This window comes from Lacerta agilis, chromosome 5 (assembly GCF_009819535.1).
Source record: "Lacerta agilis isolate rLacAgi1 chromosome 5, rLacAgi1.pri, whole genome shotgun sequence".
NCBI lineage: Eukaryota > Metazoa > Chordata > Lepidosauria > Squamata > Lacertidae > Lacerta > Lacerta agilis.
In genome coordinates, this window is record NC_046316.1 from 63655951 (window position 1) to 63728039 (window position 72089).

The 72089-nt window shown below is 42.8% G+C and overlaps 3 protein-coding genes across 3 annotated transcripts; 2 read left to right on the forward strand and 1 right to left on the reverse strand.

Moving 5' to 3' along the window:
* The first annotated feature begins 23987 nt into the window (after positions 1-23987).
* On the forward strand, positions 23988-31214 carry MRPS22 (mitochondrial ribosomal protein S22). Its single transcript, XM_033150232.1, has 8 exons — positions 23988-24120; positions 24917-25080; positions 25922-26086; positions 27570-27713; positions 28628-28711; positions 29165-29310; positions 30615-30723; positions 31088-31214. Exons 1-8 carry the CDS (start codon positions 23988-23990, stop codon positions 31178-31180), a joined length of 1038 nt encoding a protein of 345 aa, XP_033006123.1. The 3' UTR covers positions 31181-31214.
* Positions 31215-31392: 178 nt separating this feature from the next.
* On the reverse strand, positions 31393-54524 carry COPB2 (COPI coat complex subunit beta 2). Its single transcript, XM_033150233.1, is given in 29 exon segments — positions 31393-31705; positions 33534-33545; positions 33548-33622; positions 34762-34839; positions 34952-35052; positions 35055-35131; positions 35218-35310; positions 36809-36923; positions 36926-37016; positions 37920-38030; positions 38295-38502; positions 39890-39955; positions 39957-40018; positions 44989-45129; positions 45318-45423; positions 45513-45605; positions 46268-46378; positions 46556-46638; positions 46640-46756; positions 46993-47056; positions 47058-47133; positions 48544-48643; positions 48977-49123; positions 49579-49727; positions 50949-50970; positions 50972-51076; positions 52114-52200; positions 52612-52749; positions 54396-54524. Coding segments are annotated over 29 exon segments (2724 nt in total). The 5' UTR covers positions 54399-54524; the 3' UTR covers positions 31393-31612.
* Positions 54525-65015: 10491 nt separating this feature from the next.
* MRI1 (methylthioribose-1-phosphate isomerase 1) lies at positions 65016-69815 on the forward strand. The gene is given in 8 exon segments (XM_033150234.1): positions 65016-65184; positions 66359-66436; positions 66439-66596; positions 66681-66847; positions 67088-67264; positions 68816-69040; positions 69580-69591; positions 69594-69815. Coding segments are annotated over 8 exon segments (1068 nt in total). The 5' UTR covers positions 65016-65052; the 3' UTR covers positions 69713-69815.
* The last annotated feature ends 2274 nt before the right edge of the window (positions 69816-72089 follow it).

Genomic DNA, 72089 nt, shown 5'->3' on the forward strand with positions numbered 1-72089 from the left:
ATATGTTACGTCTGGAAACCGCGCATATTCTGTCAACTTAAGTTGCCACCCTTCTTTGGTTGGGAAAGAAAGGCCTTCTTAACGAGTGTAAAGAACACAGCAGTGGTTTCAGTAGATAGGGTATAAATTGCTATTACTTTTAGACTGCTATCTTCTAAATCATTGCAGTGTGGTGCTGTACAGGTTACTGATGTGTATTTGGTTGTGGGAGGTGATGGAGGACCATTTGGACAGGGTCAAATTGTAGAAATGATTTTATTGCCTCTGTCTTGTAGATACGCCAGAAACAAAAAGGCCAGTTCCAAACCTGGTTTCATAGCCCATTCCATGCACAGGTATGTACTGAACATGCTGTTGGCTGCATCCGCCAACCACCATGCATTTAGCAGATTATGCGAAATGTGCTGTAGGAGGTGACAAGTTTCTTCCACATGATCCCTTTTATAAGCCCTTTTGACCACTTTAGTCATCAAGGTAGAAACCCTGTTGGTGGCACCATGCTGCACAGATTATTTTGGGGTTGCAGTTCAAAAGTGGGCATTCTCTACAGTTGCCCTTTTACTGTAGAATGCTTTCCCCTCTGTAATTCATGAGGCAACAACAGTTGCCTGCTTTAGGTAAAGGTAAAGGGACCCCTGACCATTAGGTCCAGTCGTGGACAACTCTGGGGTTACGGCGCTCATCTCGCTTTACTGGCCGTGGGAGCCGGCGTACAGCTTCCGGGTCATGTGGCCAGCATGACTAAGCCGGCTTTAGGTGCATCTTAAATACATATTTTCTTTTTCTCAGGTCTTTCCTGATCATAAAGGCTGGATTTTGTACCTTCTTCTGATGCTGTATCTTAATGTTTATAATTTTATGATGCTTTAAGTTTAACTGATTTTATTTTAAGATTTCCTGCACATTTGTCTGCCACTGTAGTGGCCTATGATTCCCCCCCCCCCCGACAAGTAAACATTTTAAAACCTCCCTGATCAACCTGGGTGAGTAATTTAATTAAATTTAACATTTATATACTACCTAATTGTACATGGAACTTCTAAGCAGTTTACAAAAAATTGAGACCAACTGTTAAGTTAAATTACTTAACGAAAATTTAGTAAACAAACCTTTAGTTTGTGTCTGAAGGCCAGTAATGAGGGACAACTGCACCCAAGTTGGAAGCCACCATGAAGGGAGTTCTATCTCACGTAACTGCCCCCACATTGATTTTGGGTGACGCATTCTCAACTAATGCACTATCACAGTGTCATAAGTGCCACTTATCTAATGGAACGAACATCCCTTTGTCATAGCAATTCCAAGCCACCCAACTTCTTCTGGAAGACTCTAAGTATGCAGCCAGATACCAAGAGGACACAGGCATGCACACCACACAGTAGGTTATTCAACCTCTTCTTTGTGGGGAGAGAGCACAGATTGGAGACACTGGAATCTGCTTTCCAGCATTTTCAATATTTTATAAAGCAAAAGTACTGTTTGCCCTTCTACTGTACTTAGAGGACTGCACAGAGCGATGCTTCCTCTGAACTCATGCGCCCATGTCTGCCATAGTCTCTGAGCCAAGGGTATTTTTGGAAAGTGAAAAAGAGGGGGGGGGGATAACTCCCAGCTGGGCCAATTAAAAAGACAGCAATGAGCACTTTAACAATGTGTGAAAATGAAAGGGAGGTTCCAGGTGGTCCCAGCTGTTATCAAGGACATTTCTGACGGTGCGGTATCAGAGCTAAATGCTCTCCAACATACCATTCTTCCCTGCCTCAAACTTAGCATGCCTCAAACTTAGTACAGGAAATTTGGATGACATCCACAACTTAAACATATTTCATATTTGTCATTACATATTCATCATATTTCCTTCAAGGATCTCAGGATTAGCTTATTCCAACTGTACAACAATATATACATAGTGTGTTAGGTTTCCTTCTTCCTAGTGAGCTTCATAGTTGAGAAGGGCTTTGATGCTGCTTTTCTAGGACAAACCATTCTATGTGTCCATAGAATTGTAGAGATGGAAGGGACCCCCAAGGGTCATCTAGTCCAACCTCCTGCAATGCAGGAATCTCAGCTAAAGCATCCATGACAGATTGCCATCCAACCTCTGCTTTAAAGCATTAAAAACCAACCTCCAAGGAAGGAGGACTCATGAGGGAGTCCATTCCACTGTCGAACAGCTCTTACTATCAGAAAGTTATTTTCCTGATGTTTAGTGAGTGGAGAATCTTCAGAATTTGCTGGACTATATCTGGCTGGGGCTGTTGGGAGTCAAAAAAAATATCTAGGGGGCCACTGGTTCAAAATTCCTGGTGCAGGCAAGTGTGAGCTATTTAGATTGACCAATGATCTGACTTAATACAGTAAGCCCACAACGTATGCACATTTAACTTGCGCACACTCAGCTTTGCACACTGGGAGAAAGAAAGGAAGGAAGGAAGGAAGGAAGGAAGGAAGGAAGGAAGGAAGGGGATGGTTGGAAAGATACTGACAATCTCACCCGCCATTGAACCCAATGTGTTTTGACTACAAGTCATGCTGGCTTTAGGCACAATCACTAGAATGTAACCCCTGAATAAAGTTGTTGTTGTTGATGATGATTTGTACCCCGCCCATCAAACTGGGCTGCTCCAGCTGCTGGGTGACTTCTAGCATATTTAAAAAATAGTAAAACATTAAACCTTAAAAAGTTTCCTTATACAGGGCTGCATAGGTTGTGGGCTTACTATGTCCCTAACAATGCAAATACAGAGAGGAAGTCTGTTTCCCAACTAAGATTGCAGTCCTGAACACACTAACCAGGCAGTAAGCCCCACTGAACATGGTGGAACTAATTCCCAATGAAATGTGTGCAGGGGAGCATTATAAATGTATATAGTTAGGTGTTCTGTTCCACATCCATTTCCATTCCTACTTGGAGAAACACACAGCATAGTACCATGACCTAAATGTAGCTTAATATTGCTAGTTTAGGAAAGGAACAATGCCAGCATATATATATAAACTTCCATGCATCCAGAAAATGAACAGGCAATATTCCAAAACATCTCTCTTTGCAGGGAGAGCCATTGTGTGTGTGTGCACCTTGGCCATACTATGATGCAATTCTGAAAAAGCATAAAACAAATAGCAAGCTGTTCAAACATAGCTGGAGTCAAGATCTCTTCTTTTGAATGCTTCAGAGTTTTACTAACAAGCTACACAATATCTTCCCTGCTCTTGAAACTCTTTGCTCTGAAACCACTTAAGCTGAACTTTCCAATCACAAAATGAGCACGGGCCATCTCTATCAGGGAAACATTTATATTCATAAAATAGCTCTCAACAGCAACAAGTATTGCCAGTATGTGGAGTCTGTGTGTTTGGAATTGATTTTACTTTTCTTTCTGCTATCTACCCAAACATGGAAGAGGGTAGACATAATTTACTTGGGTGCAGCAACTATGACTGTTTTATGTTCCAACTCCAATTGCCTCCTTTACCCAAACGCTTGCACCCATAGACAAGGCACCGAACTGAAGCAAGTTCAACCTCCCCATGCTATTCTCTATTCCCCAACAAGCCAACCGTTGATATTTATTCAATCCCCACTTGCTCTTCATATTTCTTCAGCTCAGGAGAATTGAGGACGGGGAAACACATGCTGAAAAGATGCAATGCACAAAAAGTTAAGCTGAACTCTGTTTAGTAATGAGGGAGAAATTTGCTTTGATTTGCATTTGAGTGTAAACCTCCCTAATTCACACCTCCTGAAACCATATGCAAACCAAAACGCAGCTATGCTTCGAAATTCGCACTTCTTCAACTTTTACAACGGAGCAGTCCAATCAGATAATAAGTACATAAAATGTACATATAAATGGGAAAGGTTGCATAAAAGCCCTCCTTTGGGCGGGATTTAAACTTAATAAATAAGTGATAAATAAATATAATAGAATAAAACTATATTGTTGAGAATAACATACAATATATGGCAGAAAATTGCTTGCAAAAAATGCATATCAAAATGTGTAGATCAGGAGAAACACGCACTATAAATGCTGATGAAAATTATTGAAGGGCTTTTAAAAAACAAAACAAAATGACAACCTTATGCAGGAATGTCAATAACAAACTTAAGATTGGGGGGGGGAGCAACGGGGAGAAAAGAAATTGATAGATTAGCCCATCCCTAGATCTGTTATATAAGAAATGCCATAAAGACCCTCTGAGTCTTACCAATCCAGCCAAGCTTGGAATTTGTACAAGTAATGTTATCTAAAGGAGAAACATATGAGGGCAAATTGAGCAACACAGAATGAAAACGATTAAAGCTGAACCTAGAGGCAAAGTACCTTTAAAGGATCAGCCACGCAGTCCTATCTTTGAAGGGCTGGCTCTCTAGATAACTTTGATTATCATAAAACAAATCATAGTATCAGTCGAGTCCCCTCTCCCCCCCAAAAAGGATACTTTTGGCATCGTTCTGAAACACTCTCAGCAGCACACACCGTTTGCATTAACTGTGGGTGTTGGTTCAAAAGGGGCAGATACTTGTCAGAACGGACAAATGCTGGTGAAAGTGTCAGTCTTGCATGCCCCAGAAAGCTATATATGAGGGAGAGGGGAGAGGAATCAATATTTGCTTCTGAAACCAACAGGGCACCGTTGAATCTATTATTTTAGCATATCCAATTATGCAATGATTCATACCGAATATCTCTACAGTATGTCATTTAAATTAGGAAAATATTGATGGAACTGGGGCATTGGCAGAAAAAGCAACAGTTATCCAATATGCATGGTTAATGGGAAATAGCTGCATTTGTTGGGTCTAATACTGTACATGGGTTTTGTACGCCTCACATTGTGGCTTGTGGTAGGTTGTGTGGGGGGGGGGGGAGTGGAAAAGAATTCTGTTCCATGCTGTGTCCTATTTGGCTATCTGAAAGAGAGGGGAAAGGGCGGGGGGTCCTTGTACTTGCATGCACCAGTGGGGTGCGCATGCTTGTATCTGGATGTCAGTACGCACTTTGCCACAAAGAACCGTTAAGGGAGAAATGACGCACTTCCGTGATCATTTCCCTTTAGAAAAGAAATTATGTCAAATCTGTAAAACTGCTTTTTTTTAAAAAAAAAAACTCAATTGGAAGGACTTTGAGACTTCTGAACAGACATGAGAAAAATGCAACAGTATGAAAACTGTGTGATCTCAGCAACCGTTTGTATATAGAAAGGGGTGTCCTCTTCTGCTTGCACACCTGGAATTCGGATCTCTAGAGTCCATTGCTGGGCCTGAACCTATTAACTGAGAAGGGTACCCCAGGCTACCGAGTGCAAAAATGCAGAGTTTTTCTTTCAGTGGTACTAAATATTCGCAAATATGTTTGTTTTTTAAATCGCTTTCAGTCATTTGCACTATATGGACAGTGTGCAGTAACAACAACAAGGAGGGTTTAGAAAGTGACAGGTGGGTGTGCAGAGAACGTGTACATGATGAAACTACTAGTGCAAAGTCATATATTTACATAAAGGTAAAACTCAACACAAGGCAGCATAACCAATTTTAAAAATAATTAAGGCTGACTTTCAAATAAGAATTGAAATGGAAAGGGGATGTTTTGATACTGCAGTGTGGGTTATTCATAACTCCACAGCTCTGGGCTGTACTTTGCTTTAGCTTACATCACCATTCTTGAAGTACTCTTATACCACAATTAGAGTTCCATGAACACATCGTCTCACTGGATGAGGAACTGGACATGCAGACTGGATGAAGATCCACAACCAGTTGCAATGTGTATGGCAGAGCTGACTAGCCCCATGAAATCCTGGATGAAGATGCATGACATGTGCATGTAGTGTGAATACGGAACCACACCTGCTGCCACAGTCAAGAGCAATACAGCAATTGCATGCAGCTAGCTGCAGATGGAAGAGCCTGGTTCAGAAAAGCATGTGTTTCTATGTGGGAGTTCAAACACTTAAGGCAGCCTTCCCCAACCTGGTGCCCTTCAGATGCTGTGGGACTATAAACCCCATCCCCCATAGCCATTGGCCATGCTGGCTGGGGATGATGGGAGTTGTGATCCAAAATCATCTAGAGAACACCAGGATAGGCAAGGCTGGTATAAACCTCACTTAGCTTAGCTTTGGCAATCACTCGCAGCCAAGTAAGATTGTCTTCCATGAACATGGTCTTACCGGTGTGCCCGTAAGTGACTGTGGAGGCCAATTCTGGATCCCAACATCCTTCCATTAAGCTAGGTCTGACTTGGAATAAGGCAGCGCTGTATTCCTCCACTTTCTTCCACTGCCACAAGCCAGCGGGAAATGGCCTTCCTCCCTGCTGCTGTCCACAGGAAGAAAGCAGCTAACCAATTGGCACTTCCCTCCTGAAGTAATAGCAGCTTCAGGCAGGTGGTCCTTGGAAGGACCTAAAGTGGGCAAGGAAATGCACCCCCCCTAATCTACACACCCCAGCCCTGATCTTCATCTCCCAATCCTTCCCATCTGCTAATGCCAGTAACATGTACAGTTTGGATCTGGAAGAAAAGAGTGGCTACAGTGATATATCAAGCTGAGGGCATGAAGAAGGCTGAGCTCCCCTTGCCCTCATTCCTCTTCTGTTCTAAACCTTGGGGGGGAGACACCTCAGGGTCAGGGACCAAATGCACCCACCAAGCATCTCCATCTGATCCTTGGGATTCTCCCCAGACCACACCCCTCACTACAGGCCACACACCCCCATGGACCCTGCTTTGAATACAGAGTTTTGCCTGGCTGGAATGTATCCTTGAACTCTGCTGCAGCTTCTTCTTTCTCTGGATGACTGAGAGTGTTTGTGTGCAGACGTTTGTAGAAGACAGTCTGCTTTGCATTTGTGGTTTGACCATGTGTGAGGGGCATGTGGCCCTCAGAAGGTTGCTCAGAAAGAAATGTGGCCCTCAGGTTGAAAAGGGATCCCCATCCCTGCTCTAAACCTTGGACCAGCCTAATGCTTTATATGCCACTGAGGTGGCCCCAATGATGTGGAAGGTGGATAACATCATTCCAAAGTTAGGCCAGACTCTGTTAAGTTCCCTGAAAAAGAAGGAGGGTGCCTTGCAATGGCATCCCCCCACTTTGAGGGCTGGATTCGGGCTGATGCATGCTTTAACAACATCTGCTGCTGCATCAGATTGCTTGGCTTTTGGAGTTTTCCCCTCATGCACACCAGCTGCCATGGCAACACTGGCAGATGGGAGGGGAGGCCTCTGCCAAAGCCTCTGTGGCTGTTCAGGAGGGATGGACGGATCTGTCAGTTTCGGTTTCTCATTTTCCCAATCTCAAATTCAGTTCCCGTTCTGCAGAAGTTTGTGATTGATTTATTTTTCCAAATCCTCATGAAAACTGATTAGCATTTTAGTTTGAATTTCTCCTAACATTATATTTTTCGTATGCTGCTTTGACAAATACACAGATTTTTACAGGTTCTTTTTTTTAAATGGCCGAAAGATTGTGGAGAACTGAATCTAAGAAACTGACAGGTCCTCCCATCCCCAAACTGGAGGGCATGAGGTTGGAAAAGGCTGCCTTAAGTGTGCCTGCCTTTCAGTCATATAAACTTGGGTCTTCTCCCTACATCAAATCATGTATTTCCAAAATGGATTTTTGTGTGTACCCCAGCTAGATAACTCTATTCCCTTGTTATGCTAGTTCAGTTTCTGCCTTGTATACGCTGCATTCTGAACCTTTTAGCTGGCCTCTATCCCTATCCCTAAAGGAAACACTGTATATACAATCCCCAAGTAGCCATGAAGGCAGGTTTCAACTCTAATCAGTGTTAGCAAAACATTTCTTGAATTAGCTGCATGAAAAAGAGTAATGGTGATCCTCAGCACCACCAGCCAACCATATCATTACATTAAGCTAATCTAAATAACAACAGCCTAGTTCAGCAACTAAAGCCAGCGGAATAAGGTTTTACTGAGCAGAGCTTTGGGGGAACCTCCAGTTAATGCTAAACAAATATCATAATTTAAAATCATAGTTAAAACAAATTGTGTAAGCAAATCCAATTTGGGTGCTAATCACTGGTATAAAAAGGGAAATGTATTGAAATGGGGGGGGGGGAACCCAAACCATGAGGCTTATAATTTGACCGAACTTGATAAGTCCAACATCTATAGTCAGATCGGTAGTTCCACTTCTTACAACTGTTTGTCATTACTGTGATTCTGTTGTTACTAACAAATAAATTTTAACTGACTCACCTTATGGTGAAGGGAAGAAAAGATACGGTAATAAGAATAAGAATAGGAACTATAGGGGTGTACGCAAGTATGCTAAAGACCCAAATAATTTCGTGTAAAACCCATATTGGTTTAGATGGCACTACTTGAGTTTTTATTTGATATAAAAAAGACATTATTAACATCAAACGCCCTTATTAATAATTTTGTATATACAGTGGTACCTCGGTTTTCGGAAGTCTCTGTTGCCGAATGTTTCGGTTTTCGAACGCCAAAAACCTGGAAGTAAATGCTTATGTTTTCGAACGTGCCTCGGAAGTCAAATGGCTTCCGCTGTATTTTTTTCATCTTTCTCAATGAAATTTGCAGGCCACCCATTGTGCCTCGGTTTCCGAGCATTTTGAAAGTCAAACAGTCTTCCAGAATAGATTATGTTTGAAAACCAAGGTACCACTGTATGCCTCTTTTGCATCACCTCACAATGAAATCCATGAACGGCAGGGCCAGCCTGAGCTGTATTGTTGCAGTAGGCAAAACACCCTGACACTGCCCTCAACCCCATGATGATGCCCCCCCTCCACAAATCCAGGCCCACTCCTCCTCCCTGCCCCCACTGTCACTCTCCCCCTCCTGCCAGCCTTGTCACCAGAACTGTATCCTCACCTGCAGTTGTGCCTGCACTGCCACCAACATGTAGCGGCAGTGGCTAAGGCAATGGGGCTGTGTTGGTGGCAGGAGCGAAGCACTGGCAGGAGCACAAGGGCAGATGAGGGAGTGGGTCCAATCTGCCGCCTGAAGCAAATGGCTTCACCTTGCCCAATGGTCGAGCCACTCCAATGAAAGGCGTACATGGTTTCGTAGGAAGTAGAACAACAGCCATGTGGCCCAACAGGGACCACCATGATATCTGTGACACAAATATGCCACTAAATGTTCAGTAGTGTGGTGCAGTGGTGCAGGGACAGACAAGTACGAACCACCTGCACTTATTTCACAGCAAGGCCATTATATCATCTCTTGGGATGCTCTTTGTGAATCCTCTGCATGCCAAAAGCTTATGTCAGAGAGAAACCCACTCAGAATGCTAAGCAGAGGAAAGGCTAGCTTACAGTAGCATGCATGGCTAAGCATTTATACTGTCACTTTTATTTTGAAAAATCCCCAAATCGCTTTGTTATGACCAGTGCTATTTTTCTAGGAAAATAGGTGCCGGAACTCACCATGAACACCTCCCTCACGCTCTTAGAATGACAATGGTGCCCACCTGAGAGGTGCCGGAACTGAGTTCCAGTTGGAAAAAAGCACTGGTTTTGACCAACCAAAACGTCACAAAATGGCAAGCAAGCATCTGAGTCTGCCATAACTCTTCATCCAGCTCAATGATAAGCAAAATGGGAGGAAGAGGGGGAAATAAAGCTAGATTGGATACTGAAACAGTAATGTCCCTGCCCTCAAGCTTACAATCTAAAAAGACATGAAGCAGATGGGAAGTAGCTTGGGAGGGAAAAGGAAAACAAACCAGAACCATTTTAAATCCAGTGTTCTTTCCAATCAATGTGTTTCCTTCATTCAGTTTACAAACAAGGACACAATTCAGCCAAAGATGAGCACTTCCAGGTCCCACTGAATTTACTGGTAGAGAACTAAGCCAGTTTTCTCGCTGCTAATCAGTTAATTCTCCCAGTGAAATCAGAAAGACCAAAAAGACTGGAAGGAAGTTTAAATACAACAACCATCTGTTCTTAACAGAGGTCATGAAAATGTCTGAACATCCATCTAGCAGGCTGAATCATACAATATACTGAGCGAAGTGGCTGTGAGTATACTTTATTCAGTGTAATCATAACTTGGAATTGCATTATATTGATCAGGTTTAAGCAAAGCCATTCATTGTATGTAAGGAGAGGAAAATGCTGACCCTAAACATTATGCTGCCACCGAATTAGGCAAGTTTTTGCTGCAATAAATCTTGCTGTGCAGTAGGTACTATGCTGGCAGATGACCCAGCGTTCAAGCTGGGATTTTATTTTTTATTTTTTTTGCTATGACCTGACAACTATAAAAAAGATATTCTGCATTAATCTCCACCAGATCTCCAGGACCGTTTTCAAACTTAGATGAAACTCTCTCTAATCAAAGTTGACTTTGGGGGAAATGAAATGCACAAGGAAATGACAAGCTAGCAGAAGGCTAACCACTCACGTGCCCCAGAGGCTGCTTCAAAAGTTCACAGCCAAACCAAGACCTGGGTGTCGACCCCAAATGTCTCTCCTGAAGAGATGTGACCCGTGGTGTGACATCTAGATGACATGGTCAAACTACCTGGAACAGACTGAACACTTGCATAGATCAAATCTTTGGAATGCTTTTCAATTCCCATGGCTATTAACAAAGACTTTGTAGCTTTCATATTCGCCAAGCATCTGTCTTGTGCTTGACTTGAAAGGTAACTCCTTCCACCCCCAACTCCAAAATCCCTTTAGGATGTCTTGTTCCTTTAAAAAAAAAAGTTGCCATGATAAGGTATAATTTAATAAAAGGGGGCGAAAATGACATCTAATGAAAAAAACGTTTGCTTCAAAAGAATTGGGAAAGCGTAAGTCACATAGAGATGTAAAAGTGATACACAGGTGCATAGTGCACATTCCTTCTAATGTCCTTTGTGGATGTTGTAAGCAACAGTTAAAAACAGGCAAGCAAGCTTGGCAACTTAGTGTGGTCCTGGGAACCTGGTGGAAGCCTGGACTCATGAACTCACCCAGCGTGAATTCTCACTTCACATTTTGTACTCTTGTACGGACATAAAGTACAAAACAGATAAACAGATGTGAAGGGCACATGTGTAAAATTTAGTGCATGTTTCTTTAAAATATTCAGAAGTGTATGTGTGGAGGGGGGGGGGCGCAATGAAATCTGTTTCTGAATTTACTTTTTGCACTCTGGCATAGACACCCAAGCACAAAATGCGTAAGTTGCTCAACAAGTGCAAAGGGCACACATGTATAAAATCTGATGCATGTGCCTTCAAAATGTTCAGAACTGGGGGCCCAATCATTTCTGGAGCACCACTTCTAAGAATTTAAAGAGAAATGCACCCAATTTTACACATGCGCACCCTTCACACTTGATGAAAAACTTTATGCATTTAGTACTCAGGTACACAACATGCAAAACAAAAATTGGCCCTGAGTGGTCTTGGCTAGTTCACTGTCTCCCATATTTCATTTCATTTCATTTTTAATATGGACCAAATTCCAAAATGGAAAACACTCCTGTTTAAAAAGAAGCGGGCAATTAAAAATTAGATAGTCATCTAATTCAATGTACATGGAATGAAATGCACACCACTATGGCTGGATCTGGGCTTGGGGGTGGGGCTCTCAGCACAGTACCACTGGTGTCCCCCATTGTGGGTTTAGGGGCAGGGGGTGTCCTGATCCGACTCTCCTGTTTCCCCCCCTCAATGTCCCTCATGAAGCATAATTCCAGAATGTTGTAGGATATTTAGATGCTGACCATGTGGTGGCCCAGCGCTGGGGAATGGGGAATTAAAGGAGGGGCAGGCCAGGCATCACAGCAGACCTGTCAGGGCATTGCCCCCGGCCGGTACCTGAGGATTCCACATGGTTACCCTTGACCTGCACACCTGCAATAATTCCAGGTGGTGACCTAAAAATTAAAATAGACGTGCATTCTAAAATGTAGCTGAAGTGGTTTGAGCATACATTTCTAAAAGAAAAGAAAGCCTTTGGTTTTGCTTTTGTTTGCTTTTGCCTCTATACATTTTGAATGTTGCACTGCAATATTATGATTGCCTAAGACCTTAGATAATAAAATCAACTGGCATTAGCTACATTCCAATTTATTTTGTTTTCAGGTCAAGGATGTGTGTTCTGACAATTTTCACCAGACCTAGAATGTCTGTCTGTCTTCTGCTGTGTCATGAAGGGTCACTTTGCTTGTTTTACATACATTCAAACAGTAATTAAATTATCACAGGCCATATGTTTCAGATTCCATTGCCATGTAATGCCAACTTCTAGATCCCCTCCCCTTTGGACCCATGTGTATACATACCTGTCAACTGAGGATTATGCTTCATGCATCTGATAGACTCTAGTCTACGAAAGCTGAGGCCATAATAAAATTGGTTAGCCTTTGAGGTGCCACGAGGGCTGCTCTTGTTTGCGTCTTCACCCCGTCTCTCAGGTTTGCGCACTATTTGCTACATATGAGTTCTTTGGATGTGGCAATTCTGTCGCACGTAGAGCAAACTTAAGGGTAGCCTCCCTCGCTGCATTTCTAGGAGAAGAAACAAAATACCGGTAGTTGTTCCAACTCAACAATTCATTTACCCTCTTTTTATTCAAGGGTAATTCCATTCATTTTGGATGGAAAAAAGCACCCCATGCACATGTTTGTTTGTGCATGAAGATGTGCTCTTCTTTAAATGAATGAAGGCACCCAAGTGCTTCATGCACATATTAGAACACACACTGAAGGAGCATGAGGTGCAGAATTGGACTGGGGCAAGAAGACCATGAAACGCTTGCAGATTAAAACTTCAAAAACAGGTTCTGCAACACAGGATGCATCTACAGCCCTGTTGGATCAATGTGAAAGAAGCAATGCTACATCTAATATATGTGCACAGGCAGTGCTTTTTTTCTGGGGGGACACAGGGGTACACATACCCCTAAACATTTTGTGAATCTAAGTTTGGCCTCATTGAGCGGCAGTACTTCAATATGAGTAGGAAAATGAGAGTACCCCTAAACATTTTTTATTTTTTTTAGAAAAAAGCACTGTGCACAGATATCTATGGTTGCCTCCAGACTGTCATTATTTTGCAGGAGGGCTTCGAGTGCATACCACAAATTTAGGTTTGCACAATTAAAGTGGATTCAAGCACTCTGCCACACTAGGGAAACAAACCCACTTTAAAATAAACAGACTTCTGGTAGTTAGCAAAGTAATGCAAAAATACATTTAAAAATGCCAAATGAACAAACGAATAATGGGAACAACATATAAATACCACTCAAGCAAATCAGGATGAATGCTCATTGCCTTATAATCATTCCACAATGAAATCAGAAGGAAAGCTCAGTAAAGACTGGGCGTAGTCTATTCTCTTGTCCAAGAAACAATAATGAATTCTTTCCTCTGTACTCAGCTTGAGAAAAAACTGAACTATGGAACACCTTGCAGCAAGGATATTGGCCATTCCCAAAGATGAGTTCGATAGCAATAGAAAATTATGTCCGTAATTGTCAACCGATTGGGCCAATATCCATCTGCCACCATTTTGATGTTGTCTCTGCCCGTGCACTAGCATTTTGTGACTGGTTGGTCTCAGGAATTTTCCCTAGTGGACCCAGGGATTAAAAAGTGTGAGAACCCCAAATTAGATCCTTAGCTGATGTATTTATTTGCAAAATGCATATTCCAGAAATGTACATATTATGTTCTCAGGATGGCTGACAATGTAGTAAAAAAGTATGCAAGAGAATACTGTAGTATTAAAACATGCAAGCTAATGCATCAAATTAAAGCAACAAATTAAAGTAGCAAAACTCGTTTAAATCAAACTAAGTTAAAAATGTTTCCATTAGCATTTTTTTTAAAGCCTAGGAGAACAGAAGAGATTTTGCCTGGTGGCTAAATTATAGCAATGAGGTTTCCAGGTGGGCCTCCTTGGAGAGAGCTTTCCAAAGGTGAGGAGCCACCACAGAAAAGTCTCTCCCTCCCTCCCCCCCACACTTTATGTTTGTTCAAGGCTCATATATTTGCCCACTCATGAGATGATTGTTTTATATTGTATAACCCATCATTTATCCGTTATTATCCTATATGTGCCATTTCTGATTTCCCAGGCTTCTTTAGAGGCAACTAGCCTACTTCACATAGTCATCCCATCCTGAGGATCTTGGAAGAAGAGTACAAAGGTAGCTATGTAATAGAAAAATAAAAATAAACTTTATGCATGACTGAAACCTTATGCAAACTTGAGAGTAAGAATTAACTAAATAGGATTACTTCCAAGTAAACACTCATAGGCTCAGGCTGTGCAGCTGAAGATAATTCCCCCCCCCCCATTTGTTCAGCTGATTGCACTTTAACTTCCTTATGAGATTCATTCGTTATCTTTCCAGAATGATTCATTTGTCATCAGAGATCCTTTTCTAGATCAGCCGCTGTTTACATTGCTTTGGTTTAGCATTCATTTTATTTTATTTTCCATTCCAAGGATATTTTACTGCGTGCTCACTGCTAAGACCTTCAGCTATGACCACACACATCCTAAATTCACTTCCCACATCAGCTGGAGCTCATCGCTATGTAGAGATGGAATAAATGAACAGAGTGCATTCAACGTATTTGACCAAAGGGGGGTGGGAGCAAGAAGGAGAGGAGAAGCTAGAAATCCAAAATAGGGAACTAAGCCACAAATAGAAGATGCTGCAGCTGCAATCCTTATGGCTCATTACAATTGGGAAACCTCATCAAAAACAATGGGCATATATGTGATGTGCATAGGACTGGCTGCACATCTCTGAATGCCCATTTACCTGTATGTTCATTGCTCACTCTACACATATGTGCCATACTGAACTGAGTTTGGATTTTAGTTCCTGAATAGGAAATGCAGCTGCCACTTCTGAGGATTTCCTGTTTCTCTGAAGGAGGTTGGCTCATTTGCTCATCCCCTTACAAGAAAAACAACGACTATCTGCTGCATTTCTGTGGTTAGAAAGAAAGCAATTTCGGTACAGGAGTACATTTTTTAAAAAATTGCAATGTTTCTCCAGCCACGTAATGTGTACAAAAATGTATATGTTAGGGCAAAGTGTGTATATATTTGAGAAAATAACATACACAAATGCATGGTATTAGGGGAAATTGTTCTGCAGTGGTGTATGTATATTAGGCAAAAGTGCGTGCAACATGTGTAGGTTTCAGATAAATTCACACTAAAATGCTGCTGAATTTTCATGTTATGCATATTGTGTGAGACAACAGGAAAATGAAGTTTTGTAGGGACAACCTATGGAACAACTAAGTACAAAGAAGGCTGGGGCTGATGGCAGCTGTGATCTAAAACCTCTGGAAGCTACCAAGTCAGCAAAGGCTGACTTAAAGCTTGATTATGGTGATAAATCAATATATATATTTTTAACTGTGTAACTAGCTAGTCAGCATCCATATCTGAACCATAGGGGGAAAGGCTTCCCGCTTCATCCATACATTCCTCAGTAAGCCGCTTGCAAGGTTGTTGCTTTTTGTTTTTAGCTTGGGGAGTCTGTAACTTGATTATTCTACAATGTTCACTTGCAATGGAAATAGAAGCCAGGGCCAGCCCGAGACAAAATCCTGCAAGCATTGCTCCCTCTCCCTAGCAGTGAAAATACAAGAATAATATGTTAAAATAGCTTTAGCAATTTGCTACATGAGACCCCAAACCAGAGAATACAACAGAAAATGAATGCATTATGTCAGGCATCCCCAAACTTGACTCTCCAGATGTTTTGGGACTACAACTCCCATCATCCCTAGCTAACAGGACCAGTGGTCAGGGATGATGGGAACTGTAGTCCCAAAACAACTGGAGGGCCGAGTTTGGGGATGCCTGCATTATGTAGTCACTTGTGGAATAGCTGTCACAGTGAATGAAGAGACGCCTCACTCTGTCTCATGGTGGAGCTGCCACTTGCTGGTCCTAGACTGTTGTTGCTGTGGCCTTTCACCCTAGAATAATCTGGAATGGTGGTGTGATGCATTTTTCAAAGAAACTCAGTGCTCAAGAGAAAGGCCAGTCTATCTAGCACTTTTCAGAAGTTCTTTCATGACAAGTGAAAGACCCTCCCTGCTTCGGTTCCTTATAAACCAGAATCTCCATATTTGTTGCTAACTAGGTCAAAGCAAACCCAAAAGCTGTATTCACACGGAAATGGGTCAGTCAAAAGCCTGGGCATTTCTTCTAACGTAGACATACTTGCACAGAAGTTCCCTCAAAAAGGATACATTTGTACATTTTATTTATTATTGTTTGACACGTTATATGCCACTTAACTACATTTTTGTACATGTTATTCGGCTGGGAAATTGCATTCCAATATTCAGGGAACTGCACATTTCAAAGGATGCCAGTATTTCAGATCATATATTGCTCCTTAAAGTATATTAGGTGGCTTTCCTTTTTAAATATGAACTGAATTGAATTTATCCCTCATTCCTACTATCCAGACACTTAAAACTATGGCCCATTTCACACAGTATGTGATACTATCACATTGGGATAGGAAACTCAAATTTGTCCTTAACCTGTATTGATGCATCTGTTTGTTGCATTCACGCTTTTCTATTATACATAACACACACAAAAAGTGCAAATACTATTTCTGTGGCTAAGTCCTGACTCGAGAGATATCTTGTGATTTTAATATGTATCATGGAGAAATCTGATAACTAATATCTGATAACTAAGATTCTGTTCCAGCCATCACTACTGGCTGAAAGTATACCAACTAAATTACTTTCTACCACTAGATTTTAAAAGGGATTGGTGGATTAAAGCCTTTCCAACTGAAACAGAATATGCTATTATGTTGTTGTGGATCTGACAAAGGACTCAAACCAATGGATTCAAGTTACAAGAAAGGAGATTCCGATGAAACATCAGGAAGAACTTTCTGACCATAAGAGCTGTTCGACAGTGGAACAGTCTCAGAAGGTTGTGGACTCTCCTTCCTTGGAGGTTCTTAAGCAGAGGGTGGATGACCATCTGCCATGGGTGCTTTAGTTGAGATTCCTGCATTGCAGGGGGTTGGACTAGATGACCCTCAGGGTCCCTTCCAACTGTACACTTCTATGATTCTGTGATCACAATATATTTGTTGATCCTTAAGGTGTGATCAGACTCCTCGCTGCTTTGTAAACCATTTCTTTTTCAGGTTTCCCAGATGAAACAAAATAACTGCTGATTTTTCATTGCTCTGACTTGCAATGTTGTTTGTCACTTTACTCTAAATATTTGCTGAATGCAAAATGTGTGCCTGCAAAAGTCCCTAGACCTTTTGCATCTGTGTTCATTATGCACCGTGTGCACTGTCCTGTATGTCATTTGCTCCTGTGTTTCTCTTCGAAAAGGGACACTGCTTCAGTCAACAGTTGGTAGGAAAAGGAGATGCATATATTTGAAATTGAAAGTTGGTTGACTCAACAAGTAATCTTCCATACTTGGCAGTGTGTGTGTGTGTGTGTGTGTTAGAGAGGGAGGGAGGGAGGGAGGGAGAGAGAATGAGGAGGTGGGGCATATAAATAAAAAAGAGGCGAGTGCCCTCTAGCTGATAAAACTCCAGTTCACATCATTTTCAGACCCATGAAGCCAATCTCATATTGTGAAGTTTAATTGTTAAATTTTGAAAAATGCTTTCCCACTGGTTTCAATTGTTTTTGCTTCCAGATAAGTGTGCTCAGGATTGCGCCATTAGTGGCAGTAATGCATAAAATTCTCTTGAAGGTTTTTCCCCCCCGCTCTGACATTGATAAACCACACTTGCCCATATATGTCTCCACCTTCACTTCAATTGTGTGTGTGTGTGTGTTTTCGCTCTAAAGCTCCAGAATTGTGTAAAGGATGTCATAAAAAGGGACATGGGAGCGAAGTATTTTCATTCCTTCCTGTTGTCTAAGGAATGTTCTGATGATATCAGGGACTGCAAAATTCCTCTTCCTTCTCCTCCAACCCTGAATATCTAGCAATTATCTAGTTTTTGCTCAGACAAAAGAAAGGCGCATGCTGAGCTCACACTCCTCTATCCCATCCAACGAAATGTGGCCTTAAATAAAATTCCCGCAACGAAGAAAAGATTATCTACAAGGCACTAGAATACTTTTTTGGGCCGGGGGGGGGGGGGAACCTAGGCAAATCCAGGAATTTTCTTGCAATAAAAACACAATATGCTATAAAATCATTCAAAATAAACTAGTTGTGTGTTTTTAAAAAAAGATTTAGCAGAACAGTACAGTATATGAAATGAATTGCTACTGTAGCTCACGTGTATCACATGAAGGAAGACAGTGCCCCCTGGTGTTCTTCAGAAAAGATGTTCCTACCTGCACAATGCTTAGGTTCTGAAACCAGCCCAACCCAAAACTGATCCAAGTCACAGGGAGAGTAATCACTGGTAAATGGATGGCACTTGACTGCCATCTTAATATCTTGCTACATGCTTGGTGAATGCACATGATGTCAAAGTGAGATCAAAAGGGAACCGCAGTAAAATTATGCCCAGCTGTGTTGGTTGAGATTGATGGTGAGTAACTAAGAAAGTTGCCCTCGCCTATCCATCTATTGAACTGACTGGCTGGCTGTGTAATAATACCTGTAGGCTTTTCCTGTCCTTTCACTCCATCCTGGAAGATGCTTGGAAAATGGTGTTCAAGTTTGGACACCATCGTTTAACAAGTTCATGTACCAATTGCTTTCTCGGTAGTGGCACCCGCCCTGTGGAAAGCCCTCCCATCAGATGTCAAGGAAATAAACAACTACCAGGCTTTTAGAAAACATCTGAAGGCAGCCCTGTTTAGGGAAGTTTTTAATGCTTGATGTGTTTATCATGTTTTTAATATTCTTTTGTGACGCGGGTGGCGCTGTGGGATAAACCACAGAGCCTAGGGCTTGCCGATCAGAAGGTCGGCGGTTTGAATCCCTGCGATGGGGTGAGCTCCTGTTGTTCGGTCCCAGCTCCTGCCCACCTAGCAGTTCGAAAGCATGTCAAAAGTGCAAGTAGATAAATAGGTACCGCTCCGGCAGGAAGGTAAATGGCATTTCCGTGCGCTGCTCTGGTTCGCCAGATGCGGCTTAGTCATGCTGGCCACATGACCCGGAAGCTGTACGCCGGCTCCCTCGGCCAGTAATGCGACATGAGTGCCACAACCTCAGAGTTGGACACAACTGGACCTAATGGTCAGGGGCCCCTTTACCTTTTTAATATTCTTTTGGGAGCAACCCAGAGTGGCTGGGTGGGGTATACATTATCATTATCATTATTATTATTATTATTAGCGCTGCAGGAGGATGGAAAGACAAAAAGCAAAATGAAAGAGGAAAGGGAGACAGAATTGGATATATGCAGCCTAATTCTCTACCCCCATATTACTGTCATATTACTGCCTAGTTGTGTGCTGGTATGGTGTTAGTACAGTTCTCTGCTCACAGGAGGGTTATTTTTTTATTTTAAAAAAATCTAGTGCTTTACTTTTCAACCAATTTCCCCCTGATTCATAAGTTCAATAGTAACAATGGATACGTGCCAATTGCAAATACAATATTAGGCAAGCTGGCACTTTCAAAGTGCTTAGCTTTGCTTACCAAATATGAGTTAACAGATTCATAGAATCATAGAGTTGGAAGGGACTCTGAGGTTGAGGATCATCTGGTCGGACCCAAATATGTAGCACAATGAACATGCTGCAAATGAAAAACTGCACTATGCAGATACCCTGATTTGCACAGGAAAGTGTTTGGGTAAATTCCAACTATTTTTAAACATGTCACTGCTTCTATCTATACTATGTTCATGTATCATTTTAACTTGCCAAGTCAAATCAAATGCAAGTAATTTTTTGTAACTGCATTCATGGTCAATGGAAACCATTGTGATAAGTGCTCTCTTTCAATCTGAGCACCATCTCCTTTGTAAAAAAAAAAAAAAAGTCACTCCTATTGGAATCCTGATTATATGCAGGTGGAAGTGGCTTTCAGCCCATACAGTACTAGAGCATCCCTTGGGAAAAAGAAAAATCCACACAACTGCCAGCACACGACTTCCATTTCGGAAAAACAGAAAGCCAAACACTAATTTTTGTATAACCGGCAACGGCATGAAATGTGACTTTATAGCCAAATTACACGGGCCAATCTCTTTCCTCATAAATGCCAGATGGAATTTTTGGGCACAATCCAGCCAAAGTTCAGTACTTTTATATACCATCAGTTTCAATGGCAGAGTCACACACATGTTTAACTTTAACAGTGCACTCCTATGCATGTTTACTCGGAAATAAATTTAAAGCGAGTGCAGTGTGACTTTCTCTGAGGAAAACATGCGTAGGATTTCAGCCTAAAGTCCAATCTGTGCCATTTAGAGTCCTAGGTTAGAAGTAAAGACCACATTGTCTATGACATTTGAGTCACCTTTGAGCGGGGCTGAAGCTCATCCCAAATGGTTCCAAGTATAGTCAGTCATGTTGTGGAGTAGCTCTGGAGTGAATCCAATGCTGAACTGATTGACCAGACATATATATATATATATATATATATATATATATATATATAATGTGTGTGTGTGTGTGTGTGTGTGTGTGTGTGTAATTTGTTTACCACTTAATTGTAAAAACTTCTAAGAGGCTTACATAAAATATATATAATTTTAATTTTATACATTAAAATTGATTAAAGTATCATGCCTGCCCTTTCCCCATTTTGCCCCCTGCTCGAAAATCAGCCCTGGTCCAGATTCACCTTCCTCTGCTAGCTACCATTTCATTTCCTCCTACTCATTTCCTCTTTCCTTTACACTGACTTCAGCTCTGAACATCCACTTTACTCACCTCCTACGTGACAAAGAGTCCCTGGAAATGCTCATGTGCCATTTGAAATTTAGCAAGGGCTCACAGCTTGAGCTGGACGTCCTCCAATGCGGCTCCAGATTTGGGAGCATTGTGGGAAATTTACATGGTGGCAAAAACTGCCTGGAACTGCTCAGAGTGCCAGGCTTGGGGTGGGTTTAGAGCAGGCATCTGTAAAGGGTCCTGCCAGCTGCCCAAATATACAAAGTGCTGAAGGCATGTACGGAATTTACCACCAACATATGCTCACAACATACCTTTGTGCTCACCAGTGCCCATGACTGTTATAGACTAATTTCACATCTCCAAACGTGTTTACAGAGTGTTGACTCTACTTACATGATTTAAATGCATGTCCTTTTGTAAGCACCAGGAACTGAATATACCTTGATTTATGTTATAAATATATATGGAATTAACTTTATCTCACATGCCAGCAAAGCTAATCCTCCCAGCAGCTGTTCCCACTCAAGTACAAAATGAATATGATTTTAACTACGCCTGGATCTAACCTAATAAATTCTATTGTTTTCTTAAGCACTTCTGCAAATTAAAGTGAACTCTGGGTTGCCATCCAGACACATGTATTGGGCTGAAGTGGCTTTTAGGCATGTAGCCAAATAGCTTCCCAATTCCCTAATAGGGTATATAGAACTCTCCCTCTAGAAAATATGTGCATCAAAAGTGGAAAAACAAGCTCCTTCCATTTCCTTTCAGGTTTTTTTTAAGTTCCCTAGCATTGCCCAAGTGCCTCAGCACTGTGACCCTGTGGCAAAGAAGTGTGCGACCCCCAAGTCTCCCACCCAGCAGGCCTGTCAACTGCTCCATCAGCAGCTGACCCCCCCCCCTTATCCAGTCTGCTCAAATGTGCAGTTAGGGGTGGACAAATCTATCTATTTCACTTTCTCATTTTCCAATCTCCACATTTCCACATCAGCTCATTTTTTCTAAGTCCACATGAGAATTCAGCAGCACTTTAGTGCAAATTTGTCCTAACTTAATAAACAAACTTTTGTACGCAATTCTACTGAATTTAATGCATTTTATGTTATTTTCAGTTCACCCTAGCATGTACACTTATGTACATGTTACTTGCCTGGAGAACTGCAACACAAAATTCTGAGAAAAGCACATTTCAAAGGATGGTTGTGTTTTGGTTCACACGTTGTTTTGGGAAGTGCAAATTAGGTAGGTTTGCCTTTAAATAGAAACTGAATACCCCAGGTATTGGCCAGGTTTAAATTTTAAGAGGAAAGGAACTTTTGAAAGACTAATGCAATGTTTCCCAAATTTATGATAGCTTAAACTGTTTTGCCTGTTGAACCTTGATTTCTGATTTAGGGTCCACAAAGGTGTGGGAAATGTAAATGTTTTATGATTAACAACAATAATAATTTTATTTATATGCCACTCATCTGACTGGGCTGCTCCAGCCACTCTGTGTGGCTCCCAACAAAATATTAAAAATAGAGTAAAACATCAACCATTAAAAACTTTCATGCAAGTCTGTTGCAAGGTGTTCCTAGTCAAGGGCTGTGGACGCAGTGGTACTCCAGAGGTTATTGTGCAGGACCAGCCCCTAACCACTGTCTATGCTGGCTGGGTATGATGGGAGTTAAACAACATTTGGTGGGTCATAGGCTCCCTATTTCTCTCCTAGTCCAAGAGAGGCTTGATCACCATTGCTCTTTTGTATTTTTCAGTTGGTGTAAATATGTGATTGATTGATTGATTCTTTGTGGCACACCTAGATGTGTCATCACTTAAGAGGCAGAAAACCCCCAAGAAGGCATAGGGAGGGATGGTACCTCAGGTGGGGAACATGTCATGCTCCTTCTGGGGTAGTTTGTCCACATTGCACACAGCTCTCACCTGTGGCTCCTAGAAGCTGTCAACATGTGACTGGCCACACGCTGGGAACAGCTGGCTAAACCAGATGAGGGTAGCCAATGGCTCTCAACCCTTAGGTGAGTTAGGGACTTCCCTTGCATGTGAAGACATGCTCCAGCAGACTTGAGTGGACAAGACCAATAGTGGGGCCAACAGTTAAGAAGGCAGTTCTGTAGAGGGAAGTGAGGGGCAGATGGGGCATGTCAACCTGGGAAGGCAGCCCAACTTGGGAGAAGGAAAACTCTGATCTTCAACCTCCACTGCCTTTGGGGATATATATCTTTGGGAGAAGAGGGGCGAACGAGTAAACCCTGCACAAATCCAGAGTAGAGTCCCTACGACATTGGGAATGTCCCTTATGTGCCTCCTTCCAGCAACTCCTGCAGCCAAGCTGGTGCCTTATGTGTTGCTCTGCTTCCCTTTGGACCACATCAGCAAGGTCGAGAGGGGGCGGGTCTTGTCATCTGGGCAGCCCAGGAGCTCCATACACACTGCTTGCACCTTGGGGAGGTCCCGTCGGTTCTGCTAACCCAGCAGTTTGACTTCACCCTGCCTGGAATCTGGAGGCACACTCAAAAACCCACTCAAGACATTAAAAACAGCAGCAGCTGGAGGGGCTTTGCCCTAACTCTTAAAACTGAGTTACAGGTAGGTAGCCGTGTTGGTCTGCCATGGTCAAAACAAAATAAAATAAAAAAAATCCTTCCAGTAGCACCTTAAGAGACCAACTAAGTTTGTTCTTGGTATGAGCTTTCGTGTGCATGCACACTTCTTCAGATACCATGCATGCACACGAAAGCTCATACCAAGAACAAACTTAGTTGGTCTCTTAAGGTGCTACTGGAAGGAATTTTTTATTTTATTTTGTCTTAAAACTGAGCCTCACTCGCTTCACAGGGCAGCGTTAGTGCTGCCTTGAGCTGCCATTGCAATAAATCGCGCTAAACCAGAACGGGGTGCCTATCTCGAGCGCCTCCTCTCTCGTGTGGCTTTCTCTCCTTCCCACCTTCGCATCTCCTTCGGCACTGCCGCTTTTTGCACAAAAACCAAGCTCCGCAGTGCTGGGTGCGGGCGGAATCAAAAGCATAGCCAACAAACCAGCACCAGCACTTCTATGGAGCAAGCATAGAGACCGCTGCCCCATTGGAGCCTAGAGCGGATTGGTCAAACTCCGCTTCCGGATTGCGTTTCCTTAGAAACCCGCGGCGCGGCGACCCGGAAGCGCTTGCGGGGCCAGTTCCGGGTCGCCGCGCTATGGCTGCGCTGGGAGCGCCGAGGTGCCTGCGGGGCGGAAGGGTCGCCGTGGCTTCTCTGTTCTTGAGGCAGCGGCCGCAGGGACGCCGCGCCGCGTGGGGATGGCGGAGCCTCTGCCAAGGCCCGGAGGCGGGTGAGTCTTTCCCTCGGGGGGTGGATGCAGTCGGACAGGCTTCCCCCCACGTTGGGCGCGTGAGGCGACGCCGCGTTTGAAAGCGCCTCCAGTGGAAATGGCTCACCTCAAGGGCTAACCAAGAAGGCAGGTGGGCAGGCGGAACTTGCTGCTGGTGGTGGTGGTGGATTTTGCCGGTTAACGACCCCACCCCAATAAATAGGACGCTTAGGGGAAGGGGTTGGGGTGGCACCGATCTGCTGGGCCTTATCCAGGCATCTTTGTTGTGCTAGCCTGTGAGCTGGCGCAGTGAAAGGAGCACCCCCCCCCACCACACACACACCGTGTGCCTCCCCCACCCTCCTACACTGGCCCACACAAGTGGCAGGGCTCTGGCCAGGACGTTAGGGTTGCAACCTAAGTCTTTTTTTTGTAAAACATCCAATATTGCAACCAAAAGTTAGTCCCCATGTGTTTAATGGGACTTAGTCTAAGATAAAACATGCATAGGTCGTGCCTAAGTTACAGCTGGCAACTTAGCAGTATCCTTAAAGTCTCACTTTTCGAAACTGTATTTAATAAACGGTATTCGAGCTGTTGCTTTCCTGCAAGACGAGAGCTTTCCGAACTTTTCATGTTGGGGATGCACTTTTTAGGCATGCATTATTCCGCGGCACAGTAATTTAGTTTTACTAGCAAACCGCAGGTTAGGCTAACCCCTTATAAGAGATAACATACAACACACCTACACACTGCAGCTGACACACTTTAACACAGTTTGGAAAGCTCTGTGCTAGACCAACCATTTGTTTTTCAGGGGAGAAGAAATCTGATGTTCCAAAACCTTCTTTTACGGATGAAAAAGTTCAGAACTTGCTCTTCCAGATGACAGGACTGAATTTGCAGAAAGTCTTTAAGCCAGTAAAACAAGAACTTAAACCCCCGACGTACAAGCTTATGACAGAAGCGCAGCTGGAGAAGGTATATTGCCAGCGTTCAAGAAATAATATATTTGGGTTTAAGATACGAATAGAAGACACTTCTGGTTGTTTTTTATTTATTTGCTTTGGCCGTAATAAGAGTTAGGAAATATGGGCACTCAAAACATATATTTGTTAAGATGTATATGTTGTGGTTCAAACATACCAAGGTAGTTGAGAAAAAAAACCATTTAAAATAATTTAAATTATTCAGAGGAAAACAATGACCATATAATATACCTTGAGAAATATATTGCTTATGCAGTGGTAATAATGTGCATGAATGCTGAAATGTTGTAAACAGTAACTGATTCAGAGTCGCCTTGTATAGCAGGAAAAAAAATCATTGTGTCTCATTTTGATCCAAATGGCAATCAATTACATGAAAATTGATGAAATCTAACCTGCAGTATGCAAATGTGGTCACAACTCTTTAATATCCCAGGTAGTTAGTTACGGGGCTTTTAAATAAGTATTTCCATGAACTTAGATCAATAATAGTAGGTGCAGGTTGTTTAAAAAAACACGTATCTGCTTTCATTTGTCACTCTTGTGTTTTTATTAGTATTTTTGAACAATTGTCATATGCTAACATTTTTTTCACCAATGAAATGACAACAAATAATTTTTGTGTCAAAAATTGTAGTAAGACATGCAAAAATATCTGAAACCTTTGGGTTTAATTGTCACCATGCCAATTTGCATATTTTTGCATGGCTAAACTGTTACTCCCCCTGTCCTTCAAAAATCTATATCTATCAAATATTCACACATTTTTTATGTTAGATGATTTTCCAATATGACATTTTCTGTGCAATTAATTACTCACTTTTTCCTTTTAGGCCACAAAAGCTGCTGTTGAGAAGGCTAAAGAGAGGCTCAAAATGCCTCCTGTATTAAGTGAGCGGGAGCCAATTAATGATGTATTAGCAGAAGACAAGATTCTGGATGGAATAGAACCTTATAAATATGTATTTACTGACCTAGCATACAGCACCCCCCACCGTGTGAGTCTGTTAGCTACCTTGTAAAAATATCAATGAATTTTACCCACTTTGCAGTTCCACTAATAGACACTGTAATCTACAAGGAAATGCACTTTTTATTGTACACACAGGACCACAACAATAGCTGCTTCTGGAATCAGGATATGTAGTTTTAGGATAGATAGCTGGGTCTGCTTTTTTGCTTTGTTTTTTGATACCTTTGGTGGATTTGAAGAAAGGAAGAATCTTTATCATCCTCCAGCACAGAGGCTTTTTGCTCATGGCATGTTGTGACATTATATTCTTGTAAAGTGGTACTTGATGCTTCTCAAAAACACTCCCCCCCCCCATTGACCACTTGAATATTGGCTGAGTCTTGACAGACCACATCACAAATTAGTTTTTTGTTCTATGAATCCAAACACAAAGCTCACATTTTAAGAATTGCAGTCTTGCTTTTTTAATAGGATGGGCCTATTTTTGTGAGCAAAGATCTGTGAAATTGTAATGTTCGTCAGCTTTATTATCAGATCAGGTGCAGCAGCCATCCTGCTTCTTCATTTTGAAGTACGGTGATGTTAGCCTTTTCACAGGCTATCATGGCGGAGATTGCAGACCACAAGTTTAAGAACTTGTGCCCTATCTGATCCCACTTGTCTCTCAAGATACTTCCCATGGGGTCAACAGAGGACTGAATCATTTTCTTTTGGATGACTGAACAGGGCTCTGTCTCCTTTACTATAATTTTTCTATTGGAATTATGTTCACACTTGAACCTATAAAATTCATTACTACAAGATGCTGTGCCTTTTAGTACAGGTAGGTTTAAAATGGATTAGATAAATTCATGCAGGATATGCCAATAAAGGGGTACTGGGTATAATAGCTAAATGAAACTAAAGAGAATGATTTTCCAGGTAGCAGTGTCTTGTGTTCTGACTAGCCTGTGAGCTTTTTAGAGACTTGGCTGACCGTTGTTGAGAGAACAGCTGGATTAGCAGAACTGAACTACAGTGGTACCTCGGGTTACATACGCTTCAGGTTACGAACTCCGCTAACCCAGAAATAACGCTTCAGGTTAAGAACTTTGCTTCAGGATAAGAACAGAAATTGTACTTTGGCAGCGGCAGCGGGAGGTCCCATTAGCTAAAGTGGTGCTTCAGGTTAAGAACGGTTTCAGGTTAAGAACAGACCTCCGGAACGAATTAAGTACTTAACCAGAGGTACTGCTGTAGTAAGGTAACTCCCATAGTCGTAGCTTTTTGGTCTTTAAATCCCTTTCAAGCAGCAGTAACATCAGCTTCAGGTAAGGTGCACAAGCAGGTTCTGTTTTCGCTGTGCAGAAGACATGATATAACTTACTTTTTCAAATATCTTGATGGGAAGTTACTGAAAAACAGTTCGCCTTTAAAAAGTTTGCACTGTTCCATATCTTAAAGTAAAGAGACATACTGTAATGAAACAGATGACTACAAGTGCAGCTTACTTCTCTTTTCAATTTCAGGAACGCTTTATTGTAGTTCGAGAAACAAATGGAACATTACGCAAGGCCACTTGGGAGGAACGGGACAGAATGATACAAATATACTTCCCAAAAGAAGGGCGCAAAATTATTCCTCCAATTCTGTTCAAAGACGAAAACCTTATGGTAAAAGCTAGTATTCAGCCTTGTGCAAAGCAATTCATCTTACGTGAGCAATGTGAGACAAATATATTTAGCCTACTGCACCTTTGCCATTGTCTCAACTTCCTTACCAGTATCCTTCCTCGTGATTCTCTAGATTATCCTTAGACTATATGGCCCAATTTGGAAACTCAGTTATCTGTTTGCTAAACCAGTTTAAAAGCTGGAAATGAGCAGTGAAAATACACACTCCATTCTCACTTGTCTTCTGGTTTCCTTCCTATCTGGGCACTTATTTCCTGGTATAATTAACCTGCAGTTTGCCATTATGTCCAAAACTGGTTTAATGAGAGTTTTACTTTCCAGAATATTAAACCACATTTTGAAGTTATATTTAAGAATAGACCATTCTCCATTATGGTTATTACACCAGGATGGGAGGAGGAAAACACATCCCATCCTTTGCAGCCTATGGGAAGGTGGGAGGACTCAGAGGCTGGTAAGGAAGGTGCCTCATCATCACTTACTGGGGTCTGGGATGGTCACAGGAGGGCCCCGAGACCTGCAACCTTCACAGACCCCAGTAAGCAGCCCTCCATCTCTTAGTGGGGGCACTATGCACTATTTTGCTTTTGCCCATGGACCCCCAGAACATAGTCTTCATATAAGTGGTGTAGTATAAAAATCCACTGTAGTATAAAAATCCAATGAAAATGAAGCTGATAAAACTACTTTGAAATCTGGATCTGGATCTTTGACAGTGCTGGTAATCTTGATAGACTCTATTAAAGAACGGACCCAAACATTTTCCCAACTGCTATCGGATGGGAATCCTAAATTATTGCCATTGTTTAGACCTGAACTATTACTTTAATTGAGTCTGGTTTTTTGATGCAGGATGCTTCATTTATATTTCATTCTTGTTACAATTGTTCCAGACAACATTTCTTCAAGACCGCCATGAAGAACTCCTTGATCGTTGCCTTGTACAGTTTGAGCCAGATTCACCTGACTATATCAGAGTGAGTTGTCAACATTTGTGCAGGGAGTGTGGGGCTGAGGCAGCTGCTGTTTCCAAAGGGGCAGTCATGTTTTTGTTGTAGCAGATGAACAACTTTTTGCACATTAAACAAATTTATTATGGCATAAACTTTCATGGGCTGTAGATGACCAAAGTGTTATCCTATATGCCAGGTGGTATCATTCCTCAAAGTTGTTATACCTTTGACACCATTGTTTACAGTCCCCTTCTTACTTGACCCTGTAAGATGGTTGTGTGCATACCTGCAACTCAGGATAACATTACATGCAGATGAAGTGGACTTGTCCATGAAAGGTAATGCTATGTAATACATTTGTTTAGTCTTTAAGGTGCCCAAAGTCTTTGTTGTTTTTGCTACATACACTTATTCTGGAAACTTACTTAGGAAGCTATTACAACGTTTAAGCATTATTACGTTTCAACTTCTGCACAGGTTCATCAGCGGACGTATGATGATGTTGAGAAACATGGAAAATATGATCTGCTGCGTTCAACAAGACACTTTGGAGGAATGGTGTGGTACTTTACAAATAGAAAGAGGATTGATGGATTGCTGATAGACATGCTCCAAAGAGATTTGTAAGTGCTGTTTATTGAGCTAGAGTTATCTAGGTTCTCCATGGCAATGTAGAATTTAAAAGTGCCTATTTAAGCAGCCTATCTGCTGAGATTAGTTGCACTTGTAAACATATGTGTTCAGGATCAAAGCACTGGTTGACTTTTATTCAGGAACTGTAAGCTGGGTTCTTAACAATCATTAACATACTTTGAAAAAGTTACAGGTGGGTAGCCGTGTTGGTCTGCCATAGTTGAAACAAAATAGAAAATTCTTTCCAGTAGCACCTTAGAGACCAACTGAGTTTGTTCTTGGTATGAGCTTTCATGTGCATGCACACGAAAGCTCATACCAAGAACAAACTCAGTTGGTCTCTAAGGTGCTACTGGAAAGAATTTTCTATTTTGTTTCATACTTTGAAAAAGTTTGCCATGAGACACTGGTTAATAGTGTTTCCTGTCAATAATAGACTAGGCCTAGCTAGCAATTCCTGCAGCTGTTGTTTTCATTTCCAATTTCCACCTTTATGGGTAGGATAATTCAGTTCCATTTATTATTATTTATTAAACTTGTATACCACCCTTTATATACCACTCCATACATCTCAGAGTGGTTCACAACATAAAAATACAAGATAAAAAAGACAAAATACATAATAAAAACAAGAATAATCCCCCTCCCCCCACATTTTATTATTATTTACTCATCCGAAACATATTTTGGTATCATCCAGGAATCAATTCAGTTTGAGTAAGGCTGCAGAACTTGATTAGAGTGTCAGGGTAAGGTACCAGATTGGATTTTCCTGTGAAGCTGCAGTCCTTTGGAATAATCCCTTTAAACTTGGTGGGAAGTAAGGCTTCTCCAATACATGTTCATCAGTGATGCTGGATAATTTTACAAAGGCATTAAACTGTGGTGGTGTTGGGAGGTTACCCAATATTGAAAGGGGGTGATTTATATTGTAAAGGTACGTGTGTGACTACAGAACGCCCAGAGCAGGAGGTGTGTTGGAAAGGTTTTTTACGATATAATCCCTATTGCTGGAATATCTCCTATATGGGTCTAAACCCAAATGGAGACACTACCTGCCCAGGTGGCAAGGATGAAGCTGAGATTGGAAATGATTTCAGTTGGGTAAAAACCCACCTCTTTGAAGATATTTGCTCATAGTGGTGGCTTACATCTGTTACTAATTCCTCAAAACTTAGTTCTTTTAGTTAGTGAATTAATAAAACAGCAAGCTAGTTCAAGTTTAATGTGTTTGTGTGGAGTACTGACAATTCCTAGAAAAGCAATTAAGTCTTGAATAACTTGTGTATTTCAGAATCGAGGATGCAGTAAGCTTAGTTACTTTGTATCACATGCTCCATCCTGATTGCCAGTCAGCAAAAGAAGCACAAGAATATGACATCCAAGGACTAGATTTAATTAAGGTATACAATTCTTTTACATGGGCCTCTTTTCATGTGATAGGTACTCATCACAGCAATTTTCCTTTTTTGGAGTTTTGGGATAAGAAATATTGTACACATTTGTGGAAGCAATTCATCCACAGAACAGTTTGTCAAAAGGCCAACATTTCATGTAGCTGGTTATCTTTATTCAGTGTTAAATAATCCCTATATGGACTAGAGACTGCACAGCTTTTAACTTCATAACCTGTATCCTCAATTTCACAAAATGAAAGTTAGAACAGTAGGCTAGTTTCATCATTTTAAGGTTACATGCTAGAGTCCAACCTAGTAACACAATCAAAAGCTTGCTGGCTACCTAATTATCATTTACATTTTTGTACAGGTTTTTGTGAAGACAGAATCACAGAGAGCTGGATACATTGAACTTGCACTCCAGTCTTATCAAGCAACTACGCCTAGGTCTGCAGCTTCATAAAGACCTTATCAATCCACTTAATGATGTCTGTGGGTGTAAAATGTATATAGAATTCTGAATAAAATACTTTTTGCTGTATAGCGTATGGGAAGTAGCTTTAGTTAGCTTTTAAAGCACAGTTGGCCTGTTTTGATTAACGGAAATAGAGAACTTGTCATATCGGATAGTTTTTTGGGTACAATGCTCAGTAATCAAAACATTAAAAGGGAAACTACATTTTAAAAGACATTTATTACAAGGCATGGTCTTCATGTGACAAGAGCTTGGCATAGTATCTAAGGAGTTCTACACAACAGAAATAGATACTTCAATGCATTTTACAGGTCTAACCCTACTTACTTGATCCAGCTTGCATATAAAACCAAGCTTCTTTCCACCATGAAGACTGCAGTAAATGAAGTTTAGGGAAAGAAATTTGGTCATTAAAAAAATTCAGTCAGACATCTCTTCATCCAAATTAATATCGGTAGTATCAATATCCTCCAGGTCTAAGTTATCCAAGTCTTCATCCAGCTCCAATAATGCCTGTGGCAGGAAGTACATAGAAGAAATGGCTTACTAAATACCATGCATCTATCATTGCTAAAGTACTACTTATTGTGAACTACTTATTTTATTTCTGCAAGTTGAAATGCTCCAGCTACTGCTTTTTAGTGATAATGGACTATCCTGCTATCACTATCCTAAACAACTATGGGCCTGCTAGATGTATTTGCTTGTTATAAAATACAGCCCCAAAATTGGTTATAATATGCAACTCTGATTTAAACCAATGTATAATCTGTATGTTGAAGGAAGAGGATGAGTAACTTGTTTCTGACTTCATAAAGAATTGTGAAACCTAGAACACATATCCAAACAGGGCCAATAACACTCTGAGCAATGGTGATTAAGGCAGTTTTAGAGGCTGCATAATGGGACAGTATTTACATTAATATCTAAAATATTACACATTCCACAAGCAGAAGTAAGTTTACCTAGGCAGTAGAGATGAGGGCGGGGTAAGGTTTGGTACAAGATTAAAACGAGGTTATTGGCAAGATTGGTTTTATCAAAGATATCCACTACCTCTGTGACACAAATATCAGTGACTGGCTTTGATACAAAGCATTGACAATGAGCTGCATCTGAATAAGGACTTCCTTGAGAAGTAGGTTTGCATGCTGATAGAACTACTTTAAGGTTGTATCCACTGCTGTCACACATATGAGAATGGACTTCTGCTCGCACAATGGGACTTCACTGTCTCCTACACACTTTCAATCTGCTTCAGGACTCTGGAGCAGAAATGGTAGAGTACAGGGAGATGGAGAGGAATGCAAGTCCTGTGGCACAAATGGAAACCTACTTGTGCAACACAGGATTCTGTCCTAAAGAACCAAAACCTAACAAGCTGAATGGCAGAATTCAAGTTTTTATGCAGCTAGGTTCAAGCCTATAACCTATGCCTTTAGCTGACAAGGTAAGGGGCAAAACCCAACACTAGTCATACTCTGGGCATGACTTAACTCCACTGACTTCAATGGATCTACTGTGAATATGACTAATCTTGGATATCACAAATACCTATCTTGCTGGAAAGAGTTAGGGAACGTAGGGAACGTTCAGTTTTGCAGTCCAATTTGATCATGGTGTATAAACACATTAGGGATATATGGGAGAAAGTTGAAGGAAGCATTCTTTTTAGCATGCACTCTGCAAAGCAAGCTCCATGTGCCCAAGTTAAGAACACCCATCCTAAACAAAATCTGATTGCAGCCAAGAGCATGCAGTAAGAATGTACTGTGATGTACTGATCAGAAATGTAAACAACTACTAAGCACAAGTTTCTATATCAAATTAGGAGGAGGAAATCAATCCAATGGCAAACTTTTCTAAATAGGTCAGATTAACATTTAGCCACACTCTGGAGAAAGTGTTATTCTCTCAAGAGCTCTCAAGCACAAATGTGATCTCGAAGGCTATGCTTCACAAGAAAAATGTAACGGGAAAGTGAGCGAAGTAGGGGAAATTGCAGAATGGAGTTAGCTTGTCACTGAATTGTTTTATGCAGAATGGAAATGTAATGGTAGAATTCTAGATTGTCTCACTCCCCAAAGATCTGCCTTTAATGTTCGTACATTGCAGAGGTAACTAACCAAGCTTAACCTCATGTGCCAGTTTATTACATGGGGGGAGATTTGCTATTGACAATCTTGAATCTAAAGCTCTGCTGACTTATTCTGTATTACTTGTAGAAAAATTCAAATTTTGAAACTTCCAATGACAGTTTGGAACAAGAGAAATATGGATTGCTATTGAGATTAGAACCTTCCCAGCTTTAGGATTTTTCATGTTGCACTTCAGCTTTTACCTTTTCATCTTTATTGTTTCAATTGGGTCCTTCCCTGCAACCGGAGGCACTATCACAGGCTTAGGAACTAGTTCTTCCTCTTCTGAATCCTTATGACGAAAAAGGAAATATTTAAATATTTGATAAGGCTCATATAAGGAAAAACTGGATCCCATTCTTAGGTTGCGTAACCCAAAGAAAGGGATTCAGCAAGAAAGCGTGTAATACTAGCCCTATACAAAAGCAAATTTGAGAGAAGGCAGCATATGGAAAGACTACCATTTTATTCCATTAAGATATTGTTCCTACAATCTTACCTATTGCCCTCAGAACTCCTGATCTAATTGACACTAGCCCTATTCAGACAACATACCAAATAATGACTTGGTTGTGACAAAAATAAATGCAACGAGCTACCCATCTTTCTAACACACACTCACAGGTAAGGAAACTTAAAATGTCTGGTCATATTTAAACATGTACAGCTTTGCCCTAACCACAGTTAACATATCAGGATCTGGATCCTCGTTTATTTGAACTAACTTTGGTTGGAACTAACCACAGCTGCACATAGTTAGATGTAATGGAAAACTGCAAAATGTTCAAACTGATCAAAGCTTTAAACTTCTGTCAGGTTGCTGGAGCAGAGCATTCAAGCCTGAGCATTCAATCTCATTACAAATAAACTATAGTTATTGTGACGTGACCAGGTCTCTCATTCCTGGAATGTGCAACTGCAACTGTTCGCCGTTCCTTTCTTACTACCCTTTCTTCCCACTTGCTCTCAAAATTTAGTCTAGAAGGACAATCTTATATGTTGTGAAGTATATGTGGATGGCCTCAAACAAAGTGATAAATAAGAAAACTAAGAATTGTGGGAGCTGTTGCTCGGGGCTATTTCAAAGTGCTGAAAGCAACTGTGATGGGAAGAAAATGCAGCAATGTTCAGGAAGACAACAGATTTATTCAGAACCAAAAATCAGGAAAACTGACAGCAACAGAATTATCTGCATGCGTCTAAGTGCCAATGCTATTCTTAACAGTTCCTATATTAAGGTAACATGGTATGAAAAGAACACAATACAGAGCAATCTCTTATCACCAAGTAAATGTAAAATATAAAGAAGATGGGCAATCGATATGGCTCAGTTTGTTTTTTTAAACAGTCCATAAAAAGCCACAGTCTACACGGTGGAAGTAAATATTTGAACATTTAGTGGAGATAACTCTTACTCCAGAATTTCATTACTCCTAACCTGCAATGCTTCCCCTCATTTTTGTGTGTGAAACCTTTAGCTTCTTCCAGTATGTTTCTCTCTTCATTTGGCTACCAAAGACAGAGAATATATCAAGTGAGTAAAGACTTTTGCCGACACTAAATAATTCTCAAGGTTGTGCAAGATTCTACATGAAATTGTTCATTGCTTGTATCTACTTACAGTGACTAGGGGATATTTATTGGCTGGCCGCAAATCAGTTTGTGTTGCCTTGATGTATTCTTCAGCAACAAAAGCTTCCTTTAATCCGGGGAACAAGTTTCATATTCTGTGGGATCGGCCAGCGATTCTGCAGCTTTCTGGTTGACTTTAGAGAGATTTTCTCTCCACAGTTTTACAACCCTATCGATGGAACAGATGGTCATTGCAAGCACCTCCGTTATAAGCAAAATATTTTTACAAAACACACACTAACACTTCAAAGTTACCTTGAAACTTGGCTCGGCAAATAGGTTCGTGCTAGGAAAGCAGCTTCTGGTAAGCGTCCGGTTTTAATCAACAGCTCAAGACAACTATCAAGCCTACAATGTACATTTAAAGAAAGTCACATTTTCATTTGTTTGGGTTTGGTTAATAAAACAAATAAAGCAAAAATAAAAGTAAAATCTAGTTTTTAAAATGTATCCATTACTGGAGTATAACACAAATGTGACAATAGTAGCCTAATAATATGAGGATTATGCTAATAGCAAACCATCGTGTTCAACATTACTGGCAATGTGGTTTTAAAAGCTAATGAATGTCTAATGCCCTGATCCTATGAAGCAACTGCATAGGATCAGGCATAAAGCTGCTAAGGTTTCTTAGAGGAAACAGGTTGTTCTCTTATACAATCTTGGCTGTGAATCCTGAAAGACCTGCTCCCTGCCTTGCAGGCCTTTTTCCACCTGGACTGGGAGGGCAAGACCCTGACTGACTCAAAGTGCAAAAGCTGAGGCTTCTGAATAGATTCTTGGACTGGGTTACTGTTTAGGGGCTTGGGGTGTTGCTGTTATTTATTAATTGTATCTTTATTTTAGACTACAATTTATGTGGGGAAACAGTTTGATTTGCTTGTGTACTTTTGTATTTTTTATGATTTATTTTGTTACATTTGTAATTATGTATTTTTTCATGTTGTAAGCTGCCTTGAGCATGGTTTTAACTATGTAAAAGCGGCATACAAATAAAATGATGTATGTATGTCTTATACTGGCACTGGCAAGCAGCTTTTGATGCTATTGTGCCAGACTTTCTCCCTGGGCCTTTTCGTGGTATATAGTTGTGTTATAAACAACGCAGGAAACATAATTAACACCACTGTTACATCCTGTAGACCATTCCTAGATTTCCCTGAAATCTAAGACAACCAAAACTAATAGATTGAGAGTATACAGGACTTTTGCATAAAGAGGTTCTGTTGCACAGACAATGGATAAACTCTGGGTTTTCTTTTTAAACAGCCTTCAATATTGGATCCTGTACACATGCACTTTTTTACTTTCCATCTCCGTCTTCCATTCTCTTGCACCCACACCCTTTCCCATGTCCATTTAAGTCATAATCCATTTTATTGTCTTTCCAATGCTGGCTCTCTCAAAATTAAAGGATTTCATTGACCTTCTTTCCCTGTTGGTTTCCATCCCCCTTCCTCTGTTTCAGGTACTTATTAATAACTTTTTATAAGTAATAATAATAATTTTTAACTGCCCACTCACTACTGCCATTTGTTCCTGGTTTCTTCTGATCAGCTGCTAACTCAGCTGTCTGAGCCAGCAGCAGCAGCAGAAAAAAAATTACAACTGCTGAGTGATTCAGAAAGCACTGTAAATCTGGGAAAGAAGAACTAATGCCAAAGCAATTTGGGGGCAGTTCTCTGCAGAAACAAGTCAAGTGCAACAGTAGGAAACCACACCAGCAAAATAAAATGATGATGATATCACCATCAAAAATTTGCCAAGGGGTGTGTGCATTCAGGGCCCACATAAAAGTTTGGGAATTAGCCACCCTATCATAGATGAGAGATTATTTGTTACTTACTTTCCTTGCAGGAAGTAGCTCATAAATGCGACATTGTTCTTCCCATTTTTCTGCCCCTTCAGCTTGTTCACCATGCTGGTATTTCCTGAAGCTGTGGCCAACAGCAGTAAGCCCCGTAGTCTTGTGCATGGTGCAGGCACTCTTGGGCAAGGCCAAACTGGCATTTACTGATAGCAAGCTCAGCCAGCTGCTTCCACTTCTGCTCAGACTGCATAAACAGAGCAATTCCACATCAGCCATGTTTGACATTGTTCTGAAGCCTATTCAGACTAAATTTAGCCCAGTTAGGTTTTTTATCTCTGCTTTCTCATTTATAATTCCTCACTTGAACTGAATGTTTCATTCAAAGCACACGGTCATGCCCTAAGAGGAAAAAGTTATTGCACTATTTTGACACCCAAGAACTATGGGTGCCTCTTCTAAAATTAACTCTTGGTTAGCCCACAGAAAACATCTCACTGCCCAGATCACCCTCAGTATTTTCAAACTATGCTCTGTAAACAAAAAAGTATGAACCTGGGTAGATCTTGAGACTATCCTAGTCATGTGGACTATCTTATACCACTGAAACATCATACTCCAGATAAGCAGCAAGACAGAAAATATATTTTAAAAAACACTTGAATTAAGCTGCTTGCTGCTGTCAAAATCTGGGGAAAACTATCTTGCTCTCACTTCAGCATTACAGACAGAGGTCTGTCAAATAATCTTGTTTAATGCTTTACAATAATATAAAATCAGGAACTCTTCTAGAACTTCAGTGGGCAATCAACATTTGCATAGATTCCCTTAAATTCAGTTCAGCCCTGACACTAAACAACCAGATTGACTTTGCACCCTTATTGTTGGGATCCATTTGTCTCGGGAGAAAATGGAAGAAAGCACCTTTGAGGGTAAAGTCAAACCACTGGAGAGTTACAGCACCTGCTGTGGCTGCAGAGACTGATACAGGAGATACATGTTTTATTGCAAGTGGGGCAGATGCATGTTCCATTTTGCTGCTACAGGTGGACCTTTATAGCCAAAACATTTCTTTCATAAGAGCCTATTCTTCTGCATCTTAACATGGACATTGGTAATTCCTCCTGTTTCTAAAATGGTGTCAGCATACCTCTGCTTCCACTGCAAGCTGATATGCAATCTTAAGTTCACCAAGCTGAAGAGCAAGCTCAAAGCGGTGTTCTGGGTCTGTAGATACTGCGAGGGCTTGCTGTTTGAAGCCCTGAAGATTATTTAAAAAAATTAAAAAGACATTAGTGAAGGAATCTTCTTAGCAAACCACATCACAAATTGAAACACAAACACATCCCTTTTATTCAAGCACAAAACAACACACCATGATTATTCACCTTGTATTTAAGAGCATTTAAGTGCCTAATAGATATGTCCACCCCTGCCAAATTAAATCAGCCATTTCCAATTCCAGTATGTTAATCTATATTATTGACCAAAGATTAATTTGATAGAATGTGACAAATGTTTTCACCTGCTTCTCAAGGAAGTGTGCAACTCTGGTCCTCTGTTCCTTTGGAATTGTGGGAAGAACTTTGTCAGCCATACTGAAGTCTCTCCTCATCACGGCAGTCTGATACTCTAGCACCGAGACTAGCAAGGAGTAACTCACTATGTTCAGTTCTTTGTCACCAAGGTAAAGTCTGTTGTCTTTGGGGATATATCCAAGTAAATACATTGTCCTTTAATGAAAGGGGATGGAGAGAGAAATGCATTCATTAGAATAACTTCAGTCCGAGAAATCATCTGGCACAGCAATCCTAATATGGAGCAAGAAACAGCAAAGTGGCAGTTGCACCACCACATCCCAAGCTCCACCAGCTGGGGAAGATGGGTGGGGTGGTTCTTCAGTACATTTAGTGCATCAGATCCTGGCTGGTGTAATAGAGAGGCACAAGGACCCAATTGGGATGCTTTGCTTTCCACTGCTGGTGGAACAACAGCTGGCAGCAGCTTTCTACTAGCATGGGCAATAGCAATGGTCTTACAACCACCAGCACTCCTGTTGGCCAGAAGGGAGCCATTAACACACCATCCTAACCTGCACTCCCCTAGCCATCAACATCACAGTCCTTAAGACTGCTGAATTATCAGGAAATTATGCAATTCACTTGAATTAAGCTGATATGCTAAGGATAGTGAGCCTCTATCAAACTGAGTACAGTGGTACCTTGGTACGAACTTAATCCGTTCCGGAAGTCCATTCTTCAACCAAAGCGTTCTTAAACCAAGGCGTTTTCCCATAGCAGGGGGACTCAATTTACAAATGGAACATACTCGACAGGAAGCAAAACATGTTCTGCTCCAAGGCAAAGTTCACAAACCAAAACACCTACTTCAGGTTTGCAGCATTCTTAAGTTCATAAACTAAGCTATTCTTAAACCAAGGTACCACTGTATACTGAGGTACAGAAACTCCCCACCTCAACTCAAATGAGTTTTATTTCTGAAACTCTTCCATTTCCTTAAGTAGCAACACACTGGAGATAACAGCAGTGACAGGTAGGAGGAATTTATGGCTTAGCGCAAATATGAAGAACCTTTGGCCCTCCAGATGTTACTGAACTAAAACTCCTATCATCCCTGGCCATTGTCTGTGCTTGCCGGGGCTGCTGGGAGTTGTAGTTCAACAATGCCTAGAGGGCCACATCTGGCTTAGTATGTGATCTTAAAGTTTAGCCCACACCTGGCTTAGTGCCATATCTGAAAGACAAAGAATCTTCAAGAAGCAGGTTGCATGGGCAACACAAAAGCTACGCTGCTGGAGCATCCCACAGTCAGATTTACACTCTACATAGCTCCTTTCTTAAGGACCACATTTCTGCCCATCAATGGAACAGTAATTACTTCTTGTCACAGAACTCTACTCAATGTGCATTGAACTATCAAAGAAATAGAACATGCTACACTTAATAGTAATTTCATATCTTACTTCACTAAATCTTTATTAGGCATTACAAATATAGGCCATCATAAAACCTCCATATAGAAAATTGTAAAATATATGCGAATAAGCAGAATAATTTCGTATCAATTAGAACTATATCTGATGAATAGATGAACACTCACCGGTCCAAATGTGCAATGGTGACGATTTCTCCTCCAACATAGTAGTTCAGCCTGTTCACAGAACTGGTAAATAAAACAGTCGCCTACCCACAACCCCGTTTTCACAATCTCTTGAATTTCACCAAGAACCTGGAGGAACAAAGGTGTTTAGGTTTAGGACAATTTTGTTTACTGAACTCTCCATAGGCACTGGGTCCATTAAAAGAGTATAGTTATATAAGTGGGTCAACTCCATAGGCTTAGTGATGAAGAGTCAAAAAACCTCTTCTACAAACACAGATAAAATTTTAAAAAGTTCAAATTCCCTATTCACCACAGTTCCCTTAGTAGTGGGATATGGTACAAGAAGTTCCATGTGACATATATGTACAAAGTAGCTTAATGATGTTTTAAAATCCAACAGAACAAGGTTCATTCACTAACTTTGTTGTCAACAAAATATTCTGAACCAGGAATGTGACCTTCCAGCTATTTTTGGACTCCCATTAAGTTTAGCCAGCATGGCCAATGGTCAGAATGATAGGAGCTGGAGTCCAACATCTGGAGTGTCACAGGATCCCCAGCCTTGCTCTATACAGATCAAGACAGCTGTAAGATTCATATTTACACGAAGCCTTATTAACATCTTAATATGGTTCCCTTGCTGCTAATGTTTAGGAGAACAATTAAATTGTTTCTTTTTCAATTAGGCTTTAGAGCCCTCATAAGTATTTAGGCTGCTATCATGTTATATTGTATTATATTGTCTATTGTATATCATTTTACACTGTTTTTGTTTTATTGTATACCACTTTGATTTCCTTAGAGAAAACAGGATCTAATGATTTAAAATGGCCATGTGTGTCCCAAAGCTAATCTTCCAAGTCAATCCATCTTGTCAGTTTCCACATTCTCCTTATATCACATGATAGATAGATGTTTATTCGGCATTTGCGCCCATCTTACAATACAAAACAGAACAAACAGAACAAACAAAGGAGAATCAAATAAAACAACGGCACCGTACAAGCCGCAAATAAAAACACAACTCACAAGGACCAATATTAACATTTCCATAAAAGCATATCTCAGAGAATTTTTAAAAAAGTTAAAAATTTAAGCATAAAACTAAAATCAGTGACTAATTTCGTTTTGGAAAACATATTTGTAATTTCATTAATCAGCTAACATCCATTTCGTCTCTTATACGCAATAACAGCTGTTAGGAATCTAGCAACCTGTAGGGTTATGTAAGGGTCCACATCTTGAAGAACCCAAGCAAGACATAGGTCAACTGGCTTATCCGCAATAGACTGAATTATCGGATTTAATATACTGGCACGGATCGAACTGTACATAGGGCAATTGAACATTACATGCTGTAGAGATTCAATTGATTTATTTTCACAAGCACACATGGGGGAAACTTGGCCCTTAGTAAATCTGTGACTCAGCACGTTTGATGGGAAAGCATTAAACCTAGCTTTAATGAAGGCGTATCGATGAGAAGCAACCGTGAGAGATGTTAAATAAGATGGAACTTGGTAAATAGGGGTAATGCCAATATTTAACGGTGAACAAACTCCCCCCAGTTAAGAGATTTTGATATAGCTCCACATCTTCCAGACTTTGATTTATGCACCTTTTGCCGCTGTAAGATCCAATTTGAGCAATTCAGAAGGAGAAATCTCATAAGCCAGCAATTTGGCATGGATTTTCCAGTCCACACATTTGTGAAATCATCCCGCCACATGCATTGAATAAGATAGTGGTTCGGGAGTTTATGCCAAAGGGTTAGCCAATAAATCAAAACTCGCCTCCACAAAACTGACTCAACTGAGGGGATCTTCATTTCTAAGCGAATGGCTGCATTACTTACGCATGATGGTAGTTTTAATAGTTGGCGTAAGAATTGGCTTTGGACTGACTCTAAAGGTGCAAGATTTGCAAAAGCAGCCCATAATGGGGCAGCGTAAGCCATTGTGGCCATCACTTTAATGCTGTACACTTTCAGAGCTGCAGGAACGTATAAGGCCCCCTCAGAAAAGAAAAAACGGAGGAGAGAGTGAGTCAGGGCTTTTGTCTTATTGTATAAGTATTCGACTTGTGATTTCCACCCCATATTGTACTGAAAATAAATTCCTAAATATTTGAATTTATACACTTGTTCAATTTTCGTTCCCTCCAGTTTCCACGGATAGAGTTTCCGACTCCTTGAAAATATCACTTTAGACTTGGAATGATTAATAGACAGGTGATTTAAATGGCAGTAGGTCACAAGAATCTTTAGTGCCCTCCTTAAACCCACTCTAGAGTAGGAGTAGCACCGCATCGTCTGCGTAAAGAAGTAATGGACAGCGATAATCTGCTATACGCGGGGCGTGATAAATTTGTGTGCGTCGGCTAGGGGGTTCCTCATATCGCTGATAAATAAGTTAAAAAGTAATGGCGCTAGAATGCAACCCTGGCGTACTCCCCTATTTATTGGCACAGGCTTAGTTAGATCACCAGCAGGTGTTAGTCTCACCCTGGCCACGGACCCGTCATGAAGTTGGGAAATAAGCCACAGAAGCCTTTTATCTATACCCCAACAGGCAAGTTTATCCCAGAGTATTTTTCTCGGGATACTGTCGAACGCTGCCTTCAAGTCTATGAACGCAGCGCATAGTTGGCCCCGTCGGGGTGTCGAATATTTCTGGGCTAAATGATAAAGAACAATTGCCTGATCTGTTGTGGATCGGTTTTCTAAAACCAGCTTGTTCGTGGCCAATCAAGTTAGCCTCATCAGACCACTTTGTCAACCTTACCAACAGAAAACGGGCATATATTTTCCCAATGATGGATAACAAACTAATGTTTCTGTAATTCCCTGGGTCACCGGGGGGGCCTTTTTATAGATAGGGATTATAATGGCCTCCTTCCACATTGCTGGTATTGAGCCAGTGGCATTTATTGCATCAAAGGTTTTAGCTAATATCCCTGCCCACCATACAGAATGAAGCTTTATAGCCTCAGCCGGAACCAGATCCGGCCCAGGGGCCTTACCAGTTTTCAACTGAGCTATCAATTCAAGAATTTCGGCAGGGTCAGTATTTGGCCAAACAGGAAGGGGACTAAAGGAAGGACCCAAGTGAGTGGCTGGAGTCTCTGCCACGGAGAAATACTTTCTCAGGAACTGTTCCCACGTAGGGGCCGGAATAACCGTCAAGGGATATTTCCTCGTTCTTCTATTTATTAAGGACCAAAATTTTCGGGAATTATGAGATTTTGAGGCAGCAATTATCGTCTGCCAGCGATTTAATTGCCACTCCCGTTTGGCCGTTTTCTGGGCCTGTTTATGCCATTTTGGCCTTGGGGTAGGCTGGAGGTAAGGTAGAAGCACCAGAAAGTTTATAGTCCTTATATAGTACGTAGCTGGAGTCTGGCTTGTTTACAGGAAGAGTTAAACCAAGGGGCGCCAAGTTTAAAATCCTTATTAACTCTATGCACAGATGAATTAAAAAAGCAAGTTAAAACTGCTGTCAGGCAGGAGAAAAGACTCAAACACTTGACAGGGTCATGCGTGGCTAATCCTATGTCCGGCTGGACCCCTGGCAGTTTTTTAATAAAATCCGCATATCTTTGGGCGAGGGCGGGAGACCATTTAGTCCCCCTTATTTTAGTAGTCGACTCCTCGTTCACCCAGATTGGATGGGAACGCTCAATCAGCTGCCAGTCAACACATAACTTGGCTATCAGAGGTAGATGGTCACTGAATTGAGCGTTATCAATTTTGAAGAAGGTAACATTCAGAAATAGATCCCGAGAAACCAATACGTAATCTAGGACACTATTTGATTTTAGTCCCAGATGGGTAAATTCTCCCGGTATATCAGGAGGACATCTGCCATTTAATATTATTAAATTAAGGCGTATGGCCATCTGATAAAGCATCACTCCTGCCGCATTAACTTTTGCATCCTTAGAAATTCTAGGGGGATATGATCTAAATCATAGTTTTGAGAGCCGGGGTCAACCCACCATTTGGATTTTATAAGAGCCTCCCGATTTGAGGCTATCCGGGCATTAAAATCACCTCCTAATAGATGGAACATTTGGAAACTTGAGATAACTGGAGAGTAAAAAATCTTCTAGGGATTCCCATCTAGAAGTAAGTTCAGCAATTAACCCTCCTGGAGGGAAATAGACATTTGTAATCAATAAGGAAAACTTTTCTCCAGAGATCAGCCCAGTAAGGGCATAAGGCGGTAAGGCGTACACAAGGGAGAGTTTCGCCCGCAATTTAAGGGAAATGCCGATTATAAGGCCTCCTTTAGGACGGCCACCATTCGGTGAAGGGCTGGCAGGTAGAAATATAAGCTCGAAACCATTTATCACAATTTCCTCCTCCACCCAGGTTTCTTGTAGTAAAATGATAGGGAAAGAATTAATATATTTTTGGAATTCTGGGTCTGATATTTTACTTTTCCATCCCGCAATGTTCCAACTTAATATTGAAGGCTGAGAATTCCTAGCTCTTTCGGTTAACTGTCATTTGGAAGGTTGGCTCAAATTTAATACAGAAAGGGTGGAGCAGCAAAAAAATCAGTTATTTTCCTCTGATGAAAACCCCCCCGCAGAGGCTGTATTAGAGGAATTGCAAGATTGTCTGGCTGTTGATCCTGGCCACTTGTTCTGCTAGGGGTGGATCCTCGGGCGGAAGAGGCCGCCTTTTCCAAAAAAGTTTGGTGGACTGACATGTGCAACCCAACTAGCTCGGCAGATGTTTGTCCTCTCCGGGGCTACTGCTACTGGTCTTTTGGACTACTTGATTTATATGACCTGTTGGATCTTCAGTGAATTCTGTCTCTGGTCTTGCTGTTAAGTCTGTAATTCTCTGCAATGAAGAATAAGACTGGAAGAGTGGACTATTTGGGAGAGTTGGCAAAGACATCTGTAAAGGCATCCTCCAGGAGTTGGAACAAGTTGCATCCGGTGCATTAGGAAGTTCAAGGACCGGGATAGAAGGATGTGTGGGTAGTGAGTTAGTAGGAGTTATCACATGGCTAGTCAACAGCAGTATAAATGGTTTAAAGACAGAATCAGATCCAAAAAGCCTATTAATCATTAAGTGTAATTACCTCAAAGGCATCTTCAATGCCATCTTCAGTGACTCCCTCATGTGTCTCTTGGGCTGCAACTTTTTCAGAAAGGTACTTTAGAATGAAGAAAGATTCTTCAGTGGCTATGCAGACGAGCTCACCAGAGTCAGACCAGAAAATCTACATCAAAACAATGCAATAACCTTTAAGCTTTGGGCTCTGATTAGAAGAAAAATTAAGCCTATTGTGGCACCAAAAGAGATAGAGCACACTAGTTTTAAGACTCAGAAAGTTTCAAAATTAACAGCAGCTGACCTTGCAAGGTGAGCTTTAATTAATCAGCAAGTTGCATTTGGAACAAAACTCACATGTTTGGGCTGGATTTCAATTCTGCGTATCAATTCTGTATTTTCCCAGTCGTAAAATGCCAGGCCATTGACAGATCGGACACCAAGTAAAAACCGCCATAGATACCTTCAGGGGACACAAGCAGAAGAAATTAGAATCTTTCTAGACATTGTTTAAAACTAGCTAAGATGGGTACAGAATTTAAAATGCATAACATGCCTTCTGCTCCAAAGTCAGGTTTAAAAGACTTCTTCTCTTTGAAGTTTTTAAATATCTTGACACTGCTGTTGCTTTCCCTGATTGCATACCTGCACACAAACAAAAGAAGAAGAAGAAAGAGAAGAGTTTGGATTTGATATCCCGCTTTATCACTACCCGAAGGAGTCTCAAAGCGGCTAACATTCTCCTTTCCCTTCCTCCCCCACAACAAACACTCTGTGAGGTGAGTGGGGCTGAGAGACTTCAGAGAAGTGTGACTAGCCCAAGGTCACCCAGCAGCTGCATGTGGAGGAGCGGAGACGCGAACCCGGTTCCCCAGATAACGAGTCTACCGCTCTTAACCACTACACCACACTGGCTCTCAAAAGATTTCAGTAGAACCAAGCTCTTATTCAGCAAGATTAACAAGGTCAGGAGCAGTCAATACTAGGCACACTGGCCATATAGATCTAGCCAATGTTCTCTTGCAGACTTGCATAGACAGGTTATTCCCCTTTTGCCAAAACAGCTGTGAAAGGACGGCTGGAGTAAGGCTTAAATTGACTGGATGCAGTCCACAGGCCATGTGGCCTTGCCTCCAACTAGGCCATAAACTGAATTGGGATGCAGCCACTACAATAATTGTTGGTTGCACATATTATATTTCATCAGACCAAAAAGCTATGCAAAGACAATTGCTGTTCATAGTCCAAAACAAAGCGTCATAATATTAAATGAAATGTTAAGGTTAAACAAAGCACAAAGGACTTACTCTGAAGAATCATGTGCCCATGCAAACTCCTGAGCAGAACCAAAACTTTTGTTTCTCAATGCCATAGCTGTGTAAATGATGTATTCACCATCCCCACACACTACTACAAACCTGTAAGATAGTAAAAACAAAAGAAATGTAAATTACAGTATGCAAGGAAGGTTTGTGTAAGACTTGTAAAACTCAGAAAAGCATGATTAGAAAGATACACACATACAATGTCTCTGGTCCTAATTTAAAATTAATGAACGGGTTTAAGCTTTTATCTTCGGAAAAAAAATCTCTTACCGCCCATTGGGATTGTGCTGAATAGTCTGAGGATATATTTCACAGCTGCCCATATCTTTCACAGCAAGTGGCAGTCTCTCTCCTCTTTTTGATTTCAGCATCCCCCATTGCTTTCAGATTAGCTTGCTGAATTTCTGAATGCTTAGCCCAAATTATCTTGCCATTAGCATCCATTGACATGGCTGGCTCTTCACGGCCAAGCTAGCAAGGAAGGAAGCATGAGGAGAGTAGAAGTATGTATACAACTCAATGTAACTAATAAACCAATTTGCTTTAAAACATTTTGATGTTGACAACCAACAGTAAAGTCTCCAAGGCGGTATTACAAATAAGACTGGTGTCCTCTGGACTGACCCCAATTATTAAATAAAAACATGCCAAGTAATTATTCCACTAGTGGACATCCAGCACAGTTAAATATTTTCTAAGGCACATACCTTAACAATGATGCTACCTTCATCATATCCCAGAGCCACATTATTTGATCCTCTCAGGCTTGCCACACCACACCCTTTCCATGCCATAGTTCAGAGTACTTTCCAAACGGTAAGTGCTTGAATGCCAAATCCGAACAGTTCCTATGCAATGGCAAAGTTATTGCATTCAGCATTACTTAGATACTTCAAAGGGGGGAGGAACCCAACCCCCAATCATGATTATTAATACACTGTTTCATACCCTGTGCATAACTGGGTTACATAAAGGACAAAGAATAAAACTATAAAATAAAATGCAACAAATACGTAAACTGTACAAATCACCTAAATACATAAAGGAGCAGAATCATAATTAAGTAAAGAACAAAAGCCTCATCAAAAACGTTTCTGAAGATTTATGTTTCCATTGTCCACAAAAAGGCAAGCAGGTATTGGGCTAGGTGATTCCACATGTGTGGTGCCGTACCTGAAAAAGCTCTCTATCCTGTGCTCCCCTGCAGGAAAACATAGCAGGATAGCACCAGCACTTTGAACTGGACCCAGAAAAAAAAATAATCAATAAAACTGGCACAATTGCCCTCTCCAGGTGTTTGTAAACTGTGTACAAGACATTGCGGGGGGGGGGGTACAGGAGCTGTGAGGACGAGAACACTGCATCCACCGCCCCTCAGTCTTCTGTTGCCTTCCAAGAGTTGGGGGGGGGGCATCTTCTGGAGTGGGAAGGCTCCCTTGTACTTTTACAACTGTGTAGATAACCATCACGTGTGCAGAAGGTTCCCTGCTTCAGACAACGGTCCTCCAATTTGTGGAGGGCATAAAAAATGATGAGGGGATGTGTGGTTCTAGCAGCACCCCCTTTTTCGTTTAAATGACTTCCAAATGCCTGAACCTGATTATCATCATAGTTACTGCAGTCCCAGTTAGAAGTAACTGCTGCATTTTGAACCATCTGTAGCTTCTGTACATTTTTCAAGGCAGTCTAACAAGAAATACATTAGAGAAGTCCCAGGGATGTTGCCATAGCATGAATGACTGTGGCCAGGTCTGCCTTCTCCAGCCTTTATATAAAAGATAACTATTTTCCAATCAGAGCATTAAGCATTTGTTTATCATTTCTCAGACATTTCTAACTGAGAAGAATTTAAATCTGTACACTGGAAATATCACTCATGGAACAATTCTACCCTTTTGCATTTGTGTTTATTTGTAATTATACCCCTTTTAAGCCTTCGTGCTTATTAAAACTCAACACCCACGGCCTCTAGGTATATTTCACTTTTGTTTACAATGCTCCTCCAATAAAGGAGCTGTAAATGAAAACAGTTCACAAGGAAACCCATTAACAAGACTACACTTCGCTCTGCAACCCATCTATACAAACTATAACAGGACTATTTCTAATTGTCTCGAGTGATTTGTAAGCATCTGAAAGAATAAAATGCTTATGGCTCATGTCAAGCTTTGGTGAGATGTTAAGTTCTCACTGCTACAGGAAAACCCCATAGGAAAAAAACTGACACTCTAAAAATAATTGAGAAATGGTTGAATTACCATCTTCAGAGCCTGTGATGATGATGGGAAGCTCAGGGTGGAAACTAACGCAGGACACATTTTGTGCGTGACCCTCAAGAGTTTGCACACATGTTTTATTCTGCAAAGGGGAGAAAAAAAGAAGCTGTGGATAGCACTCTTTAACATATGATAAATGTTATAAACTATAAAATTGAATGAGTTTCAAAGTACCTAACTAGACCTTTCTGATGATGATGACAACAACAACTTTATTATTTATATGCCACCCATCTAACCGGGTTGCCCCAGCCACTCTGGGCGGTTTCCAGCAAAATAATAATATTCAACTGAATACGGCCAATGACAAAAATATTCATATACCAGATTTAAAAAACAAAAAAACACAAACCATAACATTTTGCTTTTTCAATATTATCCAAATAAAGTATAGGAATAGTAGGGCACAACATACCTGATAGTCCCAGATCTTTACAAGGCGGTCATCAGCTCCTGAAATTAGGTATGGCTTATCACCTCCACTGTAGTAATCAATGCAATTTACGCCTTTCTCATGGCCTTCCAAAGTGAAGTTGGGTGACGAAGAACCAAGCTGCCACACCTTGCAAGAATATGAAATTGATTGGTGACTGGGTCTAATGAAAACCTGGAAGACCTTTTCAAACTTTCACATATCACTATTGGCTAATTTCATGTCTTTAGAACAGAAACAAAGGGAGCAGTATATTTAGAAGCCTGTGTTAAATCCTGGGGTAGATTTTGTCCCAACCGAATTCTGTGTGACACATAACCCCTAGGATAAGCAGATCAAAAGTGAAACCCAGGGTCACAGTATTTTGAGCACAATCTACACTACAAGTGTATCATGTGCACCAACCTTTGTATTGGGTGCATAATACTGGTGCAGATAAATAAAAAAAACTTCCCAGAGTATTAAAATGACTCAAAATACAGTTTATGCTATATCCTCCAAGCAGCTGTTAGGCACCTACAATATAAGAAGAGTATTTCACTTTAAATTTAAAATTATGATTTTCAAGTAAGAAATCAATCTACCTTGATTGTTCTGTCCAAGGAGGCACTAGCAAACTGATTATTATCCTTAGGATTTATGACAATCTGCATCACATAATGAGTGTGCCCTTCAAACACTTGAGAACAGGACCATTTTTTATCCCAGTCCCACAGCTTAATAAGCATGTCATCTAGGAGAGAGAGAAAAAATACCTTCCATTATGCACTTCATAAGCACCAAAGGGAAATAAAAATAGTGATAACCTAATACTATTTTCTTTTGTTTCCCTGAACATCTACCTGAAGAGTTCAATATGGCTGAAAAGCTTATCTTTACAAAATCACTTTTCAAGAGTCTACTCATTCTAGTGATATCAAATTTGCAGTAACCTGTTTAGCAGTCCCACTCTCCTCTTTAATATGAAATATGCCAGCAGGACAACATCATGCCTAAGTGCCATTGCTCTGACAGCGCTCCCTTCCTCTTTTCCCTAGACATAACCTGGCAGAGGGTGTTTCACTCTGATCCTACCTGGCCCCCCAAAAAAGGTTCACAGCTAAGCCCCCCCCCAAACTACTGTTATATTCAGATGTGCCATAGGAAAGCATACATTGTTTCTCTTTCAGATATTGAGTTGATGCTGTTTGGTCAAGTTTTATTCTTAATAAAATGCTTCTATGATATATTCTTTCTAGAGCATGGATGGGAAATCTGGTCCACCAGATGTTGTTGAGGTGCAATTCCCATCACAGCTACCTTTGGTCATGCTAGCTGGGGTTGATGGGAGTTGAAGGCAAGCAAAATGTAGAGGGCCCCAGTTTTGCATCCCCATAATGAGTTTTATGTTGCATAGATATGCATCATCACCATTAGCAGCAGCAGCATACATTTAAATTCTTTGAAGTTTGACTACATCCTACCACAGTGAACTGGGTAACTGAATACAGATGCTGAGAAAAATAAATACTTATGTTTTGTAAGAAGAAACTGGGTTTATGTTAAAATGGACTAGCATATAATGCAAACAAAGATCTGGGGCACCGAAGATATAAAACAACATAAATAGGAAGACTATGAGACAATAAGCCAGCTAATATGGATCTAGTTCTAAATCAGGGATGACTAACCTGTGGCCATCCAGATGCTGCAGCACTACAACTCCCAACAGCCACAACCAGCACGGACAACAGTTGTGCAATTATAAGTTGGCAACATCTGGACGCTAAAGTTTTGTCAACCCTGTTCTATAGCTTCCAGTAGGATTCTGCAGCAATCTTGTTACAAGTTCTGCAGTCGCTAAAATATGTTGCTACTTCAAGGAGGTACGCAGCTTATTTCCTTACAAAATTCTAAAGATGCTGCTAAAAGACTAATCATTAAATAACATTTAGTAATAAAATTAAACTCTTACCACTGCTAGTTAGAATGAAAGGTTTGTGTAGGATGCACAGCAATGCAGCGGATATAATCTGAGTGTGCTTCAAACATGTGAACCCTTTCCAAAGTGTTGTAGTTGAAAACCCGAATCTGCATGTCATCCTATGAGAAAAACCCAACAAAAATCAGCTTCTCTATAAATGAAAACTGAATTTCCACTTCCAAATTAAGGGTTGTATCTAATGCTGCCATTCTGCTTGTGCAACAGACTATTTGTGCAGTGGAGCTTTCCCTTCTCTCCTCTGTGTCCCACCCATGCACTCTCAAAACCTGCTCCAAAGAGTTGGGGGACTCTCTAGATCAGATTTCGGGAAGTGAAGGGACAGGAGAAGAAAGGGAAGTCTCACTGTGTGAATGGAACACAACTCACAATTTTATTGGTTTTGATCTTGCATTGTTTTTATTAAACTTGTTTCTAGGCTTCCCTCATACAGAAAGATACATTTTAAAAATAAAAAGGTAACCTTTAGCATCATTTGCATATCTTTTAGTGCAGAGATGGGAAAACAACTAGTCCTCATTGTTGCTGAACTACAGTTCTCATCATGCATGACCACTCGTCATGCTGAGTGGGCCTGATGGGAGCTGAAGCCCAACAACAACTGCAAGACCACAGGTCTGCTTTAGTGGACTGTATACCTATATTTTGCTAATATAGCACCTTGTAAAGGTAAAGGTAAAGGGACCCCTGACCATTAGGTCCAGTTGTGTCCAACTCTGGGGTTGCGGCGCTCATCCCGTTACTGGCCGAGGGAGCCAGCGTACAGCTTCTGGGTCATGTGGCCAGCATGACAAAGCCGCTTCTGGCGAACCAGAGCAGCACACGGAAATGCTGTTACCTTCCCGCCGGAGTACCTATTTATCTACTTGCGCTTTGATGTGCTTTCAAACTGCTAGGTGGGCAGGAGCTAGGACCAAGCAACGGAATTCACCCCGTCGCCTTGTACCACACAGTATATCTCTTTTAAAAATCATCAACCATCCTCAGCCCATAAGGTTCCTCTGCAATTAAATTTGCAATTCAAAATTTATTACCTCTTAAATAAGCTTCTTTTCAAGAAGCAAACCTCTAATTGATTAGTAGCTTCAAGGTTCCAAAATAAACAACAAAACATGCTTAGTGAAAGAAGTTAACTTACAGCTCCTGTGACAACCCAGTTTTTTCTTGCCACAAATTTAGATGCTCTCACTGGTAGGTCACATACTTCAAAAGTCTTCACTAATGTCTGAAAACAAAGTTTACATTTTATGTTAACTTTTATTCATGAAAAAACGCTTTTTAAAAATCTCTTCAGCTATTCAGAGAGATTTTTTCAACTGTCGGAACCTGATGGACAATATTCTAGAAACAAAAATAAGTTACAAAAGTTACATAAATAAGTTGCAAAATGTTTCTAATGCTTTATAAACTTAATATTCTTAGGAAAATAAATACACCACACAGTTCATGTCCTTGAGTGGGGGAAGGGTCTTAATCTGATTACATACCACAATCCCAATCAAATTCAGGGGACCCTGTGACTTCATAAAACCCAAGCAGTCCTGATCTCAAATCTCCCCAATCACATTTAATTGGGCCCTAACATCAATAATTATTTTACAACTTTTCACTGAACGTATTTCATATCACACATTACCTGTGTTTCATGGTTCCAAACACAGACACTACCGTTGTAAAGGCTAGCTAACATCCATGGCTCTGTGGGATGCAAGTCCACACTCTTCACTCGATCAGATCGAGCTGTTAGCTTACGCTTTATGTCAAGTCGAAGAGGCTAAATAGCAGAATATAATGAGGCTGTTACAAACACATACAAAGCTGGTTAAATATATTTAATATACTGAAATACTGAAAGAAATTGGACAGGACCTAAACAGCCAGTCATATTTACGTAAGTGTTTCACACTAGCCTGACTGAAATAAACCTATTTGTTCCCTTACAGACTGTTTTCTGGGATGGCCCAAAGATTTAGTTTAGCCCAGGCCATACTAAAATCAGTTATGAAACATTATTGTGAAAAATAACACGCATTCATCATATACCTAGACTGAGAATTTTGACAATGTGAGAGGATTTCAGATATGAAAGAACAGTTTGGGACGAAATTATACTGTTACAATTTTCACAAAAAGTGACACAGATAAAAGAGCATGTTCATGCCCTTTGTGCACAGCCCTTTTTTGGCAAGTGTATTTTGGCAAGTGTAATAGAAGTACTAGGTAATATTTTTTTAAAAAAAACTAATACCCCATTAGTATATACAAACATCCAGGAAAATCCCAGGTCACTCACAAAGCACACTGCATGCCTTTGACTCCAGGTGCTTCCAGTTAAAAGCATATAAATCAACAGAATCCTAAGGAGCTGCTGCTAGTAAAAGTTGGCAGTACTGGGCTAAATGGATCACAGATCTGTCTCTATAACTGTCATTTTTATTATACTGCTTCGATCAAATCTCACACCCTCTTGGATACATTTAAGCTAATCTATTTATACAATTCATAAAACCCAGAAATGTGCAAGCTTACTTTCACCCTCCATTTGTCTTCAACTCCAACTTCCATGAGCCCCAGCCAGCAAGGCTAACGGGATGGGAGTTGCAGGCAATGCTTTTTGGGGGGTGGGTGGGATGCAGGGATATGCATACCCCTAAACATTTTGTGAATCAAAGTTTGGCCTCATTGAGGGGCAGTATTTCAATATGTGTAGGAAAATGAGAGCACCAATAAACATTTTTTAAGAACCCCCCCCCAAAAAAAACCACTGGTTGCCTGCCTTTCACACATCATCAGATGAGAACAGGCTGTCAGCTGGTAAGTGGTGGCCAGGAGAAGAATTTGCCATTTTCAATTGAGCAAATGCTTTCATTGAACCATCAACCATCACTCGGACCCCACCCCCCCCCCCAATATCTCTTCCATCACCACCAGTGCAGATGCTACTTGTGAATATAAGGAGCACTGGAAAAAAGGGAGCCTACACACAACCATGGGTTCCAATGGGGAGCTGGCTGTGAGCTTTGCGCTGCACAACACAAAATATGCAGGCAGTTTTTGATAGAGGTAAATCCGCTCAGAGCTTCAGGAGAGGCAGCAACAGCACAGGTACCACCTCGTCCCCCCCCCCCCACAATAATCAAAGCAGGCAGAAATCAGCAGGTGAGACTTCTCCAGTTAAGGCGCCTCCATGCCGGGAAACACTTCACCTGCTGGATTTCTGCCTGCTGTGCGGCTTAAAAAGACAGGGAATCCTTAGCCCCGCCGGCTCCTTCGCCCCTCCGGGCGCCTGGCAGGCCTTTTCTCTCCCCGGTTCCAGCGGCGCCTGCTCCTCCCCACCCACCAAGCCCACTTCCCTGGCAGAAACAGCCGGCCTCCTGCCTTTGGGCCCCGCTGCCGTCGCCCCCTCCTCGCCCAGCTCACCATGGCTCTGGCTCATGCAGTCCGGGCTGCGGCCACCGACGCTCCCGTTCTCCCTCACAGCCCAATTCACCGACGTGGAGCTTCCGGCTGCGGCGGTTCCCGCGAGAAGCCGGAAAGCAACGCGAGAGCACGAGCCCTTCCGCCTAGTCGCCTCTATCTCGGCCAATGACTGGAGCGGAAGGAAATATTCATAGAGGTAGCCAAAAAGGTTAGAGTGACCGTGTATGTCTAGAGACACACACATACGGAGAGAGAGAGAGAGAATTTTCCGCTTTCTATGGACTCTCGATTCGGCGCTGTTCGAATGGGGGGTGGGGGGAGCACGCGCGTTTTACCTCCCGTGAATATTAAGTGGACAGTTACAGGTAGGTAGCCGTGTTGGTCTGCCATAGTAAATAATAATAATAATAATTCCTTCCAGTAGCACCTTAGAGACCAACTAAGTTTGTTCTTGGTATGAGCATGCACACAGAAAGAAGTATGTGAAGAAGTGTGCATGCACACGAAAGCTCATACCAAGAACAAACTTAGTTGGTCTCTTAAGGTGCTACTGGAAGGATTTTTGTTTGTTTTTTGTTTTTTGTTTTGATTAAGTGGACAATTCGACTTCCCAGTAGCTATGAATAGGATTGCTCTCTTAAGGAGAGCCTCGCTGAATTTCACGAAGTAGCAAGTGGGGTAGTTTAGTTGGTAGAGCATGAGGCTCTTTATCTCAGGGTTGTGGGTTTGAGTCCAACTTTGAGTGAAAGATTCCTGCATTGCAGGGGGTTGGACTAGATGATCCTTGTGGTCCTTTCCAACTGTAGAATTCTGCGATTCCATCTGCAAGTGTGCTTCGTTTCCCACCCTCTACCTACTTGCCTCAGAATAATCCAGTTGACCTGAATACCACTAAGAAACGCAAAATAAGCAATATACTGTATGTTTCACTCAGGTGAAAACAATGATGTATACTCGGGTAATAAAGGGATCTGGAACAGGGGCATGAAACTGTTGTCACACACACAAACCCACTCCTGTCAACAGAATAACTATCAATTTAGCAGACATTATCAAACCCCATCTAGACAATAGGCTTTTTGGACCCGTTGGAACACAGCAGTCTGCACCCACCATTGATCTCATATAGAAAAGACACAGCTCTTCATTAAGATATCACTGCTCTACAGTCATCCATAGGGTCATGAACCGATAATCAAGGAACACTCAAAGCCTGCATCATAGATAGCAGTATAAAAAAAATCATCCCTACCTCCCAATGTCTTTTCAGAACCTATTGAAGTCCTTCCTTTTTAATAGTCTTTTAAGTGAGGATTTTTTTCCATGCTGAATGTGTATTGGATTTGATCCAGTTTTTTAAAATATCAAATTGTTTTGTTTTTTATAAATTTAATTGTTTCCATTGTGGATGTTTTTATTGTTAATTTGCTTTGACGTCTTCTATATAACAAAGCAATTCATAAATGGAAATGAATGAATGAATGAATGAAGAATGAACTCAGGCAGTGAGTACCAACTGCCAACACAAAATGAGCCACCACACACACAGACACACAGAGAGAGCCTGATAAAGACTGAGCATACTCAGTCACTACAGAATGGTGAATGTCGGTTGGAAAATGAAAACAGAAAACTGCAGGTAGGAGGGAGAATGGCCTGTTGGAGGAAGGCATAGCAAACTGATTGGAGCTCTGAACAGAAGCACTGTTTTTGGTTTTGTTATTGTTCCACTTGATTACAATAGCCTCTAAGCAATGTACGAACAATTCAATGAAAATAAAAACCAGTTAAAACTATAAAATATTCCATTGAGAATAATCGTTATGAGCTGAGGGGGGTAGGCTGTATGCCTGAGCCCCCTTCTAATTCCTGGATCCAGCATGGATTCAGTTCTTGAAACAGCCAGGCTAGCTTCCTGGTGAGGTAACGGCCCTCTGAGTATGGCCCGTTAAAGTAACAAAGGAACTGGCTCTGTGCCAGACAAAAGTGAGTGGGCCCTGCTCTCTCAACTCGCCGGTAATTAGAAAGATAAAAGTCATAGTTGAGTTGAGGCGTATGTGAGCTAGAAGGCAGAGGCGTAGGAAGCCTCTTGGATGCCCGGGGGCGGCGTTGCCGTGCGGAGGCACCCCACTGGAGGTGGGGCGTCGTGATGTCACAACGCATGCGTCAGGACAGACTGTCCATCCTGCCAGCGCTGCTGCTCCAGCGGCGACCCGCCGAGCGAGCACCGCTCCTGGGGCTTCCCCGTCCATGCTGCTTTAAAGCAGCACAGACGGGCAGCCCCATAGCGGCGCCGGCGGCGGACCCTGGACGGGCCGCGGGGTGGAGCTTGGCGCCCGCTGGCAGGGCGGGGCGGGCCAAAGTGTCACCCTCCTCCCCTGGAACCCGGGTGGGCCGCCCCCACCCCCCCTCGCGACGCCCATGCTAGAAGGTAGAAGCAAGGCTGCAGGCTGGGCGGCTGGGAGACAGAACCATGCCTGATTTCTGCAGGAATCCAAGGCTGTGGCTATGAGGGAAGCAAGACCCTCTTGTGCTGTCAATGCTGTGAACCCCTCCATCATAGGCTCAGGTTGTATATATGTGTAAACAAACCATATATCATTCTGAGAAAACCAAACCCTGGGTAACCGCCTGGAGCCTCTGGGGTCTTACACTGCTAGGAGATTGGGGAGGTGTGCAGCAATATAAAGTAACATTTTTTCCAGGGCCCTCTTGTCACATCTTAATACGGAATCTAAGAACAGCAGCCAAGATTCCAGTCGTTATTCCCTCTGGATGATCCCAACATCCATGCTTCTGTTGGTTTAGAAGCAAAATGGGGCTACCCCAAAAATTAATTTAGTAGTTTCTGCGCGTACACATGACACTGCCCAGGTACAGAGACACATATACTGTAAGTTTTTTTAACTAGAAAAAAACAACTTACGGTATTTATATGTTTTTGTTTGTTTGTTTGTTTGTTTGTTTGTTTTTAAAGCCTAACCGCTTTAAAGTTGGGGTTTAACAACATCGAAAGGACCACAGGTTCCCTATTCCCAATTTAGCAGATTTTAAGTAAGTCCATGCTGGAAGCTTTTGAAGTGACTCATGGTCAAGGTGTATGGTGCAGGCTCTTAGAATATCCAGGATACAGTTCTTGTACTTGTCCTTTCTGCCACCAGCACAATAATTAGCCATTTCCAGGTACATCATGTGTATTTGCCATGCCAACTTCACGTGCACGAGTTTTAACTGTCTGACGCAAATGCCTTCTTCATTTTGCAGGACTATTTAGTTATTGGTCTCCATGTCGTGACTTTCAACTAGTTGGCTAATTGGGATGTTTAGTTCAATGGCATATGTCCTTCAAGAGGCCTGAGCTGAAAGGATATTAATCCACTTCATTAACCCTTATTGAACAGATGGTAACCACTCTCAGATCATCCGAAATCTGTGCTGAATTTAAGCTGGTGATCTAGATGTGACAGGCTGTGTACTGCATTACCCATCTGCTAAGCTATCCCACTGCTTGGCTGAACCTATGAACCAAGCACCCAGGAAACAATAAAATCTAGAATTGCTAGATGCATTGTATTATTTCTGCACGAAAGAATAATTAGCTTATCACTGATGTACTTTCCTGAGTCGGTTCCTGCTGTCTGTCCTTAATGACATCCAATGAATTTGGACTTTGAACATGGAAGGTGGTGGAATATAGCGTGGAGAATGTGTTACAGCAAGATAGCCATTATCATTTGCCAAAGGGCAGCATGGCAGCTTGTGGAACAGCAGGGAATTAAAGAAAGCAAACACCATAGAAAAACAATCAGTGTTTCTAACAGGTTGCTTTGTATCTGCTTAAATTTTTAGATTCACTCCTGAAAACACATTTTTACATAGCAAGCTGCCTTATATTGAGTGAAGCTGTTAGTCTACTTAGACCTGTACTGTCTACCAATCTGGATGACAGTAGAACACCAAGTTTTCAATCTTTCCTCGCTCTAGAGCTGGCAGCAACTGAAACTTGACCTTCTGCATGTAAAATAGTGCTTTACCAATGACGCACGACCCCTTTCCTTGCAGACTTTATTGCACATGTGATCTTCCTGCCAGCTCGGAGACTAGCCCTGTTCCCTACAACCGAACAAGGGGATATGTGGAGTAGGTGAGCAGGATTATGGCAGCAGGACCTGCCCTGTCCTCCATCTAATCATGGTCACTTCTGCAGAGTCTATGTACATACTCTAGAGCAGGGGTCGGCAAGGTTTACCGGCCATGGGCCGGATCAATCCCACGGAGATCGTCCATGGGCCAGATATGTGCAGCGCGATGCCAGAAATCGCGCCTGCGCATTTCTGTGATGCTGGAAATCGCTTCTCTGCATGCCCAGAAGCCGAAAATCATGCCTGTGCAGAAGCGATTTTCGGCGTCTGGACATGCGCAGATGTTTCCTGGTATTTGCGCGTGTGCAGATGCCATTTCCAGCACAGCTTGGTGAGTACCTGCGCTGTGCGCGGGGGATTTGCCGAGCGGGGCTCATGGGCTGGTAAAACGGTCTTCATTGGCCGCATCCGGACCATGGGCCGGAGGTTGACAACCTCTGCTCTAGAAATGCATGTAAGTGCTCTTTGTGTGATCAGGAACTCTGCAATCTTGGTCCAACAATTCCACATGTACCACACATTCAGTAACCTCTGATCATGTGTCTAAGGGCTGTTATGAAAGGAATTGTCAAACGAGATTGCTACAGACTTCTAAAATCACTACCGAAACAGGCAGCCCAGAAGTCTATGGGACCATTACAAAATAAACAGTTTTCTTTTGAATACACTAGATGAAATCATACTGAACACAGCAACACTATCCTAGAAATACTTCAATAACTTGCTTGGGGACTGTAACATACGCTTCCGTCAAAATCACTGCCAACCAACTGAGCCGCTGCATCAATATGAGTTTTGGTTATTAAAAAATAAAAGAGCACTTTATTTTATCTGTAATCAAGCACTATATGCTTCAAGTTGCAGTAATTAGATTTTGACACTTGAATTGAGTTTTAGAAAGTATAAAAATGAAAATGCTATGAAACCGCTCTGTAATGGTAGGGCTTTGCATATTCTATTATTAACCAACTTACTGTGATTTAGGAGGTGCAATGAAGCAGCAAGCAAATAGGAAACAGCGTGGAAGAGCACACTTTAAAAAGTTAGAAGGCAATAGCAACTGTGCTACAGTGACAGCCTGTGTACCACTTCCTGCAGGGCTTGCCCAAGTTTCTTTGCTTGCATATAAGTAACAGTAGTTCCAAATTTGCTATTTAGAAAGAGAATTTGGAATAGATAAGGGAAAAAACAATGGCCATATGGATAGAATAATATTCTAACACATTGACCCTGAAAAGGAGATACTGTACAGGACAATGCCTTTTCATTTCAATGAAGCTAGAATTATTCCCTACCACATATTGACTCAGCATGTCTGATGCACATGCAGGGACTGCTGCCAAACCCTCTGTCCATAGTTTATATGGAAAAATGAGGACTAGTGGGACACATTCCAGGTAAGTTCCTGTAATGTTAAACCCTTGTGATCCTATAGGGTAGTGGTTTTGAAAGTTTCTGACTTGCTCAGCAGGGCAGCTGGCTCTTATGCCAGGCCGAAGGTTGGTTTGGATTAAACAGAGGTATCCTTCTGCAAAGCTCTCCCATGGGTGCTGGCCAGTGATAGATAGCAGAAGGCCCTGAAATTGGGTGTTTGGAGGTGGAGAATGGGAGCTGCAATTTGCAGGGTGGCTTAACAATCAACCACTCTTCCCAGGGAACTCTAGGAATTGTAGCTGTGTGGGCGACAACATCCTCAACAAACTCTCAGCAACTCTCAGCATCCTCAGCAAACCACAGTCCCTGGATTCTTTGTGGGAAGCCATGATGGTTCAAAGTGTTAGGATACTGCTTTAAATGTATAGTGCAGATAGAGCCCTAATGGCTAGCAACTGGCATAAGAGGCATACTGCCTCCAACAGTGAAAACAGAACATAGCCTTATCCTTCATGGATTGTTCTAATTCTCTTTTAAAACCATCCACCACCCAGGGGTGGAGCAAGGGGTGGGGTGGGGGCGGTCCGCCCCGTGTGCCACCCTGGGGAGTGAGATTCGGCACACACCCCACGACTCCCAAGCCTACAGCAAACAACGGCCATGACAGCCCGTCCAGGCCTCTGGCAAAGCGGCAAAGCTCTCCCCCTTTCCCCAGGCTCACTGTAGGCTTGGGAGGCAGGGGTGCCGTTGCCCCACTGCCCGGTAAAAAGCCTCGCTCCGCGGCTTGCTCGCTCACCCGCTCAGTGCTTTGCTTCCTTCCTGCTCGGGCTGCGGGCAAAGGCGAGGGGCGGGCTAGGTAGGGGCGTCAGTGGCCCAAGAGAAGAGTCCCCTCCCACCCCCCCGCAGCCTGAGCAGGAAGGAGGCAAAGCGCCGAGTGGGTGAGTGAGCAAGCTGCAGAGCGAGGCTTTTTACCGGGCAGCGGAGCAACGGCACCTCCCAAGCTACCCAGTAAAAAGCTTCAATCCGCAGCTTGCCACCGCCGCCAGCAACCCACTATGTAGCATGCATGCGCAGCATCGCTACAACGCATGCATCGTACATAGTGACGCTGTGCATGTGCGCTACGTAGTGACGCCCCGCCCCCAGGTGCACGTTGTGTTTGCTGCTCCGGGTGCCTGAGCGTCTTCCTACCTCTGCCACCACCAGACCCTCCAAGTGTCCCTATTTTCCAGGGATAGTCCAGGATTTACAGAAGCCGTCCTGGTTTCTGATTTGTTCCTGGAATGTCTTGCTTTTCTTTAGGACATCCCTATTTTCATCGGAGAAATGTTGGAGGGGATGCACCACTGCATCTCTCTGCCTCTGGGTCCAAGTGAGTGAGTAGAGTAGGCAGTGACACCTACTGCTCCTTTTCCTTGATCTTGTCTCACACTCTCTAGCCCGAGAGAGTAGACAAGCAGGAAACATTGGCAAGAGGAACAACAGAAGAGCCAGGGGGCTGGGTGGTCAGCTGTGGGGCCCTGGTGATGAGGCATATGTGCCAGTGCCATGCTCTTTTGCACCCTAAGCAAAGTTACTTGCACCCCCCCAGGGGGGGGGATGTCTAACTTCAATTTTCAAACACAGATCTCTCATAGGAAAAAAAGGCAAAAACTTTAAACTGCTAAATTCGTTTTAAATTGCAAGAATACCTTTTCTAAATAAGATCAGGATGGGACTGTAAGATTTAAAATTAAGTTCATTTTTACTGTGTCCTGGGCAGCTGTCTACCAACTCCATCTGGTACGCAGGCTGAAACCCTACCTGTCTGTGGTGCATGCTCTAGCTATCTCCCGCTTGGACTACTGCAATGCGCTGTACGTGGGGCTACCTTGAAGGTGACCCAGAAACTGCAACTAATCCAGAATGTGGCAGCTGGACTGGTGACTGGGAGTGGCCACCGAGACCATATAACACTGGTCCTGAAAGACCAACATTGGCTCCCTGTGCGTTTCCGAGCACAATTCAAAGTGTTGGTGCTGACCTTTAAGCCCTAAACGGCCTCAGCCCAGTATACCTGAAGGAGCGTCTCCACCCAATCGTTCTGCCGGACACTGAGGTCCAGCTCCGAGGGCCTTCTGGCGGTGCCCTCACTGCGAGAAGTGAGGTTACAAGGAACAAGGCAGAGGGCCTTCTTGGTGCTGGCACCCGCCCTGTGGAACGCCTTGCCATCAGATGTCAAGGAAATAAACAACTATTTGACTTTTAGAAAACACCTGAAGGCAGCCCTGTTTAGGGAAGTTTTTAATGTTTGATGTTTTATTGTGCTTTTAATTCTGTTGAGAGCCACCCAGATGGGTGGGATATAAATAATAAATTATATTATTATTTTATTATTATTATATTATTTGCAGATCAACTCTACAGTGTATCTGTTTTGTATATACTTGAACAACAATTCTATCTTGTTTATTAATTACTTCCAAAACGATAAAATTCTTCAAAATATAAAATAAAGGTAAAATACTGATCAAACTTATCCATCCTTAAAGAAATCTGCCTGAGTGCTCACTGGAAGGGCAGATCCTGAAGTTGAGGCTCCAGTACTTTGGCCACCTCATGAGAAGAGAAGACTCCCTGGAAAAGACCCTGATGTTGGGAAGATGGAGGGCACAAGGAGAAGGGGATGACAGAGGATGAGATGGTTGGACAGTGTTCTCGAAGCGACTGGCATGAGTTGGCCAAACTGCGGGAGGCAGTGAAAGATAGGCATGCCTGGCGTGCTCTGGTCCATGGGGTCACAAAGTGTCGGACACAGGGCCTCTCGTCATAGGGGCTGGGTGGCGCGGTGCACCAGGGCGCCAGGCCCCCCAGGGGCGCCCCCCGAGCCCGTCGGCATACCGGGCGCCCCTCCCCAACCCGCCCGCCCCCATGGGCGGGCGCGCGCGCCGGCGGGCAAGCTGCAAGCCAGCTGCCCTCCGGAGCCCCAGCTGGAGCGCTGGGAAGGGCGCGCAAAGCCCCGCACCGCTCCAGCACCACACCCCTCATCCCCCGCTCGCCCACCTCCCTCCCGCGCTGGCTGCCCCTCGGGGGATGAGGGGCGTGGCGCTGCAGTGGCGCGGGGCTTTGCGCGCCCTTCCCAGCGCTCCAGCTGGGGCTCCGGAGGGCGGCTGGCTTGCAGCGCCACGCCCCTCATCCCCCGCTCGCCCACCCTCTCCCGAGGGGCGGCCAGCGGGAGGGATGTGGGCGGAGGAGGCGATCCACCAGGGGCGCCGAGGGATCGTCGCGCCAAGGCGGCCGATCCCTTTAAGACGGCCCTGGTCACACCACTGCTACACAACAACTACTATCAGTAATGGATAAGATATAGCAAAAACTAATCTGTATAAAAGTGTGCCCCTTCTAATATCGGTTACTTTGCCCCCTCTGAGGTCTGTGCCCGGCAGGTAAGGGCCTCGTCTCGCCTAGTGATGAGCCCTGTAGGCTGTAGCTTCTGCCCAACAATACTAATCTCTTCCGCCTGCACCCCCCCATGCCTCCAGAACCCTGCTAAAGTAGTACAGTCAGATTGCAGGCATCTTTTACCAGAAATGAGAGAACCTGTACGTCGCGGTGCTACAGCTTTCAGATTGCATGGTTATCATCCCACGCTTCTATTTGAAAAAGTTGTATCCTTGCTTTAGGGATTGCTCCCGGCTCGGATTTCAGTTCTGCTTCCAATGCTTGAAACTAGCAAAAACATCACATGCTAAGACACATATTTTACATGCATTTTACAAGGCAGCATATTTATGTAGGAAGATAGCCTTGGCAATGTTTGGGGATTTCAAAACTCTGCAATGAGCAGGTAGGCAGGGAGATGAAAACAGGTACACATTGTAAGACTCCTATTAGTATGCCAAGGCTCAGTGCCTATCTGCTCGCATTACTGTGATTACATTCACACGAGGTACCGCTATATGTATCCAGCTGACTGGATGCAGGTTTGTGGACACATACATGCACTTCTGGGAAACATTTCTTACGTAATAATATCTTCTGTACCACCTGGTAGCTTCATGGGCAGTTACCCCATTCAGGACCACACCTGCCCACCTCCTGTCCCCCCAAAACAGTACTTCTGTCTTGTCAGGATTCAACCTCAATCTGTTAGCTCATCCTCCTCCGCCTCCAGGCACTCACACAGTACCTTCACCACCTTCACTGATTCTGATTTGAAAGAGAGGTAGAGCTGGGTATCATCTGCATACTGATGAACATCCAACCCAAACCCCCTGATGATCTCTCCCAGCAGCTTCATATAGATACCGTATTTTAAAACATGGGGAGAGGACAGAACCCTGAAGCACCCACAAGTGAGTGCCCAGGGGTCTGAATGCTCACCCCCCACCACCACTTTCTGAACATGGCCCAGGAGGAAGGCAGAACCACTGTATAACAGTGCCTCCAGCTCCAGCCCCTCTAGACAGTCCAGAAGGATGTTATGGTCGATGGTATCAAAAGCCGCTGAGAGATCCAGCAGAACTAGGAAACAGCTCTCACCTTTCCCTAGCCTGCTGGACATCATCGACCAGCGCGACCAAGGCAGTTTCAGTCCCATGATGAGACTTGAATCCCAACTGGAAGTTCGTTCGAACAAGAAACCAAGCCTTTAGTGTCATTGGCCCAGTCCTGTGGGACACCTTGCCACTAGAGATTCAGTGAGCACCTTCTGCGCCACCTTTTAAATGCCTGCTGAAAACTTTTTGTTCAGCCAGGCCTATGCAGGCAAGTAAGAGTACATCCATCCCGAAAAATGGTCTATTGATGTTTTTAATTTCTTTTTGCTTTAGCTTGTTCTTAACTTTTATGATGTCATTGTTTGGTTTTATATCGACATAACTTCGGCGATATATTTTTTTATGATGCAGCGTTTATAAATATTCTTACAAATAATAAATAACTCAGCGGTAGACGAATAGAAAAGAAGAAGAAGCAAGGATCCTTTGCCCTAGTGGAGCTTTTGGGGTCAGCAGTGGGGCATATTCGCTGGGACTTGAAAATGGTTCCTCCTAGGACCCAGCGCAGCTTCTCGGCCGCGGGAAGAAGCACCCGCGCGGGCTGCTTCCTTTCCGCTCCTCGCTCCTCGCTCCGCCTCCCGCAGCCCAGCCTCGGAAGCAACCATGAGTTTGGAAGCGATCCGCTACCGCAGGGGATCCCTGCAGATCCTCAACCAGCTCCTGCTGCCCCAGCAGAGCCTCTACGAGGAAATCGGCAGCGTAGAGGACGGCTGGAGAGCCATCCGCGCCATGAAGGTGCTACGACGGGGAAGGGGAAACGCCAAGGGACCCCGAGCGATCTTGGGGCTCCGCGTGCTGCTCCCCGTCCGAGGTCTCGCACCTTTATCAGCTGCACAGCAGGCAGCGGTTCAACAGGAGAAGCTCTTGCCACGTGGAGGGGCAGTGATAGGGGGAAACACTCCTTTTGAGTGCCAGCCCGCAGTTTGGGCGGTAGAGCTGCGGGACGTTTATCATTCGGATAAAGGAACCCCGACAAAGAGTGGCAGGCAGAGGATCCAGAAGTGAAGGCATATGAGCAGGATAATTTTTTTTCCCGTATTGTGTGGGCAGGCAAAACTAGTACTGGCCGAAAAGAATGGGGTTCATCGTGTGCAGAGGTGGATTTTCTTTTTAAAAGGCAGGACACTTGGTTTTCTCCTTCTTTGCCAAACTAAAGTTTGTAATTCCTGCTCACACGGGAAGAGTTCCATCTGTTTAGCAGTCCGCTCATTCAGAGTTGAGCTGCAGCAGCTCCTGTTCAAAAAGTCGTTCCCAGGAAACTAGCGTGCCAGGCAGGGTTTGTTTCTATTTATAAAGACAGGGAAGACCGTTTTAAGCATGCCTGAGGAGCCTTTGACCTTCCAGATGTTGCCGAACTACAATTTCTTGTTGGGGCCGAGATGGGAACTACAAAATGGGGTGTTGGAGTGGATGGGAACTGTAGTTCACCTAGAGGGTTAAAAGTTACCATACCTGGTTTAGAACATGTGATCTCTTCTCCCCCCCCCCCATCAAAGGTCTGAAGTAATGCATTCCAGCAAGAACTGACTACATGCGATTCTGCTGTTTGTTTAACTTGCTAATTGCTATCCATGTTTCATTGCTTTAACTTTTTTTCTCCTAAAATTCCCATACGAGGCCATTAAAATCAGGTCCCTACAGCACATTCTGTGTTAGGAGTGACATAAAAAAATTCTCACACGTAGTCTACATGCCAGTTGAAATGCGTGCAGCATTGCCACGTCACATGTGTTCAAGTGTAAAGCCATTGCATTTTGCACGTGCTGCAAGGATCTGCCTCCCAAGCGAAAATGCTTTTCAGCCGCCTGTTCTGGGGCAGGCTGTAAGTAGCCCTGAGGAACAAATTAAAGTGAACCCAGCTCATCATTTCCTGTGTGGTGTGCTTACGCTCCAGTTTCCTTTCCCTTAGGTGCGAGGTGCTCCAGCCATCGCCATTGTCGGCTGCCTGAGTCTGGCAGTGGAGCTGCACGCCAAAGGAACACAGAGCAGACAGTGGGCAGCCTTGAAAATTTCGTGGCAGACTCGCTGCTACTTAGAGAGTGCCGTCCTACTGCTGTCAACATGGCCCGGGCAGCTCAGGAGCTGGGCCACTTTGTTCGCCAGGAGGCCAAGCGCGAAGGGAGCACTGCCGAGAGTTTGCGAGAAAGGTGAGGGCTCAACAGCTTCCCAGTATCCCCACACCTTTTTTTTTTTTAGGCGAGAACACAGGTCAATGTAACCTCTTGTCACAGCGTGATCAGCTGGGCGGAAGCCATGTTGGATAAAGACCTGAAAGACAACAGAAGCATCGGGGAGCATGGGGCACACCACCTGCAGCACATAGGGAAGGACAAGGTGACTGTCCTCACCCACTGCAACACGGGCTCACTGGCCACTGCTGGGTACGGCACTGCGCTTGGTAAGTGACAGTCCAGAAGCATCACCTAAACTCAAGTACAAAACCACGGGTGCCTTTCCCAGGACTGGTGTCTCCCTCTCCTAAGCCTCTCACATTTTTCTCTGGTTCCCCACTGTCCCTCCCTGGCAGATAAAGGAAGGAGCTAGGAACCCTAGCGGCACTTCTGAAAACAGAAGGTTGTATATGAAGTGACAGCTGGCACCTCCTCCCTAGTGTCAATATTTTGATGTTGCTTGGTAGGTGTCATTCGCTCTCTGCATGCCATGGGTCAACTGGAGAAGGTCTACTGCACAGAGACGAGGCCGTACAATCAGGGAGCCCGGCTGACTGCTTACGAGCTAAAGTATGAGGAGATCCCTGCATGCCTCATTACGGACAGCATGGTGGCGGCACTCATGAAGCAGCTCGTTGATGCAGGTGAGCGCTGGTGTGCTTCTTCTCTCTCTCTCTCTCTCGTCTAGTTGGCCCTTAGCGTTGCATTTTGGTTTCACAAGGAAGCTTGATAGGTAGCAATCAGGCTGTCTTCTGGAGGTAGTTTTGCTGTTGGAACAACTGTTGGTGGCTCGAGCATCTTTTGAACACAGAGGAAGAACTGGGACAATTTAGCCAATGTGGTACACTGGTTTGAGTGGGGAACCCAAGTCTGAGTACGCAGGCCCTCTCAGAGACCCAGGCATTTCCAGCTTTGAGGCCCTTAAGTCAGTGGCAGCTAGTGTCCTCTGGACCTGGCAGGGCTGCTACAAGGTCACAGGAGTGTGACCAGTAAGGTCACAGGGGTGCTACCAGGTTGTTCTGTATTTCCCCCCTCTTCCTTCCTTGTAAACATTCCATGGACACTTCAGCACTGCGATTTTACGATACTTAGCACTCAACATGTATAGCTCTGGTGGCAGTGACCCAGTAGTACTTTAGAGACCAACTAAGTTTGTTCTTGGTATGAGCTTTTGTGAAGAAGTGTGCATGCACACGAAAGCTCATACCAAGAACAAACTTAGTTGGTCTCTAAGGTGCTACTGGAAGGATTTTTTTATTTTTTATTTTGTTTTGACTATGGCAGATCAACACGGGTACCTACCTGTAACCAGTAGTACTTTATTCAGCTAAGCAGAATCAACAACGGCAAAAAAGTTGGATGGGAGACTACATGGCAATCACTGACTCCTGCTTATGTTTCTTCATAATAGGGATGTAGGGGCCGTGTGGGTTAAACCACAGAGCCCAGGGCTCTTGCTGATCAGAAGGTTGGCGGTTTGAATCCCTGCGACGGGGTGAGCTTCCGTTGCTTGGTCCCAGCTCCTGCAGTTCAAAAGCACGTCAAAGTTCAAGTAGATAAATAGGTACCGCTCTGGCGGGAAGGCGTTTCCGTGTGCTGCTCTGATTCGCCAGAAGCGGCTTAGTCATGCTGTCCACATGACCCGGAAGCTGTACGCCGGCTCCCGGCCAGTAACGTGAGATGAGCGCTGCAACCCCAGAGTCGGACACGACTGGACCTAATGGTCAGGGGTCCCTTTACCTTTACCTTAGCACTCAACTAAATTGAAAACTGTCATACTTTGGTTTTGAAGCGGTGCCTGCTGTCACAGTTTTCCTCTGCTGAGTGAAAAGTTATGTGGCCTCCACCCGTTCTGATTCTCTCTTTTTTATCATCTTCCTTTGCAAAGATACAGTGGACACTTAAACATTACAGTTTTATTAATACTTGGTGCTTAAAGTGTCCTTCCCTGCTTCAGAAGGGCTCCCTGCTGTCAGTGTCTAGAGTAGGCTCATGTCACACTGAATTCCATGGGGATTGCTTTCTCTGTCACCTGTCTTCCAAGGCTAAACATGCCACAAATCATTAGCATGAGCACTGCTTCACCCACCCATCCTGTAATGGGGAATTTCAAAAGGAATCAAATGCAGCATGCAGGTGGGCATTTTTTTGGTGTGTCATCCTTTTTTTCTTTTCTTTTCTTTTTTTTACCCCAGCTGTCATCGTGGGAGCAGACAGGGTTGTTGCCAATGGAGACACTGCAAACAAAATCGGCACCTACCAGCTGGCTATTGCTGCAAAGTACCATGGGATACCCTTCTATGTGGCAGCACCCAGCACCTCATGTGACCTGACCTTGGAACATGGCGGGAAGATCGTTATTGAGGAGAGGCCAAGTGAAGAAGTGACGCACATCAATGGTGTGCGGGTTGCAGCACCAGGTACCAAAGCGTGGGAAGGAAGCGTGCAAAGAAATGGGTCATTCAGTGGGACATTTCCATGTTCAGTTGCAGTGCTTTAACAGGGGACACACCAGGCTCTGTACTCCAGTATTTACAGTAAGCCTAAAAGAAAGTCAAGGAAAAGTGGCTCAAGTATCTCAGAATCCAGCAGACAGCTACTTATCTTTGGCCAGGCATGGGCATCCTGTGACTTTCCCGATGTTAGACTACAACTCCCATCATCCCTTCTCTTTCCAGAGGCAAAAATGCATGGGCTCCATTGGAAGGAAGAGTGGAATGCAAATGTAACAAATGAATAAATCAAAATAAGCAAGCCTTTCCATCTCCCATAATGTTTTGATTTATGTATTTAGGGACAAAACATCTCTGAGCTCTTGTGACAATGTGTCTTTTCTTTTGAGGTGTCTGCCTCCTATTTGCAACAATGGGATCATGAAACACAGAAGCAGAGATTGGGGGCTGAGCTAGGACAACCTTTACCATGCTGTTGTACCGACTGTCTTCTTTCTGCTTCCTAGGCATTGACGTTTGGAACCAGCCTTCGATGTCACCCCTCACGAGCTGATAAGCGGTGGCATTATCACTGAATTTGGTGTCTTTGCTCCCGCTGAACTTAAAGCAGGACTGACACAGGCAGCGAAGAAAGTCTGAACATGGGCTGCTTTCTGGATTTCTGGAGAAGAGAGTGACGAGGATGAATCAGCTGGAGAGATCAGTATTTGAGCTTGGTGGGATATATTCCTAATTCAGCTCTCTGGCAGTTGTCGATAAATACTTGTTACCATTCCACCAAACCAGTGGGGTCTATGCAAAGGACACATACTTTCCTTGTGTCTTTACTTGCAGATTGGAAATCCAGATCAGAAGGGTTGTTCGTGTTTCCATCCAGTTACTGTACACCATCTGTATTAATAATACAGAGGATGGTGATCCGGCTCCTGAGCCATTGGTGGCTCTTTAGATCATTTGCTTCTGCCTCAACCAAGAGAGATGTTCCTCTTTTACTGGAGCAACAAAGAAGAGTTTGAGACTACTTTCTCACTGCACCCTTAGGGCACAACTTGCATCCTTGTGTATTCTTTAGCTCCTTCGAAAGAAAGCTGTGAGGGTCCTTTGCATGAAAGCAAAATTAATTCATGTGCGAGCTTATCTGCCGAATTGTAGCTAGCTGCCTTGGTTTTGCACTCTGTATTTTGTATATTCTTCCCTTTATCGCTTTGCAGTGTACCATGCTAAAATAGACTTCCTTTGACACAATGTGAAATTGTATGAATGCTGCATTCTACTATTATTGGCTAGATTGGTGGGCACTAGGGTATTGGGGGGGCACAATGTTGATTGGCTTTTCTGTACTGGACTGTGTAGTGCTTTTAAACAGACTCATTGTTTTTCTAACCAATGCAATAAAAATATTTAAGCTGAATTTTATGTTCTAAACACATGTAAGAAGCATCGTTGAAGGCTTTGTCCTGGAAGGCAGCATATAAATGCCAGGAGCAAAACAAAATAATTTGGGGGTGGGGTGGGGAACCTGGGGGTGTAGGAAGAGGTAAAAGAGTAGGGTGAAAATCCTTTTTCGACAATACCTTCTGTAGTACGTAGTAAGAATGTAAGACTTGATTTCCTGGACCAGACTAAATTTACATCAAATCCAGCACTCTGTCTTCAAGATTAGCCCACCAGCTGCTCCTGGAGGCTTGCAAGCAGGGCACCAGGAGGGTATCTGGATCTCCGTGTCTGGGCTGAATGATGGGTGTGGAGACGCTCCTTTAGGTATACTGGGCCGACGCCATTTACGGCTCTAAAGGTCAGCACCAATACTTTGAATTGTGCTCGGAACGTACTGGGAGCCAATGTAGGTCTGACTCTAAGCTAAGGGAACAATCAACTGCATGAGAAGCTGGAATAAAGTGCACCAGTATGAGTAAGCCATTGTAAAGTCACACCAGATCCAAATCTGTGCAGAAGTGAGGCTGCTCTGTCTGAAGCTTGGCAGAGGAAAAACACATCTTTAAAACTGTGTTCTGTGTTAGGTCATGTGAGCTAGCTCAATGGTTGCCCCTTCCATGCCGTTTTGGGAGACTTACACCACCCTTAGCTACTCCAGCATATTATACTCTGGCTGTGTTGGAATTGGCTCCAGTTGAGCCAGAGATCTGGTGCATCCTAAGCTCATCCTGGTGGATCTTGCCATAGTGTTGCCTCCGAAGAGTGGTCCAAATCTCACCTCTGCCATGCCATGTTGCTTTATTTAAGCTGCCATCTCTCAGCTTTAGCACCCATTCCAACGTGGGGATAATAAAACTTTTGAAAGGCAATTGTAGAAACCACTGTGATGGTGTATAGGAAATGCTACTAACATTTAACATATGCTATGAAAATGCTGAGTCGTCTTAGCAGAAACTCAGCAACCTTGCAGCTGTTAAAACCACAGAAGCTATGCCAGAAAGAGCTTCAGATAGAAAAGAAGGAAATCTGCATGGATGCCAGCCCTATTTTAGGGACAAATTAGACACGATGCATCTCACACAATTGGCAATGGGTTTTTTTTAATTGCAGGCATGATGGGGCTCAGTTTGGGTACAGTCCCTGACATGGAGGGGGGGTTAATTATTTCAACCCCTGCTGCAGTGCTGTTGAGGTGGGTGCCTACTATCTGCACTGAGGAAAAAAAAAAAGTTTCAACCGGAGCTCTGCCCTCAATGCAAATAGCAGGGATCGGACCCCAATCCAGATCAGGAGCTTGGAGGGAGCAAGGGGTTAATTCCCCCCAACTCTTCATGCCAGCACCATGATCTATATAGGACCCAAGCAATTAACGTTTCAAAAAGCCACGTGTATAATTGTTAATTTCTGTGAATGTCATCGCATCTAGTTTGGCCCCGAGTCTTTTCCTATCATCTGGGCATAAACCATTCATTTAAAATGTTTAACTTGGCCAGGTAGGGCTTTATGATACATAAGGGATTTCAAATTCATAACAAAACAAAGCAGGAAAATAGAGGTCAAAGGAATCTCCGTTTATCGT

Coding starts and splice junctions, on each gene's coding strand:
- MRPS22 (XM_033150232.1), top strand. CDS start 23,988: ATGGCTGCGCTGGGAGCGCCGAGGTGCCTGCGGGGCGGAAGGGTCGCC. Junction 27,714..28,627: donor TCAAAGACGAAAACCTTATG/GTAAAAGCTAGT, acceptor CAATTGTTCCAG/ACAACATTTCTTCAAGACCG. Junction 29,311..30,614: donor GACATGCTCCAAAGAGATTT/GTAAGTGCTGTT, acceptor TGTGTATTTCAG/AATCGAGGATGCAGTAAGCT.